Source organism: Bemisia tabaci, unplaced genomic scaffold (genome assembly GCF_918797505.1).
Source record: "Bemisia tabaci unplaced genomic scaffold, PGI_BMITA_v3".
NCBI lineage: Eukaryota > Metazoa > Arthropoda > Insecta > Hemiptera > Aleyrodidae > Bemisia > Bemisia tabaci.
The window spans coordinates 1-54,941 of NW_027311801.1; the positions used below are offsets into that span (position 1 = coordinate 1).

Here is a 54,941-nt window from a genome sequence, read left to right on the forward strand (position 1 = left end):
TCCATTCCAGTTGTTCTGTCTTCTTAAGCGACCCGCGCGTCCACCGCGGGAAGAGTGTATTTTCCGAAGGGGGGGGGGGAATCAATCTGTAAGGGAATGAATTAATTTCTTGAGCACAAGATAGCAGTTGCGTACGTTGCCAGCGAACGCGCTGCGAAAGGTTGTGACGGTTAAATGGTGAGATTTTGTTCAAGAACAGATCATTTAACCTGACCCACTGTGCGACGAACAATTTGTCCAGAATCTTCCTTCCCCTGACCCACTGTGCGACGAAAAGTTTGTCCAAAAACTTCTCTCCCCTGACCCACTGTGCGACGATCAGCTTGTCCAAAAACTTTCTCCCCCGACCCACTGTGCGGCCCTGCTCCGGCCGGCTCCCCTCATGCCGCGCACCCCTCGCCTAAAACTTTCAAAGCTCGCCATTTTTAAACGGCTCGGCCGATTTAGCTCAAATTCAATACCAAACCAGTCCTAGGGGAGAACTACCACCCGTAAAAATTTCAGCTCAAAATATTCATTTTCGCTCGAGTTATCGAGTGGACAAGATTTGACCTCCCCCCACTTTCGAGCCCCACCCCTCAAAATCTATTGCCTCAAATTTCAATTTTTTTTCGCAGAATAGTAGTCCTAATGAGTCTCTACAAAATGCAAAAAAATTGGTCAAAATATCTTTCAACGTAAGAAAGATATAACCACTCAAAAATCGAAAAAACCTAAAAGGGCGGAAATACATACATACATATATACATACATACATACATACATACATATATATATACACATGAATTTGAATGGCATATATTTTCGTGATCTACGACCCGTGATCGGTGCTCTTCACAAGGTCTCGGGGCTGGGTCCGACATCATGGGAGATTGCAATAGTGTATTTCCTTCGGAAAATACACTAAAACTAAAAAAACTAAACAAATGGCTTTCTTCCTCTCTTCAAACCTTTGACTCAATGATACTGCAATAGTGTAAATATATACTCAATGTACCAGCATTGACTCCTTTTCTGCCGTAATTACAGTACGAGGAAAAATAACACTATAAAAACCTGAATATTACATAATCCAATGCATAGGCGACAGTCAGAGACCTATATGTTAAAAATTTCTTATTTAATCAGTTCATCGTTCAACACCGCAATGGGCCGCCTTTGCGTTTGCGTTCGGGATATGGAACCCGAACGGAATAGGCTCCTAATGAGTTTGGGTTTTCGATCGTGAACCGTTCGCGGAAAGGTCTCGGTCGGGTTCTCGATCCCGAACGCATTGTCAATCGAATCGGTTCGAAATTCGGAACTCGAACTAATAAGCGGCCGACTGCGTTCGAGTTCAAATAACTCATACCAAAGACCTGACCATTGCGATCAGTTCAGCTATGCTAATGCCATAACTCATAACGCCGATTTTCGTTATGCGTTACAGATCTAGAACCTCGCTCAGCTCCGTAGCGTTCAGAGTTCTTCTATGCCGTGCGGCCGTTGATGTTCTGCATCGGTCCCCCCCCCCCCCCCCCCCTCGTCACTCACCCCGCTTCACGCTGCCCGCGGCCCGCTGTTTTCCTAGTGCATGCCGCGTTTGGGTTTGGGTGGATCACCTTTTTACCTGTAGACATTTTTATTAGGACTGTTTTCGTTCCCACCCCCATAACTCGTTCCATTCCGCTTAAAAATGACTCATTTCCAGTGAAAAAAATTAGCTTCATGGGAACATTTTAAGCTTTGCCTACTCAAGGGTTTAGTCGCTTATACCCAAAATAATGGTTCCCACGGAGGGACATTAAAAAAGCACTGCAAAAAAATCATTTTTGTCTTATTGATTTAAATTTCTTGGGTGCTTCGCATCTACTTCTTAAGGTAGAATGCATATATGATAGCCATTTTTTGCTACGACATCAGATTTTTTTTTTAAAAAAAATTGAAATTTTCCTTGAAAATCGCGATTTCTTAATGAAAATTCAAATTTCAAAAAACCATTCGTGTACTTGGAAAGGAGCAAGACAGTATGTAAATAAGACACCATAACAGCATCAGTTGCATGTAAATACTATATCGAAGGCTGAAGTACTGAACCCTTCATCTCCGTTGCTGTGTTTCAAAACATTTGCTCTCATTTTATTTATTTTTTTTTTTTTTGGAGAGAAATAAGCCAACCATACTAGCTTGAAATTTCTAGAAGTTTCAACGATTCAGAAGTTCAACGATAGCTAGAAATTTCTAAAGCACTATGGAGAAGAAAAATTACGGCAGTTTTCGAGACATTAAGTTGACAAGTTTTTCGATTAAAAATCAAGTATATAAAGAGAAGTCTGCAACGTCGCTAACGGACATACGTGGTTTCGCACTTTGGCCATCGATATGGCTCAAAACATTATTGTTCTTCCTTTGATTATGCATTTTCTTCGAAAACTCGGTCACATCACTTGGTACAAGAGAAAAATGATCGCAGAGGATGAATAAAGATACGAGAAAATAGAAGTAAAACAAAATGTTAACATTAAGAGCTGTTTGTTATGCTCACATTAAATTAAGTCGACGAACAGTTTAAATTTCTGGCACATTGGTTTGCATAATTAACTGCCTTTGAACGTCTTGTTTCGTCAAAAAATTTTCGTATTCGTCACTCAACTTTACGATTCTCTCGGCCACATCATTGAGCACTTATATTTTTTTGACCTATTTAAGTGAGTCTTGATATAGCTCTCATAATAGCGCCAAGTCTTCGGGTCACATCCTAGGAAATCGTCTTGAAGTCCTAACTCCTAACCTAATCGTTGTGCCGGAATCACACGCTAAATGTGGTAATCAGCAGTCGGCGCTCAACAGCAGAAATTTCACTACTTCGAGTTATTTTTATCCAAATGGGTATCAAATCTATTCGAATAGTTCAGATAAATCCGACATTATCCGATGGTCGCTGAGAATCGTTGCTGAATTTGGCGCGTCACGCGCAAAATTCAGGCATCGGCATCGGGCCGGGCCGGGGCCGATGACTTCCACATTCAAGCCACATTCAGCTCCCAAATTCAGCTTGTGATTGCAGCATTGGAAAAAAGATCAAATCTCCTGAAATAAATTCTTGCATTCCCTTTCCTCGAATCTCATCGATGTTTTCTATCTTTAGACGCTTAGGACCTCCGTGTGGTGGTTTTCTTTACAGAGAATGGGCCACTAGACAAGGTACGAATTTCAACATTTTGTTACATGTTTCTTAACTGAAATTTCACGTAAAATACGACGCGCACAACAAAAATTATCGAAATCAACTCCTTCCAAAGATATTTAATGATTCTTGATGCGTGAATTCAAACCACCCGCTCATGAAAACTCAATACTCTGCGTGATTAACATCGTGCGCTAAACGTTGTCATGACAGTCTCTGCGATATAAAAATCTGGCAACCTCAATCTTGACGCTTTGGCTCAGCTGTGGCAAATTGTTTATAGTTTGAACAACACATGGTGGAAAATGAACATTACTCGATTAAGAAGCTTGTTAACACCGTTGTAGTGCGCGATTTGACTCACGTAGAGCTTTGAGTTTCTTGTCAGCGGGCAGTTCAACTTCCTCGTAACCAATGTGAAATAAAAATGTTAATATTTCCGTTTGGAGTTTGTTTCAATAGTTTTCGTTGCGCAAATCGTGCTCTACGTGAAATTCTGGTTAAGAAACATGTATCAGAATGCTTAAATTTGTACCTTGTCTAGTGATCCATTTCAACCATTTTTTTGTGCCTGAGGGGAAATCTTATCGTCAAAAAAAGCAAGGGGTGCATTTTTACAAGTTAATTACCATATGGAGGCTTATACGTAAAAGCAGCAAATTGAGCATTTTTAAGTTTTGGGAAAGTCGTGTTCAAAATTTTTAAAACCGTGTGCGTTTTGATGTCCGTGCAGCATTTACGGCTCGGTCACGGAATTTATATAGAACGAATCCTCCTCTAAAAATGGGCTTTAGATGTTTAAAAGCAGATGCCAACAAGATGCAGCGATTTTACCACATTAGCTATAAAATGAACCACTTAGCTAATGAAAGAGAGGTAGAGCGATTGATATTGATCAAATTATGGTTACTGTTGAGTGTTTCAATGATTTTAGAAAAAAATGAATACTTGGTAACTGCCAAAAAAATTAAGGAACAAAACATATTATCAGTCTTTGAAAATAGGGAAAAATTAAAAAAGGGCGACATCTCCCACGGACCTAAAGACCTTTATTACTTTCACTACTTTTGAAATATGTTCATATACACGACCCTCAAAGAGACTATGATGAGCTCGTTTTTAGATATACGTAACACGGTTACCTGGGTTTTTTTTATTCATATCATAATGAAAAATTATGGCAGAAGCCTGAAACTTAGCAACAATGGTAACCTCTTAGTTCCCTTTTGCAAAATGCAATCCTAGTGGCATGCGTGTAAACTTTGATTCAATGAAACAGAGGCTTAAAGACAGCTTATTTAAAGTGAAGGTGTAGAATTGAATGTTTTAAATCAGCAGATACCAAATTTATTTGAGGGCGCGAGAGACACCAGACATTATTATTTTTCGATGTTGCAATAAGATTGTGGATCTTTACATTTCTTTAAGAAGAATCGAAATTGCGCCGATTTGAAAGTATTTTCTTAGAAAAATAGGGCAAATGTATTTTTCTTTTTTTGGTACGAATTTCAAGGCTCAAGCAGAGCACTGACATGCATTTCAGCGCTAAACAAAGACGCAGAGAGCTGATGCAATAAGGTCTTAGCAATGTTGCGATGCATTTATCTCACATTGTCTCTAAACGCCTCATTTTCCTACGCATTTTCACTGGTCTCAGGAGACGTTGGTAGCCAAGCAGAGCTGGTTTCAAATCTGAAGGGGGAATTTTTGTACTTAATGGCTGGTGCAAATCATATGAGCCGCGTTTAACATAAACGCACCAAGTCTCAATATCAAATAGCTGAGTTATAAGTGTTTTTGAACTGAACCAAGGTCTGCTCCAGGAAGCAATTTTAAGTTCTCAGGACTCATTTAATAGTCAAAACATGGACTAGAAGATAATTACTGTAAAGCTAAGTCTTTGGGAAAAGTAAAACTTTACTTTCTCATGAACTGAATTTTATGCGAATTGGTGTTTTTGATGAGCGCGGTCCATACATTATTATCTCAACGAACAACGAACACTGATGAATTGACTCTTGAATACATTACATTACTCTATAGCTGAACTAAGTCGTAATGTATAGTGGAGTCTGATTAACATGACAAATTTTACAACTATAGTGATTGCAAGAAGTGTGGTAACATATTCATGGAAGGAAATTGTTATTAGGAGGTAGTGTTTTGTCTGTGGGCGATTTTACGATAACGGTAATAATGGTGTCGCCAGTTTCATTCTCAAGTATATTCAAGGCAATGAGACAAAATAATCGGTTGCATAAGATTCACGCAAAACATATTAACACATCTGTTAGTAGCGGGCAGAACATTTTACGGTCTAAAAGTCTTTGTAACGCTAAATTCTTATATTTTTTGCATGAATCAATGCAGGGTCTCAACTTCAAAATATTTTCAACATCAGTTGTATTCCTCTGCAATTATAGTCTGTTTCACGAAAACTGAGACTTTTTATTCGGCATTAAAATCCGTAAATGGCAACGCATCAGTCTTGGACTCGGGTGACCGTGCCGCTCGCCGGACACCCATCCATTGTAAGGGTAGGAACAATAGACATCCTTCACCCCTCCTTAATGGGCCCTAGTACCCGGACCAAAATTTTTTTCTCGCTGAAAAATTCATCTTCTGGCGTGAAAATTTAGTTCCAGCGTGAAATTATGAGAAAAACGCACTGAAATTCAGTCCAATTATCTTAATTTTGAGCTGATATACGGCATTTCGCGGCGAATCGCGGTCACGCGCAAATGATGTATATCAGCTCAAAATTAAGATAATTGGACTGAATTTGAGTGCGTTTTTCTCATAATTTCACGCTGAAACTAAATTTTCACGCCAGAAGATAAATTTTTCAGCGAGAAAAAAATTTTGGTCCGGGTACTAGGGCCCATTAAGGAGGGGTGAAGGCGCTGAACAAAAGAGGATGTCCGGCGAGCGGTACGGTCACCCGAGTCCAAGACTGATGCGTTGCCATTTACGGATTTTAATGCCGAATAAAAAGTCTCAGTTTTCGTGAAACAGACTATAGTTTATTGTTTATATTCAAAAACTCTCAGGACTAAACTGGCAACACTACTATTCCCGTTGTCTTGAAATCACTTATGCGTACTACAGAAAATATAAAATGCAATGAGTAATCGTTACTATCGCTATAAGCGATGAAGCATATTCACCAAGGAAATGAGTTTTTTCCTCCCGTGAAACTTGAAAGTACTTGAATTTAGCGGCTTTCCGTCATTATTTTTGCACTTACATTACAGAAGTTATCTTTAAACGTGGCACCATTCGATTAAGGTGACTTCCATGAAAGTACTGCGGGTGGAAAGAGGATTTTGTGAACTTTCCACGTTCACGAAAAGAAGGTGAAACGTCCATTCCAACGTGGTACAAATTGTGCAAGCCATTTATTTTAATTACAGAAAACTTGTATTGACTGATTTGGAAAAGGATTTTGCAGGAAAAAGTGATAATAATTAGATGGGAGTCATAGTTCCGAAGTTAAAAGTTACAGAACAAGAACACTCACATGCTTGAAAGGGTCTAAAAGGCCAACAAAGTTTACCTACTTATACTCTGTCTCACGAACGACGATCCCTGGAAAATATAAGGTAAGTAGTCAAAAACCCCGTAAATGACAACACTGGAGACCGTTCGAGGAGAGAGGCAGCCAGGACAATGCGCAGGTACCGCGCGGCCGGGCTTTGGGTTTACGAGACTAAGTCAGTCAAAATTTGTTTTTCTTCAATTTTATAAAAAAATCATGTTTAAGTGCGTCAACGTGCAGCATAAAAATATAAGCAAGGTGATGTATAATTATCAAAAATGGAGCAATTTTGACGATTTTGGCATCTCAAGATGGCACGGATCATTATCGGATCTTGAGATGCCAAAATCGTCAAATTTGCTTTAATTCAGATAATTTTACGTCACCTTGCTTGGATTTTCATGCTGCGTCGTTTGATGCTGTTAAAAGTCCATTTTCTTTAAAATTAAAAAAAAAATAGTACTCCTGGGTGATTTCACGATAACAGGAATAGTTAAAATGTGAAATACCTTAAAAATAAAAGTGCACCAATTTTAACAGGATTTCATTACCTCATTTTAAAGGTATTGAACCTCCTTTTTCCAGCTTTGGCACGCTCTATTTTGATTCAGTGCAAAGTTAAAGTGATTGATAAACAAGCCATTGAATCAGGTATCAGCGCTTCCCGCGGGACTGCTGGAGGTCCACGCAAACATGGCGGCCCTGCCATATTGTGTCGGTTACGTAACAGACGCAGCGTAACCGACACTTGAAAATGTGAGATAAAAGATGATACAAAAGATGAAACTTGGCAATTCTTGAGTTATGAGGTGGAATTGATGCTGCCTTAAAAGTTTTCTAAACTTTGGAGACTTCCTTTTAGTTTAATAATATTAAATTGAGGTTTTTGCGTAGTGAGGAATTAGTGCTACACACCTAAAAATCACTGGTTTTCATAATAATTAAAGTTTTCATTGTAAAAAAAACTGACTTATCAGTAATGGTTTTGTCGAGAAGACTTCAGCGAACAATTTGATGGCAATTTTGAAACTCCTGACTCCGTCTGGCGAGATAAACACTGCACTCAATACAACTGCAAAAATTTGTTGCCAAATGTGGCGACACCTCTTTCTAATGACTTTTCTCGCTCAATAATAAACATTTCAGTTCAAACTGGCAATTTTCTTGAACATTAGAGTCTCTTTTCAGCAAATATTGCCAAAGAGTTCATGATCAGTACTGATTTGTTACCGCAAATTGCTCTTTTGCTTCAAAATCGGGGTTGGCGACGCGTAACCGACCGGACATTTTCGGCCTTTAAAGTCTCATATTATGAAATATGATAATAATTTATCATATTTTTTAGCGTGGATAGGTTCAGGGACATCATTCCTATTGATTTATTCATTTGGTTTTCAATCGTTTTGCCCTATATCGTTCATAACCCACGGCGACACGACTATTCCTCTTATCGTGAAATCACCCTCCTACTAATACGGGTTGCTCAACGGGAGAAGAATTATGTCACGGGCCTGCCAACGGGTTCATCTCTAAACGGGCAAGTGACAAGAGCATAGAATAATAACTAGCTGACGCTATAAGAAGGGCTACGGCAACCTTTTCAATAGGACAGCGTTTTCAATGACCTTGAACGATCTCAGTTAACCATGTCATTGTTGTTAGTTATGAATCTCAGTTAACCATCCTCGGCGCAGCTCGTATTCGCTCGGCTCACCCGGCCTGTCGACCATTTCAAGGTCATTCGAAGGCCCGTTGCGGATTCGTCCCCGTGGCGCTTCTTATAGCGAAGCTATTCATTATTCTATGACAAGAGGTCCAAGCACCAAAAGGCTCCGCGAGTCTCTTCGTTGAAATGCCTCGTCCAGGTCATTAGCGGTGTTGCCGTCGACTGCAAAAATGACCGTCGGGCCAGGGATCGTCGCACAGTGGGACGAAAAGGTGTCAAAACGGGACATTCGCACATTAGACGATAATTTTTCGTCGATCTTCTCAAAACTTGACATTTACGGTATTTTTGGGAAAAGGAATCCAATATTATGTTCAGTATTTAGTTCATAGTGACAATCCCGCCCAAAAAATGGTGTTGCCAAGTCTCTGTTTTAATCTATTTGATAGACAGATTAGCATGATTATGGTAGAGATTTAACGCGCGTGTCATTTGCTTTTTTTATTGAAAAAGAAAATGAATGCACTTATCCTGAAATTGAGAAATGCTTTTATTAAGAATAACCCCCCCCCCCCTGCCATCTTCTTACCTATCGCAAAAACCGCAGCGATATTTGACTATAGGGGAATGAGTTCATCAATGGGCAGACATTAAAGTGAATCCGAAAATCATAAACGAATAAGTTGCTCCCAATTATTATCATTCTGTGACACATATGCTTTTTTCCATTTTTTTTCAAGGACTTTTCTACTTCCGTTTTTGAGCGCCATTTTCTAAAATCCTGATTATACCAAATATGCAACAGACACTCAAAAGTTCTTATCTTGAGATGTCAAAGCAAAATTCCATACTTTAGAAACTCCGAGTTTCTTAGGGGTCTTTTCTGCACTTCTGAGATATCATTCATAAGAATGAGGATTTATTGCCACTCAATATATTGCATTTTCCCATCGAACATGGTGGAATACAAATCATGGGATACTGTCAAACTGTCTACTTTGGTTGAAATTAAATTTTTAATTTCAGCCTCGATTCTAAGCACAGTTTCCATCACGACATCATCCGATTCTTTGCAAATTCAAAATAAAAAATCGGTCTACAAAAAAAGACGATAGCAATTAGTATCCTAGATATCAGATAAGCATTGCAGCAAGCTGATAAGCAACGCAGAGGCGGCGGCGCGGCGGCCAGCAACGCAGCCCGTAGCCCGTTGCACTCAACCTCAACCGTCAATTGGCCTGTGAAAGCGCTCGATTTTAAGCGAACCGCGCTCATGTTTTCCCTTGTAACTTCCAAAGTCGGAAGAAGTCGGATGAAAACTAATATGATTCTGAAAGCTAAGGATACGTAGAATCTCGATATGCAAACCGTTTCTTGGACAAGTCTGGACATTTTTTTAAAACTCTAATTGAAGTTTGAATTTTAGTTTTTTGACTTGTCGATTTTGAATTTACTCTCTGACCCCCAGGAAGTAAAAAGTAATCATCACCAATGACGTAAACGAATAGTCTATGTTTGTATTCAATTGTTATAACAAAAAATTGCATTTAAAATAATCTCGGAAGCTAGAGGAGCAACATTTGTATTCGTGCGCTTTTACCTCTTTTCTTCATCTTTCCGAAATATGCGTTTTTCTACGCCTGTCATTTGAATATTCCTCAATTAAATTGTTAAAATCTTCGTTATTCTGGAAGTTTAGACCCTCCAGGTAACTTCTACACCTTTGGTTTTTGCTTTTAATGAATTTCATTTTTACCATGAATGTCCCGTTTCTGTAATGGGCTCGTCCCAATGTGCGTCGTTCGTGAGACAGAGTATAGCTCCTCCTCTGATATGGTCCGCCCAATTTCAGAGAATAGTTATCCAGCCGATTAAAAAAAGTGCCGAGCTCACCAAGGTATTGTTACCATTGTGTCCGCACCGAGCCTTTACCTGACGGCCTGTCATCGTCGTCTACTGGTAGCCTTAAAATTGTCAAGCAATTTTTTTATCATTTGTGAATTTTTCCTTTATTTCAGCGGATTCGGATTCAACTTGCAATCCTGGTGAAAAGTATATGTAATAGTAGGAAAGTAAGATGGTAAGTTATTGTATCACAAAACTCGCGAATTCCTTCAGCGCGCGACCTAGACTATATCGTCACCTTCCAGGCAAAGTATCACAAGCGCCATGCGACGTTTAAAAATTTCCGCCACCATTATATTTTTTTACAGAGAAATTGTTCAACGAAGCTGTCCGAAAATTTCACTGAATTTTCTTTGTGCTGCCGGTAAAATTTAGTGAAATTTCCAAACAGATTCAACCAACAATTTCTCAGTAAAAAAATAAAATGGCGGCGGAAATTTTTAAACGTCGCATGGCGCTTGTGATACTTTGCCTGGAAGGTGACGATATATCGACGGTGTAAGTCGACAATCATATAACTCGGTTTGCGACGTCGTAGACTTCCTGTCATACTTTATTGTTTAAACAGAAAACTATGCAACGGAAATTCTTTAAAACTGCCGTGATTTTTCTTCTCTGCGCAAAGAAAATTCTGCTTAAGAATATCGGTGGCGCAGGGGTCTAAAAACTGCTCAACGATAGTATAGTTCGAGTTCCGAATCGCTATGAGCCCACTTGTGTGTTTTTTTTTTTTTTTTTTTTTTTTCTGCAGCTTCATTATACGTAAATTTCTCTCCTGTTTTTGTTTCATTCTATCTGAATGAATAAGTAATTATATCCTCATTTAATTTCCTTCCCCTTTCATTTTTTCCTTTTTTGTAGTATCCGTGTCCATTTACAATTAATATTTTAAAATACCTTTCCCTAGTATACAGTTCATGCCTCAAAAAATGAACGAAGGATAGCATAAGACACAAATTGCGGAACGAATTTTCTCAGTGGTTACTGTTGTTACGCAAACTTGCGGGGACTGACCGCGACCGCCGCCTGCCGAAAAGCAATGTGCGCAGGGGAAGCCAGCCAGTCGTCCGGGCTCGGGAAAGCTGAACTCATAACGCGCCGGACTCTTTTGAGTTATGGTTTCTGAACTTGAACGAAAAGGCACGCCTTTTCGTTCGAGTTCGAGTATTTGAACGAGAAAGCGGGGTGTCGCGTTTTCGGTACAGATTTCAATAGCAAAGCATGCAGTGTCCGGTCTCGATCATTAACGCGACCGCGTAAGGGACGGATTCCGTTTGCTACCTGAATCTGGAACCGGAAGACAATAGTAAGGGTTACCGATCATGATTTCGAACGCACCCCGCCCGCTAATGGGTCAGCGGTACGGAACTGCTCACTGATGCCAAAGATTGTAACGAATACGGCTTGAGGGAATAGATCTCTGGCGACAGTGACGATGCAGAAATATAGGACTCGGCAGCGGCGGCGCGCGAAGTACCCACGTTTTCTCGTTTGTTAGTTTATTTTTGGCCTGAGGTTAGGCTGAAGTAGGGTTAGATTGTCCACCGGTGGACCGGTGCACGGAGAAAAAAAACTCGTGCGTGGGACCCGAAGTTTAGGTCATATGGATCTCTGAAGTTTTCAGATTGAGCATGTGAACACTTTAGGTCTAGCTGCCGAGGTTCGGATCACACATCTGAAACTTCAGTTCATACATCTGAAGTGCTTCGGTTCTCACATCTGAAGTACTTCAGATGGAAGAACTGAAGTTTCATATGTGTGATCCGAACCTCGGCAGCTAGACCTAAAGTGTTCAGATGCTAAATCCGAAAACTTCAGAGATCCATATGACCTAAACTTCGGGTCCCACGCACGAGTTTTTTTTCTCCGTGTGGATTGAAAGTACAGGAAAATCTCCGGTAATCCGAGCGGTAGATTTGTGGGCACGAATTCACCGGCGCACGGTGGATCGAGTCAATTAGCGAGGTCGGACATTAAATTTGTGACTAAAACTGCCAATTTTGATGTTTATTTCGTCACATTTTAAAATTCGAAAGGTGCTGGTAGAAGAAAATTTTACGAGAAAACCGATGGAACCACTTTCAGAACTCCAAACTTTGTATAAAAGGAGTTATGAACGTATAAAGTTTCCAAATTTTGTCCGACCTCTCCTATCGACTCGATCCATTGTGTGGCGGTGGCTCCACCGGTCATGACGTCAGCACAAACCAGTGAGTTAAAAAACGCGCCGATCGGTCGTACCGCCAGTCAATAAAAAAAAACCCTCTTGAGAACTACCACCACAGCCGTACGTTCTTATTCTTAAGAAAGCCAGAACGCCTGCAATTATTTGTGTATGCAAAATGGACATCCTGAGAACACGAATAGTTGCATCCGGACCAGACCTTACCAGATTGACAGAAAAAATTTCTGAGGCAAAATTCCGTGATTTTTCTGACTTACTTCGCTGAGTCAAATTGTTTCTTTAAAGTTGTTTTTTCAAGATTTGAGGTCCTCATTGGATAGCAAATTCATCAGTATTTTTTGGCGAGCTTATTATAATGGACCACTAGACAAGGTACGAATTTCAGCATTCTGATACATGTTCCTTCACCAAAATTTCACGTAAAACACGATGCGCACAACGAAAATTACCGAAATCAACTCCTTCCGAAGATATTTAATGATTCTTGGTGCGTGAATTCAAACCACTCGCTCATGAAAACCCAATGCTCTACATGATTCACATCGCGCGTTAAACGTTATCATGAATGTATCTGCGATAAAAAAACCTGGCAACCTCAATCTTGATGCTTTGGCTCAGCTATAGCAAATTGCTTATAATTTGAACAACACATGGTGGGAAATGAACATTGCTCGATTGAGAAGCTTGATAAAACCGTTGTAGTACGCGATTTGACTCACGTAGAGCTTTGAGTTTCTTGTGAGCGGGCAGTTCAAATTACTCGTAACCAAGGTGAAATAAAAATGTTAACATCTCCGTTAGGAGTTGGTTTCAGTAACTTTCGTTGCGCGAATTGTGTTCTACGTGAAATTCTGGTTAAGAAACATGTATCAGAATGCTTAAATTCGTACCTTGTCTAGTGGTGCATTAGCAAATAAGCATATTTCATCAAGCTGTATTGAAGGTTTCCATCTATTTTGGGAGTTATTACGTTAATTGAACTTTTTTTCAAAAATCGTTTAGAAGCAGCGTGAAGCTGAGGCAAAAAATGAAAGAAGATGGCAAGATCTGATGGAAACTCAAGCAAAACAAGCAGCTCAGGAGATGGATGTAATGCGTCAAAAACAAAGGTATGAGAGAGAAAGGAGTGCATTTTGTGAGAAACAATAAACCGACCCCTTTTTTCCCCTTCTGAGCAAGTGAGCTAATAAACACGGACATTTTTTTTTTTTGGTGTGAGCGCAAACAATATGATATGAGTACCAGAGTTTTCATTGCTTTCACAAAGAATGATCTCAGCTTCTGAGGATGTTTGACTCGATAAAAACCAACTTCACTTTCAACAAAATGAATTGATTGGTAGCAAGCATTTCATTGCACTAATTTTTCTTCTGAACAACATGAAACTAATTGTGAACATTCTCAAAACTCTAATCATACATGGTCCGATGAAAAAATAGAAAGCGGAACGTTTCCATCTATTTTACATTGCTTTTCTTTGTTCACTTAAGATTAAGTTCATCATTTTATAGTTTCACTTTCAACAAATGGGATGAAGTTTTCAAGGCTTATTTGAGACAGAGAGGACTGTCTCATTACAATCGCAATAGTCAAACTATTGGGAGGCTAACCTATATTTAAACTGTTCCTTCTACTTCATGAATAGAGAGAGAATAGAGTGACCTAAAAAAATTGTGTGTATAATTTTTGGCGAAATCCTCAAAAGGACAAAAGAAAAATTACACACAATTTTGCACAATTACGGCGATCAGTCAACTGTTAAAGAGGTACAGTGAAACAAATTAAGATAATTGATTTCGTAGTATACAATAAAAATGAAGTTTCAATAGATTTTCTTCTCTGCTTTTAGGGAGACGCAATACAGAATAGCACAAGAGAATAAATTCTTGAGTCAAGAGCAAGAAGAAAAACTTAACAACTTTAAAAAGTATGTGAATGTGAATGTTCCAACAGCTGAGTACTTCAACAAATTTGGGACAAGTTCTCGATAAAGAAATCCTTTGATTATTCATGAACGCCGCTTTAGAATTTCAATGGGGGGTAAAATTTGCCTCTGACAGATTCATTCTACCAGAACATTAAAAACTCATTGAACACGAAGATGAACACTGAAGTCATAATGCTGGCACATGGTGAAAACTATCCACCAAGACAAGTAATAGCTGAATCTTCCCTTGTGACTGAGAGCCTGCTTGGCCCTTGGCACTAAATGCACTCTCATTCTCTTGGAGTAATTTCTCATGAGGTTTTATCATCTTCAGAGCAGAATGATAGAGAGGATCTCTAGTTATGGTCCTTCATTTTAGACTATTCCCACAGTGTACCACAAGAGGAAGTTGTGTTGGCTATCTAGTTCCGCACAACAGCTTCAAAATGTACTGGTCTTGGGAATAAACTGATAAGGGACGTATTATCCTTCATTGATATCAAATTAGTCATTGTTCCTTCATTTCTTTCATTTTTCCAAAATGTATTTTTATCTACTTCAATTCTATTTTTGAGTTGACATGAACACGGATCATACTGCTAGAAAGATGTTATTTGTATTGTTGATGACTTATGTGTACTTCAAAGATTTAACATTTGATAAGAGTTCGCAATTTTTGAAGAGCATTCCAAAGAGGCAATTCTTATAAACATGCTGCAATGACATAAGAGGGTCAGAGGCTTGATGGGACAAATATGTTCAGGAGAGGCTCTTTCTTTAGGAGAGAAAGTGGTTTTTTAATTATTGATGCCTATCATTTACAAGAGTAAACAACCAAGCAAGCCAATCAAGGATCACTCAGTTTTCCACACCTTCTATCCCGGCGAAGACTCAAAATAAGCTAAGGCAAGGAGATTTAAAAACAATTCGATTTCTTATGCTTGGACTAATTCACGGAGTATACATGACAAAAACAGTTGCACTTCTTAAACCTGGTAAAGTACTGTTAAAGAGACCATGAGGCAAAGTCAGAAAATGGGTTACTTGCAAATGAAATGAGAGAAATAAATTATCTTTGAAAATTTTATTAAAATTGCTTTTGTTAGCGAGGTTTTGGAACAAAATGTAACAGTTAATGAAAAGATCAAAATTTTAGAGGAATGAGACACACTTATTGCATCTGGATAGTTCAGAGCACAAGGGGCATGCTTTAATTTATCTTAACTGAAAATTTAAAAACTAAATGTTAAAACAAAAGGAACTTTAAAAAAGGAGAAAGCACCCCGAGATCATATGCATTACTCTTGCACTCCACCACCACTACTCAGTAGTTTTCTTTGGAGAAAAAAGATCGAAAAGAGAAGAGGGAGATTATTGAAATTCTGGCTGAAACTTCATAAAAATGATCCTTAAATGAATCTCACTTTTACAAAAGTGACTTGTCCCTGCAATTTCTATCAGACTGTGGCGTTTTGGGGGAGGGGAGACAGACTGCTCCATCCAGTTGCTTGGTCCATGGAAAGGGATACAATCCCAGGTCTTAAAGGGTCTTTAAGGGTACAAAATAGGGCAACACAATTAATGTTATCTTGTCAAAATTTTGCTTGGAATACGATGAATGCATTGACACTTTCTAAATTCAACTCATAAAATAAATGATACTTCTTGTATGCGCAAATTCACACTTTCGGCTAACAAAAAAATCAGAATCTACTCGCGTAAATCGAGCACCAAAATAATTTCTTCATACTTTACAATGGAAGAATTTTCTTGTGAGCAAACTTTTTGTAAACAAGCTTAAAGGCACCTCGTATTAGAAGAGGAAGGCAATGTGTGTGAAACAAAGATTTAGTTATTTTTCCTGAGGTACAGATTGATTTCAATGCCTTATTTGACGTTTTTTTTTTTGCAAGTGAATTTGAATTTACTGTTTATAATGTAAATTACATACGTTCATTTCTCACTGATGAGTTAATTTTGAAAGTTTCTGATGTGTTCAATATGTTTTGCATGAAATTTTGATGCGACAGCAAATCCTGTTGTGCCTAATTTTGTTACCCTACCTGGTGGTCAATTTTTAGGTTCTAAATGAATTAAAACTTTCGTTGTGATTTTCAAGCCACTCTCACCGAGAAACAACTCTTCTTTTGAGGACACATTTTGTTCAAAAAATACAAATTGAATGCATCTCAATTGAATATAGAATACAATAAATTTATTTAATGTTAAAAATAAATTGTTTCTGGGTTAATTTTTGCTTTTTTTTTTTTTTTCACTCCATTCTGAGCAGCAAATAAGAAAGCAACGTTCAAGGTTGCAACTGAAAACAATGTTTCCTATTGTTTTCAACAACTTTTCTGAGTGGTCAACATTTCTTGGTTTATCGAAAGAAAATACTGTCAAAATGTATGCTGTGAGCTAAAAATAAATAAGTAAAGAGAAGAGAAGAGAAGAAAAATATCCCTTGACCAATCAAGCCTAGAAGAGTTAATGAATCTCACCAACTATCTTGATATTAAGTTCAAAGCCTCTAAATTCAGAATGGATCTGGAGATGATTTCTGCTGTTTTCTTCAGGTAACCACCACTGGTTAACATTACAATAGGCACTCGCCGCTCTCTGGCTTTCATGAAAACTATTTCATCCCTCCTGATAATACCCTGTTAAGACAACAAAGAAAGGATTTAATGAAAATATTAGTCGGTAATAGATGGAACCAAAACAAAATGGGGCACAGTGGCTTAAGAATTACACAATTTTAATTTCCTCAAAGAAAACTTTTACAAATACACTCTGACTAATAACAGGGTTGCCACAGAATTTATGAAATGAATGTTCCTACCACATTTGGCCAGAATTCCCTGACAATTGGAGGTGCACCAGATGGTTAAAAATGCATCATTTGAAATGGTTTTCAGGCTAAATTTGTTGTTAGAAACATCAAGCCCATTCTGGAAAAGAGATAAGGGTGTCTGAATAATTGTTTTCTGACACTTTTGTTTTTCCCTTGACTTTCCGGATTTTTCCTGACATTTCTTGGTATTCACTGAATGTGGCAACTCCCAAAAAAAGCTTTCAAAAATTGCAGAGGATACTTCATCACATTAAGAATTACTCAATAATACATGAAACACATAGGTACTACATAAAGAGGAAATTTTAGGTCAACGAGTGGTTTTGACATTTTGGAAAAGATCCAAACAGATCTTAGATTGCAGAGGCCAAGAACTTTCCACACCCTTACAATATTGTGAAAATAAGCATACCCTGATTAAATTTTTCTTCTATGGCCAGAACGCTTTAAAATCTGCGTTGCAAATGATTGAGCTGATGAGTTTTGAGCCCTAATATTTGCCAGAGAAGTAGAATTCGTAGAGCTGATCTCATTCTTTCTTGGAGGCAAAGTATAACTAGATCATTATATATTATATATATCTTAAATAGATGGAAGTATAACGTTGTTAGGAGCAAAAAAGAAAAACTTGAAAGTCATCTTACCTCAGCAGAAATATCTAAACGCCCTAGCGGATCTCCACTTAAAATATCAGTCCCTGCATTGTACACTAATATATCTGGATGGAATTTATGTAATGATCTTTCCAACTTCCTGCAAAAAAAGAATTGCCATGTGATCATTTATAACATAAATGCACAACGTAATGACAGAGTAGTTTGAAGAATTGCAAGCCATGAAAGTCAAACATACACAATTCAAGAAAAAGAGGAGACAACTGAAAAAAACCAAGAGAATATTTTTACCTTCTCCTTTGAACAGTCAGTTAAAAGATTCGGAATGAGACCATTTGCTTTTCCTTCGGTTTCATAGTAGATGTCAATTGGATGAACTGACAATGAATAATGCTATGAATGGGGAGAGGTAATGAAAAGAAAAGAAAATCTGAAGATGGGCTTTTGTTTATTCAGAGTGAAAACTAAAAAAAAAAACTACATAAAAAAAAGAAAACTCACAAGATTATTCATAATGCCTAGCTGCCTGAATGGGTCAGTGACACCCAATTTTTTAATTCATTTTCTGAAAGTATGATTGTGAACTCGAATTCTAGAAATTTTCTTGATGAAAACTATATTTTTTGCTGGTTCTGATGATGCAGCTATGCGGGGGAGCGGCATTTGCTGATTGGTTGAACTCAACTTTCCGTATCACCTTGCTGCATCAACTCAACTGTTGGCTCTTGATTAGCCTCGTCTCCCCTTTAAAATTATTTTCGGAACTTTTGAATAAACATGTTGGATTTTTTCACGATATTTCACCTACGAAAAACTATAATCTGACTCAGCAAAAATTTCTAGACCCCCAAAAATTTCCCTATTGACTGATAATCTCAGCAATACCAACTCCTTTGGCCTTGCAATTCAGAATATTTTCTTTCTATTTGCAAAGATTACGCATAGAAAAATAAAATTCATCGGAATTGATGTAAGCTCTTACCTTTCAACTAGATCAAGATATTCTGAGTCAGACGTGTATGACTCTAATTCCACCATACATTTAATGGCTTCTTTGGCCGGCGAGTCTCGAGGGTAAATTTCTCTGTTAAAAACATCCATGATGAACACTTTTTCATCATTAAAGAAGTCTCTTTCATGTCCATTACCCTGAAAAGAGAATTTTTATTATGCAGTTGGAAATTAGAAATTTGACATAATAACTGCCAAGCCAGTCCCAAGGGACCAATAGTGGTTGGTCCAAGCATGCCACAATTTGCCTTAAAATTTACAGCAATTTGAAAGACGTGAAAAATGGGCAAGTGTGAAAGAAATCGCTCAAAAATGGCGGTGCAATTATCGTGTTAAGAAATGTATACAAAAATGCATTTATAATGACATGACTGACACACTGATCACTATGATCGGCCATTCACTGTTGATATGGATTGAGAAATACTATTTAGGCATGATTTACATAATTTCTTCATTTTCAAATCATCGGACTTTCCAACTATTGCTAGACTTCATACAAAATTTTCACTTCAAGAAATTCGAGTTATGGAACAAATTACTTCACGTTGTTTCCACTTTCTCAGATTGTATCGGACGACTTTGCTATGTAACTGTGCCTACTCCTCACTAACTTCCCCGACTTTTACAGGAATTCCAGGTTGCTGCAAATTCTTGGACTTCCTCCATTTTTCTGACTGCCAGAAACTCTGCTTAAGTGACATTCACCGATATTTTACAGATCCATGTAGATCTACCACTCAACACAGCTTCAATTGAAAACCTGAGTGATTAGACTATCCTTTTTCTAGATTCTTTCTACTTTTAACTATAATATTTCATTCAATATACACGGGAAAAAAAAAATTGCTGATTCAACAATTCAATTGCTAAAAACAGTGAGTGCAATGTTTCAACGCAGATTTTACAATCAAAAAAATGCTACTTTAACCACACTGTAAACTAATTTAACCACAGGGGTAGTTAAAGTAGCATTTTTTTGTTGTAAAATCTGCGTTGAAACATTGAACTCACTGTTTTTAGCAATTGAATTGTTGAATCAGCAATTTTTTTTTTTTTTTTTTTTTGTGTAGGAAATAATAAATATCTTCCTCAGTTGAAGGCAACTTTTAAAATCTTCAAACGAGGAAGAATCGAGGGATACCTTTTTAAAATATTTCTAAAAACGACGAAACTATGAAACTAAAAACTATAAAAGCCCATTTTACAAATCTTCTACCTCCTTCCCTATCAGTATCTTCCTCTATCAGTATTCAAAAAGCAGGTCTCTTACTTGATGAGCGTCAAGGTCAACTATCATTGCTGTTTTGACTCGTTGCGGATAAAATTTGAAGAGCCATTTGATCAAAAGTGTGATGTCAGCATAAGAGCAAAATCCTCCACCTTCATTCCCGGAGCAATGGTGAAATCCACCGCCTATATTGATAGACCATCCTCGATGGATGGCCAACTCTCCAGCTAGAACAGAACCGCCAACTTGAAACCTGAGAGGGAAAGAAACAAATAAACAATAAAAACGAATAGACCAATAGAAAAATTAAGAGTTACTTGGATGGATGACTGTAAGACCAGTTTTGTTTACAAGAGCTAGTATAGTCTGTAAGAGCACATGACCAAAGAGAGCATCTTTCGCTCATCATATTTACTTATTCTAACTGTGGACAAACAGACACATGAGAAAACTGTGGTCGATAAGAGGGTGCAATCAAAAATCTATCATGAAAAAATATAATTCGAGCCTTCTCATTTTAAAACCTTTTATCTCATTCCAATATTTTCAAAGTGATGACCATCTTTTTGACACCTTACTTTAAAAAATCCATAACTGATAAAAAAATTCGCCATTTTGAACCTGAGGCAAGCAAATTTTTCTGTATTCAAGACCCCCTTGTACGACCCTCCCATTTTTAAATCCTGTTCTTTGGATCTTCCAATTTTCACATGCAACTGAACGCACTCTGCCAGTTGCATGGCCAGGAAGTTTCTCCACTTAAGAGTGCTACAGTCCAACTTACTAAGCTATACATATTATTATCCAAGTTAGGCTCTGCAACAACTAGTGACGACATCAGCTCCAGTTTTGATAAATTCGAGAAGCACCATTACTAAGCTTCTTTGAGAGTTAAGATTTTCTATCTTAACTCGTTGTTCAAACACAAAATTTATTTTTTAATGGTGATAATGCTCATTCAAAAAGAGAAAATCATAATTGTTTACATTTGTGAGTCATTTGAAGCAAAACACTGGAGAAGCTCTCCTTACTGGCACGGAAGAGGAGGAATCGAATACATTTTAATTCAACCTCATACGTCTCATAACTATCAACACAGCACTTTGAGTATTTTTCAACAGTCGAAGGAGGAATATATATGTGTTCAGGGTCTCTACCTCCTAGCGTATTAGCATCAGCTGGACGTCTGCTGCAGGACATGATGCACACAGCCTTCAGTGGTAAAATCTGCATGTGGTTCTACTTTGGTTATGCAGCACTCTTCAAAGAAAATTTCTTTCTTGGATTAAATTAACATGACAAAGTTGGTTATGCATGCAGCACTCTTCAAAGAAAATTTTTCTTGGATTAAATTAACATGACAAAGACTACATGGCACACTCTATGCACAGTAAGGCTCTACAACATAGCAGCTTCCGAGATAGATATTAAGTTGAAAAAAAAGGAGAGGGAAATACCTCATAGGTTTCAGATACCGCTGATTAATGATCCAATTGGGAATGATCGCTATTGCAGGGATTTCAGTTATCTTGGCAACTTTCCAGCTCCACTAGTCAGAAAAAAAGAAAAAAAAAAAAAATTATAAAACAGAAGAGGAAAAATTTTAAAGTGAGAAACAAAAATTGAATCTTCATCATTTTTTACTGATTGAATTTTAAAGCGGCAGGCATTGATTTTAATTTACAGGAATTTCAAAGAGATTTAAAAAGATGGGATTCAGAGAAAACTGCAGTGGCATAAAACAAAGATAACCAAAATGGTATCCAATGAGGGGTCAGGTCTCCAGAGATTAAGGCAATCTACAACCTCAGCTAAATGCTAGAATTTATGGAAAAATTCACACTTTAGTTGAAAGTCATGGGAGGCGCAGAAAAATTTGGAGAAAATTTTAAATGATTTGGAACATTCTGCCTTTAGGTTGATCACTTTTTTGACTAATGGAAGTAACCCTTCAAATTGCACGATTACTTAATTGGGGGACAAATAGATTGAAAAAATTACCTTCAAACTGTTCAAGTATTTTTGAGTATGCACTAATAACAACATTTCCGCATCTGCTTCCACTGGGGTGGAGACAGTCTCATCTGACAGCATGTTTTCTTTCTTGAGATTCTGAAACAAAATTCTAGGACCATAGTGAATCACATTCTTTAGATCTCCTTATGTTTGATGTACAACTGTGCAGGTAAGATTTCCATTACATTAAATGCATAGAGACAATTTGTATACGTGCTCTATAAAAATCAGAATACTATCAAATTCTACTGCTTATCATTCTTGATTTTCCACCATAAATCTCCTCACAAATACTTGATTTTTCATTCATTTAAATAAGAGAATTTAATTACGAGAAAAAGGATAGTCAATGGATCTTTCGATCGAAAATTGAAATAATAATAAAAAAGTATAAAAAATTATCAAATGCCTATCTCCTTCCTCATCAGTGTTTTCAACTTAACTTCTTGCTATTTCCAAGTCTTTGATTGCGCCAGGAACATTCAACTTCCAATCTGCATGAATTCCCAACTGTTCTGGACAGTCTCTCTGCACTGAAGTTTCTCAATCCATTTTAGCAGAAAACAGAGGGAAGTTGGGTAATAAGGGAAAAACTTAAACTCACCAAGAAAATATGCCTCCATTTCTCTGCATCAAAAGGATGAAGCTTTTGAAGTCCGCACAGTTTGACATCATATTCTTTTGAATACACAATTGGCCACTCATTTTGACTTCTCCTTTTACCTCTTTTATCCGTGAATTCATTGATTTTCTGGTCGTCTTGAGACATACTGAAATACAGAAACCAAATTCAAAACTTACATAAAGGACTAGCAGGAAAAATATGAGCTATAGATTAATCTTCTTATCTCTCAATAAGATGTCAGTCTTGGGTCATTGTATGGGCACTAGATTCTACTATCACTTGATCAAATTTTATCATAAATTGACCATGCATGATCTTTTCAGAGTCATGTTCCACACGGGATGATGATACAGAGAGCTTAATCAGCTTCTTACACAAGAAAAGTTCAGCTTCCAGAGGCTCGAGTAAGCCAGATTGAAGTGAGCTGACCTCAAGGATTCAGAAGTTTATAATCCTGAAACCCTTACATAACTCCTCGGGTGAAAGGGGGTCCTAGTATCGAAAGTTGGTCTTTTCATGGAAATTAAAGATCCATACTATAATAATTAGAGAAATATGTTCCTATTCTCTGGAGAAGTTACCAACAAATGTTTTTATTATTTTGAAATTTATGAAACAGTGACCAAACATAATACATATGTAGACTTTCATCTTTTTTCAATGCTTAAATTGCCTGGAAATTAAAGAAGTGTTGTATGTAGAAACAGTGGATGTTACTTTTGGTACAAATCACTGTAGCTCATTATTTTGCACTTAAATAAATCTTCAAAGGGGTATTTCTTAGAAGAGAATCCTCTTAGAATTGAAGGTAATACAGTGCAAAACTTAGAGAAGTTAAAAGGCAATTTTCTTAAAACTCTAGAACTCGACATCTGCCTGCTACTCATAGATACTACTCTTAGTAGAGATACTTCTCACATAAGTGTTAGTAAAAAAGGGTCTGCTAGCATGATTCTAAGGCTGAACTCCTCAACAGAAGCGAAAAGGACCAAGGATACAAATCAGAATGGCACGGCCTGGAGCTTTTAGGCAGGAAAAAGAGAGCACAGAGATATGGACAGCTTTATGCAATAAGGAACTAGGGTCAAATTTTCGATTTTTTTTTTATGATGAATTCCGTATCAGGAGGGTATTTACTTACTATTGAGAAAAAGAAAATCCTCAAAAACGATTTTTATCCCGCTTCAGCGACCCCGCAAAAATTTGCCGTCGCAGGATCACGCGAAGTTCATTTTGCAATTGGGACCTATACTATGGTTCCCTATTGCGTAATGCGAAACTCGGATTTCCCATTTTGCAATTCGGAACTATAGACAGGACGGCATAATGCTTTCTCGGCATTCTCGGCTCCTGTTCGACCGATCTTGCTGATTTTTGGTATCCGGGGGTATTTTTCGACGGGAAACTCGAATTTCTGGTCAAATTTTGAAAATTCAAAAATCCAAGATGGCGGATGTGGCCTAAAATGCTATCTCGGCTCCTGTTCGATGGATCTTGCTGATTTTTGGTAACCGGGGGTATTTTTCGACGGGAAACTCGAATTTCTGGTCAAATTTTGAAAATTCAAAAATCCAAGATGGCGGATGTGGCCTAAAATGCTATCTCGGCTCCTGTTCGATGGATCTTGCTGATTTTTGGTAACCGGGGGTATTTTTCGACGGGAAACTCGAATTTCTGGTCAAATTTTGAAAATTCAAAAATCCAAGATGGCGGATGTGGCCTAAAATGCTATCTCGGCTCCTGTTCGATCGATCTTGCTGATTTTTGGTACCAGGAGGTACCGTAATAGCACACCTAGTCTTAGAGATGTTTTTAAAACGTGTCAATGACACCAAGCCTCATTTCTGAAATGTTTCACGTGATACTTTAAAAACCCGAATGAAGTGTCAAACACGAAGCCACTCTGTGTTCAACACATTCCCATGTCACCACATTTTATGTGTCTGTGAAACATTTGCAGATTGTGTCACCGAAATGTTTCGAATTCATTTTTTACATATTTCAATGACACAATGGGCAAAGGTCTCCGTTGGCAGTGCATTTTTGACACATTTCTGACACATTAGTAAAACAATGAGCCTTTAACTCAGATTTTCCTCTGATTTTCTAAATGTTTATGACACATTTTCCGGTATAATCACTACAGTCCATGTAGTGTTAAACGCGAGCCCTACTCTGTGTTGAATACATCCGCATGTCACTACTTCTTAACCAAGGCGGATAAAGAATGGTGGTCGCATCTCGTACCCTCTTGACGTCACGATTGTAAACAAACCCAACTGCGGAGTTAGGGGGTTTGAGGTTTACGCTGCACTCTAACGCTACAAGGTATTGTATAGTCACTTATCATTGTAAGTATTTCTGGCGTTGATAGCCCGAATTTAAAGTGAAATTACTGCGGTGTATTTTATTTTGCTATCTTTATCAGTAAATAATTTAAAAACCGTGAGAGGTTTTATTTTTTTTATTTTTTTTTTATTTTTTTTTTAATATTTCTTATTTTCTCCATGGGTACCTGATTATCAATATAATTTTTCGGGGGATCCCCCGAACCCCCTTATCTGGGGGAGTCCTCCCTTTGTTTTTCAGAAATCCCCGACCCCCTCTCCGTTTTTCCAATTTTCACACTTGTCTCCCAAATTTCCGAAAGTACAAATTTCTCCTGGAAGCATCAAAAAGAAGAATGATTGGACGTTATTTCCAAATTTCTAAGGAAAAACTACCGCATTACAGCTCTCAAAAATCCGAAATATACTAAGTCCAAAATGATAGGTCCAGTTTCGTCAGAAAGTTGCACATGTGCGTGAAGGAACGAGCCCATCGGGTACATTTCTTTAAACACAAATTTCAGCCAGAAATATTAAACATTAGAATGATTGTAACTTCCTTGCAAATTCTCAGTAAAAATTTTAACTCAGACTACGATCTGAAAGCGTTTCATTAGGAAGGAAAACTCATAATTCCGTTTGGAAGTTGTATGAGCCTCGCGCCGCGGCATCGCATCGGGTACACTTCGGGTACATTTCAAATCGCGCGGTAAAAGCCCGTACCCTCTGCACGTCACACATCTTCAAGATGGCAGCCAAAATCGAAATGCGACCACCATTCTTTATCCGCCTTGCTTCTTAACCGTAAAAAAATTTTCAGACATCTGTTTTAGCAAATTTCGTGAAGGCATTATAGCTATCAAATCAAGTGCCTGGGCGGCCTGATTACAGATTGAGCGTTTTTGCAGGCAAAGACCCCCTACGAATGAGCAGGCGATCACAGAGCGGGAGTAGCTGGTGGAGCGTGCATGAAGCTCGCTCGGACTCCATGATTATACTCTGTTGCTCTCTCCTCTCCTCTACTCTTTGCACATCACATAATGGCGCCAAGCACAAATTTCACTCTCGGAGAAAAATTAAACTGCTCAGCTCAGGGAATTGACCTTTTTGATCGGGATTAAATTTCTAAAAGAGTTCAAACCAAGTACTAACCAGGGCAATTCTCAAAATTCTTTGGCAAGACATTTTTCTGATATAATTTAAGGATTACCTAAGGAGGGAAAATCTTTAGCATATCTGGAGAAATCACAAGCTTGTGTGGGGGCCCCGCAGCGTTCTGAGGCATTGAAATCAAATTCTAAACGTACCTACTTACATTTTGAATTTTGATGGAAAATGAGGGGGGGGGGGGGCTTCAATTTATATCTGAGCCATGGGGATGCCAGATGATGAGGGATGAGTTTGAGGGTTTTTGCGCTCAGCAGAGATGTTTTCAGGAGCATTGGGGGAACTAGTTAGGAGGAGGGGGGGGGAAATATTACCCTCTCCTGACTTCAAGAAATATGAGGGCTTTTGCTAAGTTAGCTGTGTTGCTATAGACTTTCATTGTGGAATTTGTAATTCTACCAAAAATATTTCCATGTGAAGATGAACCATCAAGCTAAAAATTTAACTCAGCATTCGCACAAATTTATAAATTTTTTTTTGTGGCACAATGGTACAACTTCTGGGAAACATCCTGTTAAAGGTAACGAGGCACTTAGCATATTTCTTGAAAAATTTGCTAAAAAAATATCTTTGCACATTTCTGCTTTTGATAACTTATACCTACAAAAGTACATAACGATCCAAAAAGTGGTGAATTTTACCAGTCAGGCATCAAGGGGTGAAATATGGGAGCATAAATATAGCATTAGGTACCTAAGATGACATTTGAATCAGTGAGTTCGAAAATACACCAACTCGGAAAAAAAATTTTCAGGAAACACCTAAAACTTCGCAGCGGGCGAAGAAGTTAGTTTAAGAAAAACTTTTTTGGTGCCAAAGGACGCAAGAAGTACTCTAGAGACTTTAACGCACCAAGTTTCAGATACTGATTTTTCATAGTCTGCCCTGAAAAATTTATATTTTTTGACCTGAATAACGCTTGAATATTTATATAACTTGTTGGCACAAGGTATACTGAACCGAAAAAATAAAACCGCATCGGATAGTCGCCCGTTTCCCTTGATCGGCCAAAAATTGGTATTTCCAATGAAATTCTTCGATTCTTCCCTTTTCCCGTCGCCGTTTCGAGCACTTCCGATTGCAATTTCGAAATATCCTTTTGCGTGCAGATGCTTCTACTTATCCATAAGTGTTACTAAACCGTAAAAAAGTGAAAATCGAAAAAAACCCAAGTTGGAGTGTTTCCGAACTCACTGATTCATTTTACATTACTTATTGGAAACATGATTATGTGGATGGATAAGGTGGGGAGACGGCAGACGATAGGATGGGTTAGAGTAGGTATTGGTTAGAGAGTGCTCGAACTGCTCTGAGTTCCCGTCGCGCCACGCAGCCATCTTGCCTGCTCATTCCGAGGGGGTCTTTGCCTGCAAAAAGTAAACATCCCTGATTACAGACTATGCCTAAGGCGAGTATGGAACTATGGGTTCACTCTATCAGTATTAAACTATCAGAGGGATTAGGACGTCCTCACTTTAGAAAAGTATACGCAAAGCATGATGTACGGTTTCAATATTTTAGATAATCCATAACTTATAAGCTCTTATGGAGATAAATGCGATGCATACCAAGAATTTAAAACTATTTTTAATTCTGCATAATTAAATAGCCAAAAAGTAAACCTTGAGACAAAAAAATAAACCAAAATTTGGTAAAATTGGAAAATGAAACGTCAACGCTCTCTGGTGGGTTCAGTTTGATCTAGGAAAATTTTTAGAAAGGTCTGAGAAATGTTTTCAACTTGTGTTCACCAGGTTTTAATGACAATCAAGGCACTGTTTTGTTTAACTGATATATTCCTGACACATTTCTGAAATAAATTTCCTTACCCTTATGCGTTTAAATTAATTTTATAAATGGTTATGACGTACGATCGCCGCGGATCAATTAAATGAGAGTGATACGAGTATTTCAACTGGAGAGCAATGAGGGAAATTCGTACACGAAAATCTGAAGGCGTTTCAAATACCATTCCGTCACGTTTCATACATAGATTCAACATATAGCTGTACCTTATCAGATTAAAAATACGAAATATCTGCCAGTTGTTTCTGAAACATGTTTTTGAAGGATCTTGGAAACGTTGCTAAATTGTGTCAGAAATATGTCAGGTTTATTTCTCAGAAACTTCGAACTTCCAAGAATTTCTGCAGCAACGTTTTAAATATGTTTTAGAATGTTCCAAAATTTAGTTGATCTCCTTTCCCAACATATCGTACACAAATCTAATATGAATCTGTGCCTGGGTCGTTAAAAAAAAAATTGACACAATTACAATTTTTTCCGATAGATGTCAATAAAGGTTCATTGATTTTCATATAAATTGTGGCAGAAATGTTCCGTAAATATGTTTCAATCATAGGCTTAGCTGTGGCAATGGTTTTGAAATGTTTTTGAAACCTTTCTGATATAGTTTATTGAACGGACTGCAATATATTGACAACACATAGCTGACACAATTCTTACACATTTTTTGGGTGGGTTATTTATGCCTTTTTGAAATAAGTTTGAAACGTTTCCAACTTATTTTTAAAAAAGTTTGAATGACCGCAATTAGAAACATTTTCGATTTGTTTTCAATACGTTTCAAAGACACGGCCAACTTGCCCATTTCATGTATTCGTTTTGAAAATTTGTTGGAAACATATGTCAATGACTGATCCGAAATTGACATAATTTGAAACATTTTAAAAACATTCCATTGTGTAACTGTGCCATTAGGGATTTTGGACGGGAAACTTGAATTTTTGGTCAAATTTTGAAAATTTGAAAATCCGAGATGGCGGATGTGGCCTAAAATGCTATCTCGGGCTGCTCGACCTATCGTGGTGAATCTTGGTTGTATAGGGGGTATTTTTGGCCGGGAAACTCAAATTCCTAGCCGAGTTTCGAAAAATTGAAATTTTTCAAATTTTGACATTGAGCTTGTTCAGTGATTTTTGATTTTTGCGTTTTTTGAAGTATTTACTACGCATAAGCCACAAATAATTTCTCCGATATTTTTCGCATTTCAATCCACGAAAAACAAGTTGAGTTGCGTCTTCTGAGCTCCCTTTAAACGTGTGTCCGAGGAATGAAAGATCCCCCAGGGGATACTTACTCAAGTAAGGTCATTTTCGGCCACATCCACCATCTTGGATTTTCGAATTTTCAAAATTCGATCAGAAATTCGAGTTTCCCATCCAAAAATACTACCTGGTACCAAGATTCACCGCGATAGATGGAGCACGAGCCGGGATAGCATTTTAGGCCACATCCGCCATCTTGGATTTTTGAATTTTCAAAATTTGACCAGAAATTCGAGTTTCCCGTCCAAAAATACCCCCTGACCCCGAAAATCAGCATGATCGATCGAACAGGAGCCGAGATAGCATTATAGGCCACATCCTTAATCTTGGATTTTCGAATTTTCAAAATTTCACGATTCACGGGTTTGTTGACCTATTCAAGGGTTTATCGATCAATTCACGGATTTTTCGAACGAATCACGGGGTTGTCAATCGATTCACGGATTTGCGGATCGATTCGCTGGTTTTTGATCGATTCACGGTCGTCAATCGAATCAGTGCCGATCAAATCACGTCAATCGGTTCATGTTCTAACTTTTCGATCGATTCATGTCGGTCATGTCGGAATCATGACACCGGTTTTTCAATAATTTGTCGATCGAGTCGGTGTTGATCGATTCATGCTTTCATTTTTTGATCGATTCATGTCAATCAAATCTATAAACCCTCCCGTCCAAATTGCATGTTAATATTTGCCACCATTCTCGAAATATTAGCAAGTCGGTAGGTATCCATATTTTTGGCACACCCTGTTTTTTGTAGAATATCTTTCCGCAGGGACAATGCACCTCCCCCCTTCCTCGTATGATGGAAGGAAGGGGTGTTTTCTCTGTTGGGGTTAACCCTCCAGTTTGTAATAGTGACACCAGGGTCGTCTCCCCTATGCAGTCAGTGCTAAAACAATCTATAGTTCCTAATTGCAAAATGAGCTTCCCCGGATTCTTCATTTTGCAATAAGGAACTATAGCCTTTTTTTGTAATTATTGGCAACAGTGTGATGTTTTTGACGAATCTGTCAACACAGGGTGTTAAAGGAACTCCATAGCTATAAAATGAACCATCAAACCGCAACATTGATCGTTTTGATGAAAAACGCCAATGGTTTTTGCAAAAGTTGCTCTCCTGAAAACCTACCGTTCTGCCTATAGTTCCGAATTGCAAAATGCTATCCATATCATGTGTCTGGAATCAATTACTTGAGTTGCGCTAGCCACAATAGTTAGTCCTAACTGTTGCTCCTCTCATTAAGATCTAACAAGACTCCATAAAACGCACTATGTCCAATACACATACCTGAGTTCAAAATCACATAAGAGGAGTTGTTACAGGCTTCTCTCAGCTCGGGGGCAACATGGCATGTGAAAAATTGTTGCTCATATAACAGAGAACTGGGGAAAGAAAAGAATAGACTAAAGTCACATCAGTCTGAATGCATCAATCATCAGTTGCCCATTGGTTAGCATGTAAATATCTGTTGAAGGGTGCAATTTTTGGTTGTGACATTTGTCTATTCTTTTCTTTTCAAAGTTCTAGGGGCATATCTTGATTTCTGCATGAGCCCCAGAAAGCATATATTCACTTTTGAAATAGAGCTTCTGCGGAAATGGAGATACACCCTGACGTTAGAAGAGCAATGAAGTAAGGTCTACCACTTGCACTCTCAGATTCATTCATCTTCCGCAGAACTGTCTAAAAGTTAGAATATCAATTCTGCATTAAGGATACACTGGATACGTGGAGAGGGAGAATGTGGTAAAGGACCTCGCACACTCTTTAGAGGCAATGTGCGCCCTGTTCAATTCTCAATTTTCTTTATTGCATTGAAATCGTCTGAAGATGCTGATGAAAAGTCATCATTGCGCTGACTTTGTACTAGCCACTGGCATTGCACAATCCGCAGTTGAAGTTTCAATAATTCCTTGTATAAATGAAAGTAAGTAGTACAGCAATATAGAGTCAAAGAGATCACTCATCCCAGCACATCAAGTACGGTTCCAGTCAGGTGTGTGTAAATCACGCGAACAGGGAAACCGATCGACAGTCATATCTCAGATCCCACATGCATTTCTTTTCACCATCCAAATCAATTTCTTACTCTCTCTCACTCTACTGTTCTTGACAAACGGACAGCATTGCGTATGGATCTAAGCTGGCCTGTCCTGGATATCATCAAATGTTCAATTGCGGATTGTGCAAAAACGGTGACTTGTATAAGGGTTGGCACAAGACAGCAATTAAAAAATTGGAAATCGAACAGGGTACACATTCCTGCAAGGGATGTGCAGGGTCCTTTCGACTGAAGAAGTCAGGTTACTAGTCTGGAAATGGCATTACTCACCTCATTGTGGTTACTCATAAAACTAAGTAAGGCATGGTGAGATTTCCACTCTGCGTTATAAGCACTGATGGCTAAAGAGCTGCTTTGGTTACTTCCTGGAGGATTGTGTATTCTCCTTGCATCTTCGCGCAGCACCTACAAGTACTACACACGATGAAGACGAATCTTGCCGAGGAACTCTTCTGGCGACAAAACTTGGCTCACGCTCCGAAGGATTACCACGTGTTTTCATGCCTTTCCGTTCGAAGCAAATTACCGGCTAGAATGAATTCGCGAATGACAGACTGCTGAAGTGAGGTACAGAAAATGGAAAATGAAGCGGGTAAGCTGGAGAATTGTTATAAATAACAGAACAACAAAGAGTACTTGAGGAATACAGCGGAAAATTACGCTGACGGTCGGTGCTCAGGTGCAGGTGACGGAGTTCCGTTGAATTTCCCGGAAAATGAAAGAAAACAAAGAAAAACATAAAATGGCGAATGACGATGGCGGCGTGTGGCGCCAAAAACCGGCAGGGCAGGTGCTTTTGTCCAACCTAACACTTTAAATTACACTAAAACCTTTTATAGTGATAAAATTTTTTTGTACTGATCACACGCATCTTGGAGGGAATGACATGTTGAACTATTTGTAAAACAATTTTCTGATTCTTTTTTGCAAAATTTGGGGCGAATGTAACAGTTAATTTGATAATGAGAAAGTTATATGACTTGTCATAAGCTACTCCACATGAACTCTGATATGGATTTTATTTTCTTTATCAGTAATTTATTACGTAATTCATGCGCTGCTGGCGCTATCTTATGGTCAGACACCATATGCTTGCTCATAGAGAAAAAAAAGGAGGTGTTTGCATCTTGAGGATTTGTACCCACCTACGTCATCAATGTAAACAAGACGCTCGTTGAGGGTTATGTTGACGCTGTAAAAACGGACCATAATGTCCGATTTTTTTACTTAAATCAACTCTTTATTTAATTTCAAGCACTTTTTATAGAATGACTTTTTCCCTTAAATTACACCATTTCCAAGAAAATCGACAGGATAAAAACGTCGCTGTACCCAATGACGTCATCAAAGCTATAGATACTCTATGAAAATTCCAAGATGCCGAAAATGCAAACACCTCCTTTTTTTTCTCTATGAGTAAAGAGTAAAGGGAACATTGAGGAATAAAACGTGAGAATTACGGACATGTTCATTGATTGTGACTTTTTGTTTCCTTCACAATGTCTATCGAGGAACGGTTGAACTATATCAATGGTGTGCAAGACTTCATCAATTGCACATCTTCGAAAATTCAAGATACCTTGTCTGCCTTGGGATGGAATGCATCCGAACTCAAATACACCGTAAGTTAAACACTGACTCTGATGTGTAGGCTTAATTGTAATTAATTCAGTGGTTTTGTCAGTTTAAGACAAATAAAGAGTGAGAAAGCTGAAGAAAGTCTGAGGAAGGCAGAAAGGAAAGAGCTCGTTTCCACACCACCTTAGGAGAGACTGATCAGATACATAGTAGTTCTGTGCTGCACCTGGAGGTGGAGCCTTCGGCGCGTTTTTGTTAATGTGGTATCGCCATGAGCCCTAATCCACGAGGTATAGAGGAAGGGGGAGAGGAGCGGGAGAGAGAAAACTAAACGCAACGCTTACCAAAGCTGACGCAGCTTCACCTGTTACTTCCATGCCATTTTCAATACTGCTGTGCAGCATCTGTGCCCTCCGAACTAAACAGACTAAACAGTAAAAGGGACCCCTTTATTGTAAACAAGATTTTAGAATCTCCTTTTTTGTTTCTTAATCGGTCGAGGAACCTCGCGGCTTTGGAACAATGAACGAGCTTAAATTTTTGTAAAATGGAAAAAAAGGAATACGGAAAGGAAGTGTTTTCGGGGGAAATCCTTAATTGTTTGGTAAAAAAGGCAATGAACTGAAGGAGGAGGGGGACAATAAAAGAAAATCTATTGATGAACTGAGCGCTATTTCAAAATCGAGAGGGTTTAATGTGATGAAAAGACCACAATAATTAATAGCTTTTGCTTTCAAAAACCACAGTTCATTCATAGATCTTTTTTCCTGCCCCCCCCCCCCCTTCCCTCTTAAGAATTTTTCTGTTTCCCACAAAGTTATGTCTTGTGCAGCTTTGCGCACTGGGCCAATCTGGGGGCTTGTGTTCAGGATTTGTTCGGAGGGGGATGGACCGCAAAAGGTCCTCTTTTGGTGAAATTTGGTGGAAAGGGGGCGATCAGGCAATTCCCCTCCCCTCGCTCCTGGGCCAGTCCGCCCCTGTGAAATCTTTAATCGAGCGGCTCATTGACCAAATGGACCACATTTTGCTATTCGGAACTGCAATTTCTGGCTCAGTTTAGAAACCACGTATGTACCATCAGTTCCCCCATGTACGCTAGCGTTTTACGGATGAGCCTGAAATTGTAGTTCCTAATCGCAAAATAAAGTCCAAATCTTCGTTTCCTAGACGAAGGACCGTATTGCATTCCGAGGCTGCAAAATTGACTCCAACAAATCAATATTTTTACGAGAACATGACTGCAGGTTAGTTTAAAATGTGATTCATTTCAGCGCAAGATCAGAAGAAAAATCTGCGAAATATTCCGCTAAATCCGCAATTAGCGTTTTATCCTCGGAGAATACCCGCATACAATTCGGCTCTTTTGCCTCATTTCAAAATATATTGACAATATTTTCACATAAACCGAACTAAGTAAATTTTGTGGGGATATTTTGAAAATAGTTTGAAATGGTGCGATTTTTCAGGTTTCTCCGAACATTTTCAAAGTTAGGTATATCACGTTTGCTTTTCTATCTTTGCGTTTAAGTCTCCTTGCTGTTGCATTGCTTACATGGACGTATTTCTGCCGAACGGAACTTGCCTTGATCTGCATAAGAATATATGCAGATCAAGGCTCACGTCATAATGCACATGCTTCCGTTTGGTAGAAATACGTCCACATGATCGACTTCTGCTGATGTTATGCCTAACGGTGATTCCGGCAGCCACCCAATAATTGAGTAACCATTTTGTATTATTTTTTTTTTCTTCTTTATTCAAAATATAGGGAGATTTATATATTTTTTTCTCTAGTGATATTTCTATTTTCTTTTGATGTAAATTTTTAATTCTGTAGTAACGTTATTGGATGGCGAATAAACAAACAAAAAAAAAAAAAAATAATCGACTTACAGAAAGCGCCTCAGGAACTGCACTTATTGCGTCCTCTAGCCACATTCCCAGTTACAGGGTTGCCAAAGTCAGAGAATACAAGGAAAACTTGAAAATGTCAGGGAACTTGTAAAAGTCAGGGAAAATTACGAAAATGTCGGGGAAAAATCCTTAAGTCACCTTTTTTTTTTGCTCTCTAAGAAAGGTTTGACGTTTCGAACAACCAATTCGCCTGAAAACTATCTGTAATTATGTTGTTTTAACCATCTGGCTTATCTTTAATTGTCAGGAAATTTCACCCAAATGTGTCAGGGAAATCAGGGAATTTCATCTACTAAATTCTGTGGCAACCCTGCAGTTAGGATTTTTTCGTTTAAGAATATCTACGCTAATGCAGCTCTTTTCCCATCATTTCAGAATATTTCCACAATAACGGGAATTACCACAATTTTGTGAGGGTATGTTTTAAAATGGTACGATTTAATATTACATTTGCCTGGGCTTCCACTAATTCTGTATGTTCTGAATTTTTAATTGTCTCTGTTTCAGGATGTCAATAATGCTCAATGCCCTTTTGACAGAGGGCACTGGATGCCCTCCGAAAAACTTCCTGCTCACATCGAAATCTGTGCCCTGAAGAAGGAAGGTTATTCTGGATCAGAAACATTATTGCCCCCTAGTTGTGGAAATGAAAAATATGCTATTAAAATTGGTAAGCCAGTTCTACGAAACTCTCATCCAATCATGGGCGGAAATAGGAACTTACTGTAGGGGGAGGGGGGGCAGAAGGGCATCTCATCAAGGGAGGTCTGGGGGACACAAAAGACTTATGGATGTATTTATGTGAAATGGAAGTAAGTGCAAGTGAAAAAATGGGGTGTGCTCGGCTTGTTAGTGGTTGGGCCATAAGAATGAATGGTAAAAGCGCCAATGACATCAGCGGTGAGGACTGGGCGCGACGATAGGCGCGACACGAGCGACGACGACTATGTCGTCAGTCTGTAACTCATGAGCCCTATCCACAACGCTTTTGTCGCATGTCCACGGCTCACGAGTTAGCGCTCAGTTCCTTTTGATTTAATGTCAAATCCTGCTTTTCCATTTTCTCAAAAGGAACTATATCCACTTTTACATTGTTTCTTATCCAGCTTCCACAAGCACACCCCATTTTTCCACTCCCACATAGTTCCTTTTAGCTTAAATACGTTGATATGTCAAAGCAAAGACTTTGCAAAGTCCTTCACATTTCATAGGAAGAGGAAGAGTGTATCACTGCATTGCTGTATATATATTAAACTAACAGGAAATCAATGCTCCCACCCTATTAACATGTGAAAGAAATATCTTGAAAGCAAATTTCAACGGAATAGTAGGTGTAGCTTTCAATTTTGTTAGCTAAGCATGAAAAAGTGTTTTGGAAATCGATGGGATTTTACTAAACAATGCATTTTATAAAAAATAAGATTGTGTGAAACTGACTTAAGTAAGATCATTATGAATCAGGCATGTTTTGGCGCTCTTGCCATCCTCAGTGATAAGACACAACTGTGAGTTACATCTCATCACTGAGGATGGCAGAAGCGTCAGAACATGTCTGATTCATAATAATCTTACATAAGTGAGTTTCATGCGATTTTATTTATTTTATGATGAAATAATGTTGCAGAAAATGAGGAAGAAACTTTAAAAAATGTGGAATTAAGCTGAAATTTGGGGGGAAAAGGCACTTTTACGTAATTTTCCTATTTTCCCTTTCTACTTTAGCGGAATACAATACTTTTCTACTTCTGCTTTCAAATATATTTTTATTGTTGCAGATTCTGAAACTCGGAAACAAGTCCTTCGATCAGCTTTTTCGGCAAATCCACGGTTAAAATTAGGTGAGTATTTTTCTATTCTGTTCCTTTTTTTCTTTTTTTTTGCCAAGTTTCTGGAAACTATTCTAGAGGGTGTAAATCTTTTTATGATTTTCATAATTAAATTTATTTTTTGATCTTGTATTGATATTGTAATGACCATTTGAAGTAGCTCTATCAAAGAAAGGGTTACAATTATTGCAAGGAGGAGCAAATTCAATGAACTATGCCCAAATACCACAAGGTTCCAAAGTCAATGATTATACAAAAAACAAAATCCGTGGGTAAGGGGGCTAAAACACAATTAAAAAACATTGAAACATTTTGATTATTTTAATTGTGTTTTAGACTTGTTAGCCTTTGATTTTTGTATACTTTTTAATTGTCTTTGTCACGGGCTGCCACATTTGGGCTCACATTATAATGGCAAAGAGTTCTCTGTCCAATGCTAGCCCTCAATGAACAACATTTTTCCAATACAGTAAAAGTTATATCTACTTTATTTTATTCATTTATTTTTCTCTATTTGAGATGTATTTCTCAAAGTCAAGACGGTCAATCTAATATTCAATGAATTGCTTCAGTTAAGAATCTGAACAAATTTGAAAGGTAAGCAGAAGAGAGGAGTTTTAATCCTTGATTTTAAGTCCAAGAAATTATTTGCCCGGGTAGAAATAAATATTTGTATAGGAATCACCTTCATATTTGTGCACCATTGAGAGTTTCCTACCCTATATCGACGGCAAAACTGTGAAACCCAGTATCTTGGTTTGTGTTAATTCAGACCTCTTGTCATACTTTATTTTTTCTCTGGAACACTAATCAACATAACGTCTGGAAAACTTCCTTGATTTTTTCTCTCTCTAAGCAGAATTTTTCTGCATGGATTTCAAGCCATAAAGAAGCTTTGTTTCTCCTTGAAAAAATATAATATGAGTGGAAATTTTGAAACAAGAATGGAGGAATCTGGTTTCGCACTTTGGCCATTTGTATGATTGATTTAATTTTTTTGTTGACAAATCCTGTTTTAATTTTCTTCAAATACTTTCTCCTCCAGAATTATTTTTCTAATTAATGCTTAGGGTTTTTTTCTCTTTTATTTTTATTTTATAGGAAACATTCTACGAAAAATCGTTTACCTTGAAATGCTTCAACAGAAGTGTATTTTGTTGTCCAAGATATTTGTTATTTGCAAATGCTGTCTTTAAGCATGAACTTCCTTACACGAGTATAAACTTTTTTCCATTAACATAAGTCAAAGCTGTCAGGCTTATAATACTTTAAGTTACCTCAAGCATATTCTTTGATTTGTGTTCAAGGTTCTTTTCAGTTGTCACTTCTAATTCTCTGATCTCATCCATGCGGACAATGATCACACGATGAGAAAGATCAGGAACTTGACTGAACTTTAAGTCCTTTTAACTCTACCACCATAGTATCCTTTTGCCACTGTGAAGATTAGAACTTATCAAAATTCCGCTCTGTGTTCTCAGAATTCGTACCTTGCAATATGTGCTTGCGTTCATTTTGTATCCTTTCACAATCTTCTTATAACATACACTCTTACATTAAATTAGTTTTACCTTTTGAATCTGTCAAGCAAAAATTTACCTTGGATAACTTAAATTTGCACTACTGAAAATGATAAAGTTTTATGTTACCTTTACACTCTCATACCTTAAGGTGTTGCCCTCACACCCTTTATTTACCTTATTTTTCTCAATTACAAAGAAAAGTATCATCTCTGTGGCATTTAATATCACTTGGTTGTAGCTTATCAAGTATGAGTATGATAAGTCACTTAAAACGTTCAATACTGCGTTGAAAAAGAGGAGGTGTGTCAGTTGTTTGGAATAAGTGCATTATGAAATTTTTGAAAGGGACACTAAACTCTTTTCGATGAGATTCAATCCCAAACTAAGAAATATGATCTTCTCTAGTCTCCTTTCTTTCATATTTAAGTTAAACTTTTACCTCTCTCTCACTTACATTGCCTCTGAAATTTTCCATTTGTAGCAATACACAATTATTAGTTTAATGTACTTTCCGTTATGATTCCTTATCAAGTAAACAGATCTAAATTTGTAGAAAAATTTGTATGCAGGAGTTGAGGACATATCTAGAGATGATCGTCCGATTCCAAGAACAGCCGATCGCTGCGTTTCGGAATTTACCGTGGATGAGCGGCGAGTTCTCTATGATTTTGCCGTCAGCCAAACCTCCAAACCCAGCGCTGAAAGGAACATTCAAGACATCCAACTTTTTGAGAATATTGGGTGAGTGAAACAAAACACTTTGTAAGTACATATGTTATTCAGCGAAATGTCAGCATGTACGAACTCTGATTCAGGCAGAAAATAACTGGTTGAAACCAGCACATAATTCTGTCAGTCTTGAAATTGAAAAATAAGCATTTCTTAAATGTAGGGCTTGTATCCGCAAGAATTCACTTACTCTAAAATTTCAACAAAATCAAACTCCATTAAATTCCATTTTTCCATATCATTGCGCAATTGGCTTCAAAAAGCCACAAAAATGAAAACTTCTTATTGATTTATCTCTCTTTTATAGAAGGCTCTTGCTCAATATTTTGAATAATAGGTCAGTGGCACCTATTTGTTTAATGTATTTCCTGAAATTTGGAATTTTTACTGATTATTTTAATTCTAATGGGCAAAAATATTGCATCCTGAAATAGCAAAAATGAGACCTTTGTTTTTGGCAGGTTCTAATGACGTGGCAGGGAAAATGACATTAGCTAATTGGCCAAACTTACTTCTGGTATTGCCTTGCTACATCAGCTCCTCCATAAATTGAATCTCAAGAAGTGGAGTCTTAGTGCGGAAACAAATGTGTGGCATAACTAAAGAAAATTAATATAAATGAAAGTTTTGTTTAATGGTCAGAGAGTTGGGAAATTTTGGAGTCAGGGAAAAGTTAGGGAATTAAAAAAGGAAGAAATTTTGGGGATACTGAATATTACAAAGAATTGATTCCTGAAACATTGTTCCTTAGCCCTGATACATTCTGTTTAGTCACAGCTTTCATTTATTCTTTTTGTGTTTGCAGACGCACTTGTGCTGAGCCAGCTAAAACGACGAAAACTTTGGAAGAAATGATGATTGAAATGCGGGATGCAAAACGAAGACGAGCTTCATATAAAGGGAAAAAGGTCAAAGCAAAAAGTAGATCATACACAGAGGTAAATACTCAGTATTAATCATGTCAATTCCAATTTTACACGGAAGTATGCCCCTTGGTGGCATGTCAGCTGAACCCTTTCGAGAACTTTGCTCACTTGGCTGCTCTCATGAGCCTGAGTGAGCAGAGTGAACAAAGTGTTCCCCCTCAGTTCCATTCTTATTTTGCTTAGAGGTAGAATAGGGAAAATTAGGGTACCAAGAATTTTCTTTTCAGCCAGATGGCCATGCGTAGATGGCTAATGGCCATTCCTTTTCGAGATATTGATTTTTTCCTGAGTGTTTTGTGCTTCTAGTATTTGCCGTACAGTGGTAGTGTCATTATGGGGCAAAACGCCTGGGAAAAGATCAATATCTTGAGAATGGACAGTCATCGGTAGCTTTAAAAATACAGTTACCTTTTCCCTTAATCTACCCCTGTGCAAACTGTAAATAAAATTAAATTTTCTGTCTTATTCTTTTCAGTGTCAAAATTTCTTAGTAAATCATTGAAGTATGAAAATTTTCAAAATAGATCAAAAGGAGGAGTTGCGTTTTGGGCCTTTTCCGGCCCCACCTGGATTTTGCTAAATGTTTCATATTTTCAAAGTACTAGTTTTAGGTAGACTCTGTGCCAAATATTAGACCGAACGGAGCCCATGCAAGGGCGCAGCAGCGCCTCAAACCCAAAATCCTGGAATCGAAAAACAATTATTTTCGTCGACTTTTTCGACTGTTATCACTCTTCCAGCACATGATTCTTATATATTTTTTTGCGTACTTTTCGTTTCTGGCCTTTTTAAAGGCCTCCGATAAATTTTAAGGGGCCTTATGGCCCATTGTTGCCATTTTTGGCCCATTTTTAGGGGTTTTTTCCATTTAACACATTCAAAACTCAACTTAATCCAAAAACTGTGAACATTTTTGAAAAGTACGTAAAAAAATGAATAAAAAATGTTCAGTAAAATTTTTTCCTATGTTGCCAAATTTCCGAGAAAATTGGTCCCAAAGTGTCGAAAACGGCAAAAAATCGATAAATCGCCGCGTCTAAGGTTCAAGAAAGTGGAGTACATTTTTCATACTGTACCAGATAACAGCTCTTACCCATCCATACAACATACTAAAATATCATAGTTGTACCTGGATTCCCACGATGTGAAAATTGACCGAGATGTCGATTTTAGCGGCCTTTTTATACTTGAAGGCAGCTCTTTTGAATGTTTTTCGACCTTAGTCACCCTCTATGGGTGTGTACTATATGTATTTTTCTACGTACTTTTCATATCTGGCCATAAAAATGGCTTCCTGTGAGTTTTAAAAGGCCTAACGGTCCATTGTTGCCAATTTTCACCAATTTTTAGGGGTTTTTTCAAGTTTACAATGTGAAACTTAATTTAATCTAGAAACCGTGTACAATTTCGGAAAGAACGTAAAAAAATACATAGAAATGTGATTTGTACCTTTTCCCTACGTTGCCAAATTTTCGAGAAAAATCGTCCTGAAGCGTCAAAAATGCCAAAAATTGGATTAATCATCACGTCGGAGGTTCCAGGAAGTGAATTATGACATTCATGTGGATCGTGGGACACTTTCTCCACGCATTTTCTGTTCTTCGGTATATTTGGCCTGTAGCAAGCATCTTGAGAACCAAGGATTATCTCGAGGTTACAGGAATAAAGAGGTGAACTGGAGTGAAGGATAAAGTAAAAGCACCTTGAGGGCCCGTTTTGTCACGTTCATCTGCGCCATTACATGTTCCTTGAGATGCATTGCAATTTTCCATTTTCGATACGTTATTTGTAGTGAAAAAAAACTTGAAATTCACTTCCTGGAACCTCCGACGTGATGATTAATCCAATTTTTGGCATTTTTGACGCTTCAGGACGATTTTTCTCGAAAATTTGGCAACGTAGGGAAAAGGTACAAATCACATTTCTATGTATTTTTTTACGTTCTTTCCGAAATTGTACACGGTTTCTAGATTAAATTAAGTTTCACATTGTAAACTTGAAAAAACCCCTAAAAATTGGTGAAAATTGGCAACAATGGACCGTTAGGCCTTTTAAAACTCACAGGAAGCCATTTTTATGGCCAGATATGAAAAGTACGTAGAAAAATACATATAGTACACACCCATAGAGGGTGACTAAGGTCGAAAAACATTCAAAAGAGCTGCCTTCAAGTATAAAAAGGCCGCTAAAATCGACATCTCGGTCAATTTTCACATCGTGGGAATCCAGGTACAACTATGATATTTTAGTATGTTGTATGGATGGGTAAGAGCTGTTATCTGGTACAGTATGAAAAATGTACTCCACTTTCTTGAACCTTAGACGCGGCGATTTATCGATTTTTTGCCGTTTTCGACACTTTGGGACCAATTTTCTCGGAAATTTGGCAACATAGGAAAAAATTTTACTGAACATTTTTTATTCATTTTTTTACGTACTTTTCAAAAATGTTCACAGTTTTTGGATTAAGTTGAGTTTTGAATGTGTTAAATGGAAAAAACCCCTAAAAATGGGCCAAAAATGGCAACAATGGGCCATAAGGCCCCTTAAAATTTATCGGAGGCCTTTAAAAAGGCCAGAAACGAAAAGTACGCAAAAAAATATATAAGAATCATGTGCTGGAAGAGTGATAACAGTCGAAAAAGTCGACGAAAATAATTGTTTTTCGATTCCAGGATTTTGGGTTTGAGGCGCTGCTGCGCCCTTGCATGGGCTCCGTTCGGTCTAATATTTGGCACAGAGTCTACCTAAAACTAGTACTTTGAAAATATGAAACATTTAGCAAAATCCAGGTGGGGCCGGAAAAGGCCCAAAACGCAACTCCTCCTTTACCTGTAATATTAGTATATATTTCTCAAGTGAAATCCTAATTTTTCTATCATGTATGCACTCACATTCAAAGGGGAAGTATTTTTTTTCCTCATTTTGAAATTTCTTTGTGTCAACTGCTATGTTTTTCAATGCTCTTGGTTATCCTGTAACTTTGAAAGCGGTGACTTTTTTTTTCCTCCAAATTTTGAGCATTTCTCATTTAAAATATTTGAAGATTTATTAAAATTTTCTAGTCGGAAAAGTTTGAGATCCTCTCCTTGAGACTATGTAAAAATTTAGAACAAGAAATCTCTCTGCACTCCTGAGTGTCCAAAAAGTACGCATTGTCATCTTTATCAGGTTGGAGCAGTTGACTAAAGAACCTAAATCACTCTGAACAAGATAATGTTCCTCTCTCTCCAAGTTCAATAAAATTTCAGAAAGAAAAATAGTGATAAGAATCTGCTCAGGCCGACTGTCAGCAAAACATGCTTTTGAAATATTACACTGCATGCCTGGCTGAAACTTGAGTACATCTGAGATCCTTTCAGACTAAACAGCATTTACCCATGTCAACGTTGCTGCAATATGACACTTTTTTTCGTACAATCATACAGAATCCTCCTCATCGGACATATCTTTGCCAAAATATTCAGAACAATAGAGACAAAATTCGAGGCAAATAGCAGAACAAAGCCTGAAGTTCTGTGCCAGTTGAACATTAGAGATATGCACAATCTTAGCTACATTGACATTGGTACATGTCGTATAGTCAAGGAGATCCTCATCTGTAAATGTGTCCTGCCTTAGTTTTTATGTACTTTTCTTTGAACAGACTCTGAAGAATTTGATCGAGACCCAAATGGATGTCCTCACAGAAATGAGGGATGACGACTCATCCAGTAACAGATGTGCCGCCCAACCAGAGCAAGAACACTCAGAAGCTGCCTCTTTTGAAGAGCCAGAAGCTCCCAGTAGACCCCAGCAGCTTTATGAAAAAGAATTCATGCGGTCAGATCATGCAAGTTATCTTGGGGATTGGGTCGCAAAGTTTGATAGAAGAGAGCACGATGATTATCGGGACTCAGGGAGCTATAGGTCTCATCATCAAAGTCGCCACACAGATGGAGGATTCAAGAAACTCAAAATAGCCGATTCAGGTGAAGATTTCAGTTCAAATATTAGAAAGGGTAAAGCATAACATCATACAAATATTCTGTCATCAAAAGTTCATGATAGACATGTTGGATGTATCAAAAAATTTTAAAATCAAATTTTAAATCAGATAGGTCCTCGCGATTATTGCTTTCATTCAAATTAGTAAACTCAAATTTCCTGCTCAATAAAGAAAGCAAAATCAGTGTGGGACACATTGGTCATAGGAAAAAACTTATCATTGGACAGATAATTAGGGTTGGGCTTCATGAAAAATTTCTCATAGGATGATGCACAGTGCTTGTAAACTATCAAGAATAATTGCGGTGTTGTAATTAAATGGTGGATCACTTGCAATGAGTGCGACTGCCAGGGTAGGTTAGTGAGAGGTGGAAACAACAGAGCCCAATTCTGGGAGGCCAGGGCTGTTACTCCTAATTAATTTTGACTTCAATAAACTCTGGTTCTTAGGCAAGTGGGAAGTCTAAATTTTTCCAACATACATCAAAGTTCAGTATAAAACTAGAATGCTCATCATAAAAGTAAAAAGCTTATTCAAGCATATTTTTGCCTCAAAGAAATGTGTTGTTTGTTTTGGGACTAGTTTGTCCTACCATTACTACAGCTTCCTGATTTCCGCCTTAATGCTTAGGTAGGTTGTTGAAACTAGTTCAAGGTCTGGGCAGCAGGCAAACTTACCATCTTTCAATGAGAATTCCAGTTTTTTACTGAATTTTAATCCATTTTGACAAACTCCTCTACTCCTCCTCTAAACGACCTGTGCTTCAAACAGCAATCTGTTCATAGAAGTTTGAATTTACCTACAAAAAACATTGATTTCTCTTACGAGATGAGATCAGAAAAACTTAAATTTGTTCATGATGTTCTGCATGAAATCCTGATGAGAAAAATATGAGCTGCAGTCTCTAACCTTGTCAAGAATGCTGTTTATTTATCATGCTAAATTTTTTGTCAGTCATAGCCCTACTTTTTAAGGTCATTGGCTTTTCTGAAATCATTTTAAGTGTCTTGAGCATAAAGTGCTCTGATATCAAACTGATAAAAACAGAGGATGTAGGTTAAAATAATTTGGGCCCGAAGGAAGTTGAGGAAGTAACTAGGAACAGTTATCCAACACTTCTTGAAATGCTCCAAAGATTTTAAAATTGAATTACTTTCAATGAGGCACATTTTTCTGATTAATTTGGCAATTAGCTGTTTGAAGTATCGAAGGCAAGTAAGCGAAAAAACTTTTCATATAGGTATTGACGGTGTAACTGCAAAAATGCATGTCTCGGTTGCGGTGGTTTCAAATCTCCATTCTTATTATATTTCCAACCTAACCAACATTATGGCTTGAAATTTCCAGAGGATGTTCTTCACTTAGAGGAGAAAATTCAATGTAGTTTTCAAGAAATGATGTTGAGTAGTTTTCCATGTAGAAAAAGAAATATGACAAGAAGTCTGCAATGCCGCAAACTTATATGCATTTCTGCAGTTTCACCATCAATGTTTGACAAAAAGTCTAATATATTGAATAATGCACAGCTTTGGATTGTGATGTGAAAGTTGATCACATTTGCTCGATAATTTTTTTTTACTTTGCTGTTATCACGCATTTGTGTTGTGTATACAGTTTCATAAGTTTTTCATTGTTACTTATCCTTAACCCATGCCAAACAGCCATCTATTTATCGAAATTTTTATAATCTATTTTTCATTTTTTCAGGTCACTCATATGAAAAAAAAGACCGGTCTTATAAGCGCAAGAGGTCTCGCAGTCCTGACGCTAAACTCTTTTCTAGAAGTAGTAGCCGCTCTTATGATTTTTCTTACTATGGCGGAAAACCATTAGTTAGGGATGAAGATGAAATCTCTAGTCACTCCAGGCACCAAGCAAAGCGAAATTCACCTGGCCAACCAGAAAGGTACCGGGAAAAGAGTTTTGAAGACGAAAAAAGAAACAAACGTCGGAGCAGGAGCCGTAGCAAAAGTCGCTCAAAACACAGAAAACACAAGAAAGAACACAAAGCAAAAAAACGCAAAAAGCACCACAAAGAACAAGACAAACACCATGAGAAGTCCAAGTCCTCAGGTGGTGAGAGTGAAATTAGTTTATCGTCGATAGAAGAAACACAAAAATATCATCGAAGCCGTAAAAAAAGAAAGAAGGAAAGAAAATGAAAGTGGTCAGACTATTTTTTTCATGTTCAATGATACGTCTCTCTATCATGAGTTAATGAATTGACTCGAAGCAGGTTTTTCAGAGGAAAGTATTCCTTTGCTAGTTATCTGCCGAAAGTACATGTGTAGATTTTTGAAAAAATTCGAGAAGTGACCAATTCTTATTTTTGATAATTTAATTTTTTTGTCATTTATTTCATCAATTTTTGCCTGTGATAAAACTATAATTCTCCATAATTGTTTCTGGACCCAGTCCATACAAAACTCTTAGATAAGTTGTTACTCAAATTTTTTCACCTGAAAAGTTCCAGGAATGATGATAGCGAAATAATTCCTCCAGCACTCAGATCACATGGTTTTACGTAGTATTTCGAATAAATGCTCTGGTTTTTTAAACCTTTTCCCCCTCATGAATTTTATGACCTTCAGTGCAAGATAAGAATGATAAGAAACTGAGCAGGCTGTCAAGAAAATACTTCCTATTATTTTTGTAACTGTCAATGATTTCTTCAAGAGGGCGATTTTCTTACAAGAGGGCGTTAATCATTGGAATCATCCGTTAACTGTTGTTAATTTGTTAGGTAATAAACTAGATTTTGTACCTTTATTCTTAGTTATTTTCATTTGTCTTATGCATCGCACACAATAGCCATTATTTTTCTTCCTTTTGACTGTAAATTGAGAAATAATTTTTAACCAAGCACCAGAAAACAAATTTAGTGCATGGAGGCAAATGTTTGTTAAGTTTTGTTATAAAAGTGAAAATTTAGATCTCATCAGAAAGCACTTTTAAGTATTTTGAAAAATAATTTGTAAGCAATGTAGTTTATTGGGACATTAAGAGGTTTGAAGTGGCATTGTAATCCAAAAATAATGAGCCCCTAACATGACAGATTAAAAACCCTCACTGCTTTTTCCCTTAACACAGTCTCTCAAGCAGCAAACTTGAAACAACTGTCGGGAAGGTTAAAGTTAACATTAATGGGATGGGCGTTTTTATTCCAAAATTTGTGTAAATCAATCACTTTATTACTTTAATGGTGGAACCAATATCTCACTTTCGGATTTTCCAGCACCAAAGCCTTTTTTCCTGTAGATAGGCACATGCAATGCGTACCATTTAAATCAAACTCTCATCCACCAAAGTTGGTACTCTAAATAATAACTCTGTTTTATTTTTCAACAGAAAAAAGAAATTTTAAAGATGAATTTCAGTTATAAAATACATTTTGATGATGAAACCAGAAAAATATGTTCCTTGATTGTCATGTCCTTCAAGCAATATTTCTGCTCTTCGTTTGCAGAAGAAAACTAGCTTATATTTTCATGCTTTTTTTTTAGCTTATAGAATTCACTTAATCACAATCAGGTATAATTCCAAAAAAAAAAAAATGGTTGAACATAATATAATTTGGTCGGAATTTTTCAATGTTGGAAACTGAGAGACTCGATTCTGTAGTTTCATCATTGTTTGCATTGCACTATTTCAGAATTTTAGTTTTCAATTACCTATTCATTCGTCTCGTAAGAAATAAAATAGAAAAATAAAACCGAAGCAGTTAAATTGAGGTGTTGAAAATTTCAAGTAGTTGAACTGTTTTCCATGAGTTGGTAGACTCGCTGAGTAATTAGTGAAAAAAATTATGTTCACTCAAGTCGAAAAGTAACTGAAATAGCGAATTTTTTAAATTTTGCAAACTCTACTGTGCTTTTAAGTATCCTGTTCCGTGCTATTGAGAAGCAGGTAGTGAATGAACTTATAGACAGTGAAACTGCAGGACTAAGTATATCTTGTTTGGGATGTTTCAAAATCTCCACTCTTCCCTCATCTTATCCAAAGGGGTAAGAATCAATGCTATTGTTCGAAATTTTCAGAGGGTATTCTGAACTCTGAGAAAACAAAATCAGGGAAGTTTCTAACAAATGAAGTTGGGTTTATTTTTCGATTTAAAAAATAAAGACATTAAGTAAGCATTGAAAAACTAGTTAACCTAATTCATAACTTTTCTTCTCCATTGGCAGAACACTCTGTAAAAATTTCAAGCTATTAAGTAGGCTTGTTTCCCCTTGAAAAAATAAAATAGAAGAGGACATTTTGAAACATTGCAATGGAGATTCGTAGTTTGGCACTTGGGCCATCGATGCATATTTTATTCATTCACATTAAAATGTCCACGAACGTCGGCTATCTCCCTTTTTTTTGCCACTGGGGCCTTTGCAGTGGTGGTTCAAGAGGTTTCGACGGTGCAAGTCGGCAATCACATAACTCGGTTTGCGACGTTGTAGACTTCCTGTCATACTTTATTTTTTAAATGGCAAAACTACTCAACAGCAATTCTTTAAAACTGTCATGATTTTTCTTCTCAATGCGAAGAAAATTCTGCAAAAACTTCAAGAAATAATGTCAATTTGTTCTCCTTTAAGAAAATGACGTAGAGGCGGAGATTTTCAGACACCGCAAACGAGTTATGTGATTGCCGACTTTCACCGTCGATTTTTCCTTTTTATGAGGAGGAGGGACAGCAGATCAACCATCCATGTGTGACATCTTCATATGAGAAAAGGCCTTTTCTTTTCAAAAGTTCCCACCGACCTCTAAAAGGGCGATTCGGCAATACATTAATTGAGCCAAGAGATCCGGGGTTATAAGAGCAGCATAGAAAATTATATGCACTTCAGTATGTGCTGCCAAAAAATTAGAGACCAGCTAATCATCCTTCAAAATCGGGGGATTTGGGAGGAGGCATCTTCAAAGATTTACAGTATTTTATGGAGAAACGCACTTAATGCTGATTTTCCACCCATATTCTAGCGTACTCGTATTCTCAAAGTGTTTTTCCACTGAAATAAAGGGACTCAAGTTTTTTAAGGATTCTTAGATTCTAGTTATTGATCATTGGAGGTCAGAGTACAAAGAAGCAGTTTTTATTCGTTTGAGAAAAATGAGTCTGAATTTCTAAATTTCATGGCACCAAATGGTCGAAATGAATTTTGACCATAAATTATGCAAGTTAAAAATGATGCTTTGATGCTCAACTGTAAAAAGTGTCACACTGCGACTAGCTTCATTAGAGCATCCAATACGACTATCTTTAAACCTTTTTTCTCCTTTTGGTTTATTTATTAATTTATTTTTTTTTCAAAATCTGAACTTGCGCCTAGCTCTCCAAATATCTCACATTTCAATGAAAACAGATCGAAAATTATTTTCTTCTTCTCGTTTTCTTGTTTCTATCAAATAGTTAAGACCTTTGAAAGTTAGAAGCTTACAGAGGGCAAAAGAAGACTTGCAGTTAAACTAAAAACATCACATACTATAGTTGTACAAAAATGCATTTATTGTTAGGCGTAGAAGAACGTACGATTTTTTATCCTTGTATGTTCAAAACCAATGATCCAAAAATTTCTCATACTATCTGTTTTGGTCGTCTCTTATAAACTCCCATTTCTAATAATGCTCAGTATTCAAAGTTTTAGATCAATAACAAGGAGCCTTGGTCGCTCTAGTGGTAATAAAAGTTTTGCCTAACTTAAGTCTTTATATTTACCAGTATGTTTATAAATATCAAAAATCTCTCAGAGGTGCACTTGTCTTCCATTCAGAAGCATTTTATCAGGAAGAAAACAGGCATAAAATTTTCATCATCGCATGTGTCTATGTATTGTGTAAGGCTGTACGAATCAATATTTTTAAAAAAAAACCAAAGGAAGGAGCAAAAGTATTTTTTTGTCTTCTCTCTCGAGTTTTATCTGTTAATAATTTAACCTTGTATTATTTTTTAGTCAATAAATCCCTTGTCTCCAATCTTCATTTTTTCTTTGCTGAACCTCTCTTATGCTAAGGAGACTTTTGTTTTTTCCATCCCTCGCTTCCTCCCAAAAGGATAACAACCTATTCAATTAGTTAGAAGTTTTAGAGCCGATTCTTGTTGTTTTCTGACTTCATTATAATGGCTCACACCATTTGAAATATATAACCTGCCGTTTAAGTTTTAAATTAATTTTCACATATCTTAATTTCGTTGAAACATTTTATCAAGTTAGATAGAGAGGAAATGGTCGAAGAGATGAACGATCGATAGCAACCTGTCTCCGAAATGATGGCTGCAGATAAAAAATGGGTATATCCATTACAAATTTTGAAACCTCCGATTTTGTTCCATTTTTCTCTAAATAATCCGATCCAAATATTTCTCTTTACTTTTCACCGAATATTATTGCTCGAGTGAAGAAAATTTAAGAAAAATTTATGTTCGTTCTACTGAAGTTCGCCTTTAAAATTATTTCGCAGGTTCGCGCCTTATTTTAAAAAAATAATTCCAGTGTTGGCGTCACCAAAAAGTCACTTCAACTTTTGAATCGAGTGAATATTTACTAATGCACTCCAGTTACAAATCAGGATCAAGACACAAATGCTTGCAACGGTGGATAAAAATGTTTGTGCTGTTGCTGTAATCACAAGCTATCGAGCATTAAAAGTTAGTTCTCCGTATTCAGAAAATAGCCAAATGTACTTCTACTGTTGGTACACCTGACGTACGGGTCTCCCTCCCCCTCCCTCACACCACTCCACTCCACTCCACTAGTCAAAGTCAAACGGAGTAACGGTAACGGTAACGGAGTTGTCAGCTTGCAAGTTAGGGTCAAGACGGATAAAGAATGGTGGTCGCATTTCGTACCCTCTGGACGTCACACGGTATCGGGTACATCGGGTACATGGGCTGGCCGAGGCCGGGGAGGCCGACTCAACCTCGGGTGAGGTGCGTTGTTAAATTACTTTTGCTGCCCAACGAAAATGGCCGACTCTCCGCAGGATTGACGTCATCTCAACGACGACGTCAGCTCAACGGACGGAAGAAAATCTTGGTGCCGTTGTTAAATTCCCGTTGGATTGAGATGATTTGGAGGTTATGTTGATGTTGTGAAATTGATAATGAAATTTTTGATATATGTGCCCGGTGATAAAGTCAAAGCTTTTTTCGTTCGAAAGAATCTTCTCAATCTTCTGTGAAGCATTATTTTAGTGTTTGACATGATTGACGAAGAAGAGGATAATATGCTCATGGAAACTGCTCTGGCAGTTCCACTTTTAAAGTAATGACATTCAATCGAATGAGGACCCACATCTTCGTAAAAAGAAAAAGAGCAGAGCACAACGGAAGTCGCGGAGGAAGAGGAAAGAACAAACAAAACAAGCAATTCTCCCTAGACTGACTGGCGACCGGCAAAAAGTGAGGTTAAAGTGAGAAAAAAATGGCGGAATAACAATCCAGCAAACTCGGCAGCGGTCCGCAGCAGCCAGAAACCTCGCTGAGCTGGTGGGCAGTTTGCTGAGCAGCCATCTTGGAAAACGGGTAAATCCACCGGAATTTACCAACGCTTTCGTTGAGCTCAACACTCAACGGGTAATTTTCGTTGGGCAGTTGTGGACTTTAAGGTGATTCGTCAAGACTCTGAGTTGAGAATCTGGGATAAGAGATCGCGCTACTGTCGCCGGCGCCTCGGGATGACCGCGAATTTTGAATTCACCAGATTATGACATTCTTCGACTCGGCAACAAAATTCAAACGAAATGATTAAATTTTCGAGGACGATAGCCCCTCCGCAGATATTTCAACTCTTTGTACCCAAATTTTCAAGGCAAAAGAATCAAAAATAAAGTTGTAATTGGGTTTGGAGTGATGGAACTCCCTGCCGTGGCAACTGACCCCTTTGAGTTCAACGAATATATAAATAAAACTGGCACAGATTATTCAAATTTCGAGGACGACTGCCCCACCGCAGATACTTCAACTCTTCGTACGCAACCCATCGATAGTTCGGACATCGAACCTGTCAACCATCGCTTCAAGATGGCAGCCAAAATCGAAATGCGACCACCATTCTTTATCCGCCTTGAGTTAGGGTTGTACTATGTACTAACAATAAGTGTATTTCAATGTTCCTGTTTAATATTTACTTTGAATTCAGTTTGTCAACTCTGCATTGGAATTCCTCATGCAACCGGTGGATAGAACGGTAGAAAACAACCTTGGGTAGAAAAAGTAAAAACGAAACATCAGTGCATACTGCTACTGCATTTCTAAGACTAAGATTGTCGGAAGCGTCGTCCCCTTGATAATTGTTATTTCGTGCATGTTTCAACGTGTTTCGCGACTCGTGGCTTTTAATGTGGAAATTGTGCATGTGTTTGTGTTGTTTCCTGTGTCTGGATCAAGCTCCTGTTTCTTAACTTGACTAGGTAAGATAATTTTCATGAAATTACTTACCTCTCTAACCAGCAAAATCTGTCGGCATTTCCATGTGCTCAACCCTTTCTTTGTTTTGTTATCAGCTTTGTTGTTTTGCCGAACCTGCACGCACCATACCTGGTACCTACCCGTACTATATTTTCTTGTTGTACATAGACATAATACTTGAATCTTCCTCCCATTTGCACATTTCTGGGCACTATCTCTATTGGGAAGATCCTCAAGGTGTTGCTGTAGATTAGTACATAACATAAGATCAGACTTCAATGTACGCACAGAATAACAGCTCTGATCACTATGATCAGTTAAAGGACGGTACGATGATGGTCCTGTCAAATTTTAACCGTTTGATACTTAAACATGCCAAAATAGTTGCCTAGAGGCAGTGCTTTTAGTTGCGCTGAAAGTTTTACGATCTCAGTAAAAACTTGATCAAGGAATTAATAGTTTAGAACCGGAGCTTTTGCATCTGATGTTATAAGTGGTAAATCCATCTCCGGCGCGAGTCCGCATCTTTGCCAGACAGAATCAGCTCCTCTTTTTGGATCAACATGAGAGTTTAATGGCAGCTTTGGTTTGGTACCAAGATTTTTCCTGATTTTTCAACAGAAAACCATCCACATAAGAAGGCACTAATGCTTTGTGAAGTGTGCAATCATAATAAATGCAATAATATGTGCATGATAATTTCCAGAATCTCAAGCTCTTTGTGAGCATGTACATGTTTTTCAATATTACTCGATTTTTCTTAAAATTAGATCATTTCAAAGTCTACTTACCAGGAAAAAATGGCAAGGAAATTTTGAACATCTCCTCGAATTCAAGAAAAATTTAAGTTTTGCTCAATTTTTCCTCCCAAAGTGTTGTAAAATTCAGACATCCAACTTTTAAACTCGCTAAAATCAGTAGGTCCGCAAAGTCCGACTTCTTGCTTTGGTATTCAACTAGATGCCAAAGAGCTTGATGCAAAAACGGCTTTTTTCGCCCCCCCCCCCCCCCCCCCCCTCTGGAATTTCTCCAGACTTTGTGTCAACACATTCCCTCATATTTTAAAAACCTTCATTTCATTCTCTCAAGCCTCATTAGGGATGGCTGGATTTAGTACATTTTCCTCTTTTTACTTCTATCACCCAGCCATCTCCTAAAATCACCCATTATTTTTAATTACTGAACTTGCAACTGATAGCTCCACTCTTTATAGCCAGCCAATAGCGTGTAGACTTGTTGTCTCACCACCTGTGACGTCAGCAAGTCTACAAAAGCTTGCGCTGCCCCAAAATCTAGGTCCTACTCCATCCCCGACCCGTACTAGTACGTAGTGCCTTTTTCGCCCTTTTGGCACATTCTAAGTGACTATTGTAATTCTGTAATTCTCTCTTTCGGTCAATACAATCTCTCTTTCCATCTCAAAATTTTGTTATTTAATTTTTCCGCGTAGTTTGTTGTTCCTACACTAAGAGCAACTGGTGCCGAACGGATATTTCCAACTCTTAACTTTGACATAGTGCTGAAACCTTAACTTGACACTATATCAACATCTTTAACCTTGACACTTTGTCTATTGATTACTCATACTTGAGCGCTTCTTTTCCCAAATTTTCAGACCCCAAAAAAATTTTTGGGGGGGGGGAGCAAGGGGGGGGGGTGGAAGTCAAAACCTGTGAACCTCGATATCTCTCGAACTAAGAAAGATAGCGAGGTCCGGTTTGGACGAAAAATCGTCTAAAATTGCATACTTTAAGATTCTAATAGTAGAAATCCCGATATCACATTTTTAAGTCAACATACAGGGTTATTCAAAAGTTACGCACCACTGGCCATAACTTTAGTTCTAATTATGATATCGATTTGCGGTTTGTGGCGTCCTTCCTCATATCGAGGGGGAAACTTTTAGAGGTACTTTTCAGTTCTTCACCCCCCGGGAGGGGGGGGGGGGGCAACTCAAAAATTTCAAATGGCAACCCCCATCATGTGATACATCGTTAGAAAGAGCATGAAAAAAGAACATTTTTGGCGCAAACCGGAAGTCGATCTGACCCCCCTGTCAAAAGTTAGGGGGGTCCAAAGGTTATTTAGGGGGTCCGTACCTTCATTTTTTAGAGTAGCTTCGGCGGCTCTTGGACATACCGTTTCTCTTTTCAAAGAGTCCTCGAATACTCCAAGTCTGATACCGAAGTCTTCATATTGCCCCCGGGCCACAACAGCCCCCCCCCCCCCCCTAGTGGGGGATGGGCCTGTTACAATGAAACATTGCATTAAAATGTGAAAAGTCACAGAAGAGCTTCAAACTTAGCATCAAATCCGAGTGGAACTTCTTGCCAATGAACGCAAACGCAGCCTGCGACTTTAAAGTGAGTTTTCAAAACTCTTAGCCCCCTGCCCCGCCCCCCCCCCTCATTTTTGGTTGCAGAGCGGGTAAAAACCGGGAAATTCACTACAAATAATGCCCGAAACTATTGTCCAACTTGAGGAGGACCCTTGAAACGTTGCGATCAGTCGGAGCATTGAAATACAAGGACTGCCACCCCCTTAAAGTACGGAAACATCCAAAACACCCCCGCTGCCCTCCTCATTTTTCGTTACGGAGCGGGTAAAAACTGGGAAAATCGCTAGAAATGATGCCCCGGTTCTTACCAGCTCTGCAACGAAAACAGAGGGGGGCAGCGGGGGTTTTAT

The 54,941-nt window shown here is 37.8% G+C and overlaps 3 protein-coding genes across 5 annotated transcripts; 2 read left to right on the forward strand and 1 right to left on the reverse strand.

Annotated features, from left to right (window-relative positions):
* The first annotated feature begins 12,138 nt into the window (after window positions 1–12,138).
* On the forward strand, window positions 12,139–15,318 carry LOC140223824 (uncharacterized). The gene is made up of 2 exons (XM_072305992.1): window positions 12,139–13,569; window positions 14,310–15,318. The coding sequence occupies exons 1-2, from the start codon at window positions 13,511–13,513 to the stop codon at window positions 14,449–14,451; spliced, it is 201 nt and encodes a 66-aa protein (XP_072162093.1). The 5' UTR covers window positions 12,139–13,510; the 3' UTR covers window positions 14,452–15,318.
* A 134-nt stretch (window positions 15,319–15,452) lies between these two features.
* Window positions 15,453–32,362, reverse strand: LOC140225947 (histone deacetylase 11-like). 3 transcript variants are annotated; one of them, XM_072305989.1, is made up of 8 exons: window positions 31,639–32,362; window positions 22,718–22,883; window positions 22,099–22,209; window positions 21,555–21,646; window positions 20,140–20,350; window positions 18,838–19,004; window positions 17,886–17,994; window positions 15,453–17,047 (listed from the first exon to the last, which is right to left on the reverse strand). In XM_072305989.1, the coding sequence occupies exons 1-8, from the start codon at window positions 31,641–31,643 to the stop codon at window positions 16,892–16,894; spliced, it is 1,017 nt and encodes a 338-aa protein (XP_072162090.1). In that variant the 5' UTR covers window positions 31,644–32,362; the 3' UTR covers window positions 15,453–16,891. The 3 variants fall into 3 exon arrangements, with proteins under 3 accessions (XP_072162090.1, XP_072162091.1, XP_072162092.1); XM_072305990.1 differs by lacking the exon at window positions 31,639–32,362 and having other exon boundaries at window positions 22,099–22,274; window positions 22,718–22,858; XM_072305991.1 differs by lacking the exon at window positions 31,639–32,362 and having other exon boundaries at window positions 22,099–22,222; window positions 22,718–22,855.
* Window positions 32,363–32,788: 426 nt separating this feature from the next.
* LOC109040482 (uncharacterized) lies at window positions 32,789–49,819 on the forward strand. The gene is made up of 7 exons (XM_072305993.1): window positions 32,789–32,990; window positions 35,368–35,530; window positions 36,636–36,698; window positions 38,779–38,950; window positions 39,744–39,876; window positions 43,511–43,835; window positions 45,560–49,819. Exons 1-7 carry the CDS (start codon window positions 32,868–32,870, stop codon window positions 46,012–46,014), a joined length of 1,434 nt encoding a protein of 477 aa, XP_072162094.1. The 5' UTR covers window positions 32,789–32,867; the 3' UTR covers window positions 46,015–49,819.
* Window positions 49,820–54,941: the final 5,122 nt, after the last annotated feature.

What these genes read in the sequence shown, in the direction of transcription:
- LOC140223824 (XM_072305992.1), top strand. Translation starts at nt 13,511, where the DNA reads ATGGAAACTCAAGCAAAACAAGCAGCTCAGGAGATGGATGTAATGCGT. An exon ending in GTAATGCGTCAAAAACAAAG is followed by an intron (nt 13,570 to 14,309) that starts GTATGAGAGAGA and finishes CTCTGCTTTTAG; the next exon opens with GGAGACGCAATACAGAATAG.
- LOC109040482 (XM_072305993.1), top strand. Translation starts at nt 32,868, where the DNA reads ATGTCTATCGAGGAACGGTTGAACTATATCAATGGTGTGCAAGACTTC. An exon ending in AAAATATGCTATTAAAATTG is followed by an intron (nt 35,531 to 36,635) that starts GTAAGCCAGTTC and finishes TTATTGTTGCAG; the next exon opens with ATTCTGAAACTCGGAAACAA. An exon ending in CAACTTTTTGAGAATATTGG is followed by an intron (nt 38,951 to 39,743) that starts GTGAGTGAAACA and finishes TTGTGTTTGCAG; the next exon opens with ACGCACTTGTGCTGAGCCAG.
- LOC140225947 (XM_072305989.1), bottom strand. An exon ending in AATACTTGAACAGTTTGAAG is followed by an intron (nt 21,647 to 22,098) that starts GTAATTTTTTCA and finishes TTTTCTGACTAG; the next exon opens with TGGAGCTGGAAAGTTGCCAA. An exon ending in TTGACCTTGACGCTCATCAA is followed by an intron (nt 19,005 to 20,139) that starts GTAAGAGACCTG and finishes TTCTCTTTTCAG; the next exon opens with GGTAATGGACATGAAAGAGA.